Source organism: Beta vulgaris, chromosome 2 (assembly GCF_026745355.1).
Source record: "Beta vulgaris subsp. vulgaris cultivar EL10 chromosome 2, EL10.2, whole genome shotgun sequence".
Classification (NCBI taxonomy): domain Eukaryota; kingdom Viridiplantae; phylum Streptophyta; class Magnoliopsida; order Caryophyllales; family Amaranthaceae; genus Beta; species Beta vulgaris.
In genome coordinates this window covers 40,067,278-40,139,000 of record NC_079203.1, presented here as the reverse complement: position 1 = coordinate 40,139,000, position 71,723 = coordinate 40,067,278, and the positions used below count along the sequence as shown (strand labels likewise).

The window sequence follows — 71,723 nt, the reverse complement described above, 5'->3', positions numbered from 1 at the left end:
TTTTCCGGTTGCATTTTTCTTCACAGTCACCCCCACAAACTCATACAACAAAATCCAACAACTAGCAACACCCCAATTCAAATCTCAGCAACATTCAACTTCACAAACCCAAACTCACCCAATTCAACTTACTCAAATTACCCAAATGCCAACACTTAAAACACATAATAATAACTAACCCCACACTCAAAACCCTAAATTTCAAAAATGACACACCCTACTAGAGATCTAACTTGCTCCCACAACTACCCAAACCTTAAAATCAACTCACATACAATTCAAATCTGCAAAATATTACAAAACCCTAAGTTCAAAATCACCAAAATAAGCAACAAAGCTTACGACGCCTCGACTTCAAACGGTAAAAACTGTATAGCGCGTAACTGTACCGTTGCTCAATATCCCACATTTCCAATTCAAAATTCACCAACTGGGTAACCTTCAATTTCCCTTTTTTCAACTGGGATCGCAAACTTTAACTTCAACATTTAAGATCAAAAACTACCCTGATTTCCCCCTTTTCACAAATAAAAATCCCAACTTTCACAACAAAATAATTCAACAAAAAGAGGGAAAAATGGGAAACAAACTATATTACCAAACTATGATTAAAATTTACCCTTTTCTGATCAATTTCTGACCTTATTTTCCGCAAGTACGCAGCTTGAAAGTTGAGTGAAAAAAATGGAAAAAAAAAAGATGAAATCTTTTTTCTTCAGCTTCTTCGAATTGTCAGCACAATTTGGAGAAAACCCAGCTAATAATTTTCTCTCTCCTCTCGCAAGTGCATTTGCTTATTTTTTTTCTGTATTTTTCTGGGTTTTGTGTGTTTTTTTTTTGTTATTTTTTTTTTAATTTTTCTTTGAGCTGATTTTGTGAGAAAGAGGGAATTAGATTTTGTTTGCAACCCTCGATCGCTGCTAGTACTACTTTCTTTTCTTTCTCTCTCTTCCACTTTCTCTCTCCTCTTTGTTGGTCTCCCTCCCACGGTCTCACTTGTGTAATAAATTTATCTTTTTTTAATTAATATTTTGGTTTGTGTTTTTGCTTTCTAAATTTTATTTTTGTTTTGTTTTGGTTTCATTTGGTTTTGTTTTCCTCTTATTCTCTTTCATTCTTTCTTTCTTCCCCCTTTTGTTTGACATTCTTACATCAAGTTACTACTTACTCTAGTAGTGTGATGGACTTTTGAGAGAACATTTCTTTACTACTTTTGGATCTTAGGTTTTTCATATTACTTGAATTTTGGATGTAGCTAAATTTGTCAATGCTTTTGCATATTCTCTTCTAAATAGTTTGATATATTAGAGTTTTATCATTAATGATTAGCGTGATGTTGTAAATTGGAGAAAAGTATGTGTTGTAAATTCGAGGACATGTTCTTCATTTATTATTGTCATTTTAACTTATTTATTTTTTCGAAAAGTGCTTGGTGTTAAGAAAAATAAGTCATTATTAAGGAGTTCAATAATTAGACATTTCATGTCGATGTAAAAGCAATATGTTGTTCAGTTTAATAATTGTTTCCTAGTTTAGTCGAGCTACAGTGTTCTACAATTAAGAAATTACTTTCACGAAAAGTAGGGGTATGTCTTTATATAAAGACAAACAAATTTGAGCGATATCCTCATTCCTAATAATATTTATAAAATGAAGTTTATGAGGTTCGTCTTTAGATGGACATTCCTCGTTAAACTTAAAAAATAACTGCGTTTCTTTTCAACGAAAAAAAAAAGGAAAAAATGTTCCCCATTAAGTAACATATAGACTTGAAGAGTATCAATTTTGTTTGAAACAACCTAATCTAAATTTCTAAAACTCTATTACATGAGTTAATAATTAATTCTAAATTATGTCATTTTTATCTTTTTGTAAATATGTTAATATGTTGTCTCATGTGAAAAAGGATATGGATTTGAATTTTATATACTCCGGGAGTTATATTATGTATTGATGGTTAGTTTACTATCAGGAGTTGTAACTTAATTTATGTTATATCGTAGTAATTGCACATAGACTTGAATTGAATCTCTATTTGTCATAATTCTCCTCAACTTGCATGTAATTTCACTTGTATTATGATCTCTTGTTTACTATTAATTAAAGTTCAATTTTATTATAGGTAGGATGGACTATTAGATGATCGTGAATTGGATTCAAATTATAAGCATTTTGAGTCAACCATTGATCAAATATAGTAACAGTTGAGTTAGAGGTTTGGGTTAACTACTTAACTTGAATTAGAAGATCATATATTGCAAATGTTGCAACAAAATTCAAAATCGAGCAAGTATGAATTGACTACTTGGGGTTAGCAAGCCAATAGGTGAAGAATTATTTTTGAAGTAGACATCTTTTGTCATCTTATTTGAGATTGTCCATATAATTGAATATCGAAACCTTTTCATACAAAAAACACACACATGTAAACACTGGAGTAGCAGTAATCCATTATAGTAAAAATGTAATTCTTTGTTGAAATTTTACATGGAAATTAATCATAAAATGTAATAATGTAAAAGATTGGCTCCATAAGGAAAATTGAATATATATATATATATATATATATATATATATATATATATATATATATATATATATATATATATATATATATATATATATATGTATGTATGTATGTATGTATTCACTAAAGGATTAAATATTATTATTTTCTACTTTCAGAAACCAACTATAAATTTCAATAGTAACCTTTTTGAAAATTCTACATGTCATTAGTCATTAAATTACTATAGTATTCTAAGAATATATTATAAGTGACAAGAAAGGATAGTGAGAAAAATAACTAAAGAACTTAACAAAATAGAACTATTAAAGCATTATGAAGAGTTTAGAATTTATATATCTTTTGTGATTTAATATGTCTCATTTTGTTGTAAATTGTAGGGTTTTTTGTGGGAAAGTACCAATTAAAATAGGATTTTTGTGCGGAACACCATTTAAAATATTTCTTTTGGAGGGAAGGACCAATTAAGATACTTTCATTGGCAACTTAACACCATATTATGATTTTCAGACCATCAACTTTTCGGTGTTGACAATTTCTTTCCCTCGAAAATCTCGTATTTTTGTTTTTTCTTGTTTCCCCCTTCTTACTATTTAAAAGCCCTAATTTCCCCAATTTTTCAATTTTCCCCAATTTTCCCGATTTCTATCATTTTTGTTGAAGTTAAAGCTCTCATCCTCAACCTCGGAGCGGTACTAGTACTAGTTAGAGAACTCGAAGCAAGTGCACTCATCCGAGTTAGTAGAGGAGAAACGGGTGAACCAACATCGAAAATCAGGCTTGTTGTTGGTAAATGAAAATCTTGAACAATGCGAGTGAATGAGAAGAGAGGAGAAGAACAAGGCGACATGAAGATTTTAGAGAGAGAGAAAATATGAGAATCTCGTGAAATAAAGTGGAGAAAATAAAGAATGTTGACAAAACAAAAAAAGTCGGAAAGTTGACAATTTAGCCTGAAAATCGTAATGCGGTGTTTAGTTGCCAATAGAAGTATTTTATTTGGTCCTTCCCTCCCAAAAATTTTTAAGTGATGTTTTCCCACAAAAATCCTATTTTAATTGTTGCTTCCCCACAAAAAATCCTAAATTATATCGTAGTTTTACTTTTTGCGTTTAAACTTTAGACGGACGTATTAAAATCTTCCACTCATGTGAATTTTTTAACCACCAATAATACGAAAAGTACGCGCATAAATTCAATGAAATGTTCTTCATTTATGATGGTCTTCTTAACTTATTCAGTTTTTAGAAAAGTGACTGGTATTAAGAAAATTAAGTTAGTATTAAGGAGTTCGATAATTATAAATTGCATATTGTTGTAACAGCAATTGTGTTATTCAGTTTAATAATGTTTTCCAGTTTAGTCGGTCTTAATATTATTCTACAATTTAGAAGTTACTTCAATGAAAAGTAGGGGTATGTCTTCATATGAAGACAAATAGATTTGAGTGAATCTTGATAGTGATAGTTGTAGTATCCTCATTCCTAACAATATTTATAGAATGAACTTTTTGGAGTTTATCTTTAGATGCACTTTCCTCGTTAATTCTTTCGGAAATGAAAGCAAAAAGAAATGTTTTCTATCAAGTAACATATATGTTACATAGGATTAAACTCGTAAATCAATACTACAATCGCCAACAGTAGGTTCTTAACTAGGAGACTTGTGCAAGAACGCCTGGACTCGAACCCCAAACCTGAGCTCTGCCTTGAAACCTGCAAAAAGGGACCCACCCTGGAGGTTTAGGTGGTATTTCCCCCTCCGGAGCTTAAGTCATGTATCAGGGATATGAAGGAACTTTTAGAGAGAGAAAGTAGAGAGAGTGAGAGAGTATTTATGGCAGAATAACAGTACTATGCTCTGAGAAACGTATCTTTCCCCTGATTTCAAGGACTATTTATAGTGTCTGAAATGACTGATGTACCTTGATGTCACCCTAATTTGGGAGAATTTGATTGGCTAAGCAATAATGTTGTGACACGTGGCAATTGCTGATTGGAAAATACACCTCACCCTTTTACACATAAATGTGTTATACCTCTACTGGGCCTAAGTACAATTTTGGGCCATAAGAGGGGTCTTAGTACACCTTTTTCTCAGAAAAGTGTACTTTAGTCTATACAAGCTTATGACCCATGTACTTTACCAGAATAGGAAAGTGCCACTTGTAGTCGGGCTGTGATGGAGCCACGTGTCACATTTATAGCCATTGATATTTAGGCTACAACATTTGCCCCCTTAAAAGAGGATTTTACCATTTAGGCGCCAAGACGGTTGGTTTCCTCTTTTAACCGACCAGAACCGCCCTTCCTTTTCAAGATGGAAAAGGGCGCCATTTAGTCGGTCTCATTAGGTCAACCCTCAAGGGTTTTTGGCATGCAACGGTCATTTTTACCGGAAGAATAAGTTACTTTCACCCCTCTATAAATATGTCCCTTTGTCGTTTCCGAAATCACTTTTACATCTTGAAGAGATTTTTTAGAGAGAGAGACTCTGCCCTGTTTTTACTGAGTTTTACAAAGAGAAAAAGTCCTCATCCAAATTGTTGCTAAGTGTTGTCAGTTCGTCCAAGGTTTCGTCCAGCTCGTCCTTACCGTTCGTCCAAGCACCTTCAAAAGGTATCCTTTCCCTTTGTTTATTTTCCTTGTATTTTCACACATTTTTAAGAAAAATGAACTCGTCTTCTTCTTCGAATATTCCCGGTCGCTCAAGGGTTGGTCTTGACCCTAGAACAGAAAGTCTTTCTTCTTCGGCACATTCTAGAGTTGGGCCTATCTCGGCCGGCCATGCATTTTATTATTTTGGACATGGACGGCAAAGTCAGACGACCCAGTCTTTACCTGTGTAGGGTAATCTAGCGCGCGTCAAGCAAACAGCTCGCATTAGACGAGGGGTAAACCTTCCGGCCTCCAGCTCAGAAATGGAGGTATCAACTGGACGAATTCCTGCTGACAGGGAGCGCGAAATTCAAAGCGCCCGGCCAGCAAGCCAAAATACTTCTCCTGGAAGCGTCCAGGAGGAAACTATTATCAGAGAGTCTCCAGAACCCAGCCCGTCCGGGCAAGAGATGGCCACGGACGAGGTCAACGAGGTGGAGGTCTCCTTTAGTCCGTCCAGCGACTCAGAGGAGTCGTCCACTACTTCTTCCGAGATAAGGCGCTGGCTGGGCCCCTTATCTGACCCTAGGTTCATTCTCGCCGACAACAGTTGGCTAGGATGAGTAGGTCCCGACGTTAAACATTTTTCCTCGGTTATGCCTATGCCGGGGTATCGCTTTGTTCTTCTTGGCCGAGAAGACACTATACTTAGTGCTCCTTCCGACCACTTTGCTGTCTATCGGCTGGCTTTGGATGTCGGGTTGCGATTCCCATTGCATCCCTTCATTAGCCGCCTTCTTCATTATTATAGTATAGGCCATAACCAACTTACCCCAAACTCTTGGTAAAACATCCTAACCTTTTTAGCCGTTTGTGAGCTAAAAGGTGTCGATCCCTTGCTGGCCGCCTTCTCCCGAATCCACTATGTTTCTAAGGTTCTAAGAACGGTAGACGGAGCCTGGTTCAGCGTGTGCAATCGTTAGGGCTACCTGACATCTTGGGACAAAACGTCCAAGATGCATGCCTGGAAGGCCGAATTTCTATTCGTCCAGGTGCCCAATGAAGCCGTGGCAAGACGGTACCAGTACTTTAGCCGGGCTACCACCAACACTGGACGAACAACGTCCTACTTAGAGCTGAAGAGCACTTTAGCCGAAGAAATGATGGAATACTTCAGAGTATCGGAGTATTCCATCAATGGTTCCTCCTTTAAGGGTCCATCCAGTTGGATCCCCTTCAAGGAGATGTTTTACAATGATAACTTCTTGGTCGCCGCCAGCTTGCGACAGACCGAGGATAGAGGTATAACTTGCTATTTTTTCTAAGTAATACTCTCGTCCAATGACAATCATCAATCTAATCATGCTTTTTCTTCTCATATAGATTCGGCCAGAGCAGCGCTCAAGAAGTCTTGGACGGGGAGATATAAGCATGTCCAAGTTTACAGACTCCCTCTGGAAGGAGTATAACAAATCCGGCTATGAAAAGAGGACGGATACCCTGGTAAACACTTAGCAATATTTTGTTTTTTTTTTTTTTGTGAACGAACCCTTTCTTTAGGAAGCAAATCGTCCTAGGGTAACTTGGCCGACTTCCTTTAACCCACGAGACTCGTCCAGTAGTGAACATGTTGATTCTTGGACGAGTGCTATCGTCTAAACGGACCTTACCCTAAATGGGAACTCGGCCAATATTCTGCACCCTTCTAGGAGGGAAGTCGTCCAGAGCTTATTGGTCGGCTTCCTTCCGCAGAGGATATCCTTTTATCTTGTCTTTTAGCCCTTGTGGACGGGCTCCTTATTTAACAGAGCTCCGTCCAAACTAAAGCTGCACCATTCATGGCCGGTTTACCTTTTTTTTCTTGCCGTTGATATATTTACTTGTTTCTTTTGCAGAAAAATGCCCCAACGTCTAAGGCGCTGGCCGAGAAGGCGACTACCAAGAAGAGGCCAGCCGGGACCGGGGATGCACCTCCCCCCTAAAAATCCAAGGGCTTCACTGCAAAAAAGAAGAAACCCTCACGACCTATGCCCAAGGTCGTGATCTCCATTCCGGCCGAAGATGACCCTCCTACTACTGAGGATAGGGCCTTGGTTACTTACACCGGCCCAGTCGATCCTACCCCCCCCCCCCTTACTTCCGAGCAACCAGACGCGATTGTTCACTTGGACGGGACATGAAATCAATCTACCCAGCCGAACGCGGTTTTAGACGGATCGGCCTTCTCTGTGCCAGTTGCCAAACTGGTATCCCAAATGCCAGAAGCTTATAGGACGGCTTCTCGATCTTCTGGTGAGTCTTACTATTCTAACATTGTTAGGACTTTGCGCGTTGGTGGGCGCCCGATGAGTCCGTCCAACAGACAGGTCGTAGTTATACCTGTCCGAAATATTGACGAGTCTCCTCTTTCAGATAAAGGAAAAAGGGTCGCTGACGAAGCTCTTGACGGCTCTCCTACCCTTTCGGACGACGAATCATCAGCTGCCTTTGCGAGGATGAATTCAGTCGACCATGAGAAGCTCAAGCAGGAGCTTTTCAAATGCTTCCCTGAGCCTTATATCAAGGGCTTGAGATGAGCCTCATCAGGACATGTAGGCTACATGTAGACAGCAGAGGAGGCTAAGTCAGCTTTCGAGGCGGCCAAGGAAGCCCTGAGCGAGGTGATCGACACTTCAAAATCCTGGGCTGTGAAGGCCTTGGAGATGCTGGCCGAGGAGGATGATGTCCCAAGATTCGTCCGTCGGCTAGACTTTCAAGAAAGTCTTCACAAGGCCACCTGGACGGGAAGGAATTTCCGACCTTTCAAGAGTCTTCGGACGACGAAGAAGGAGAGGAAGAGGCTGACCCTGAAACTCAGGATGATGATAACAATGATCCTCCCGAGGCTTAGTCTTCCCTTTCCTTAGTCTTGGCTGCCGGCCTTTTGTACTTTGTAATTTTTTTACTATTTTGTATTTTTAGACTAAGTTGTAATTTCCTCTTTTGATAATCTATAAAAGAGTTTCTTTTTTCTCACATCTTTGCCTCAGAATTCTATACATATGACGTCTATAATTTATTATTCTGAATAATAATGCTAAGTATGAAAATTGTTCGGCCTTTATGATCAGCTTACTTTGGCCTTTATGGAAATCGTTCGGCTTGAAACTCGGATATTGTTCGTCCAAACTTATCGTCAGAATTTATTACACCAAATTTCTTTGTACAAGGACTTTGTTATCTGCAGTAGTATATTTAGCCCATATGCCCCCCTTCTTGGACGAAGAGGTTTCAGCAACCTTTCTTTGATCCAAGAAGGAGACTGAGCATGATATACTTATGCATGATAGGACTTAATGCTTTATGAAGGTTGTGGAAATTCGTCCATCCTTGTTAAAATTTGAAATAACTTTTTCCTTTACTAAGGTTGTTATCTCAGTGAATGGCCTTTCGACGGAAAGTAAGACACTTTTACTAAAGCGTCCTAATTCCAGCCGCCTTCGTTTAGGAGATGTTAACTCTTTAAGTTAACCAATTGATGGCCTTCGTCATGTGCTATCCTTATAGGATTTTGACATGTTGGCCGGTCTCCTAATAGAAGGTGTTTTTATTTGCTGTTCTTCTTTGAATGTTGGCTCGGCCGATGGTATGTACCTTTGAACAAATAAATAAGGCATACATATCAAACAAAGAGACAGTCATAGGAGGGAAGTAGATTTGTATATGAATTTTGCTTGACTGGGAGCTAAGATACATGTATACATCTCTACTTTTTTTATTAATGTGCTTAAGGCACTTTAAGTTAGCAAAAGATTATACTTCTTCAGCTATATCAGATAAAATATTTCTTCAAAGTGTCTGAGTTCCACGTCCTGGGAACAAAACGATCATCCATATGCTCCAGACGAAAGGTGCCACTCTGAACTTCTTGGACTATCTTGTAAGGTCCTTCCCAGTTTGGAGTGAGCTTACCCATTTCTTTGGCCCGATCGACTGCTTCCATTTTTCTTAGGACGAGGTCTCCCTTCTTCAGTGGCCGCCTAGCGACCCGTTTGTTAAATTCTCGAGCCATTCTTAATTTATAGAGTTGCATCCTCAACAGAGCATTGCCCTTTACTTCAGAAACCTGATCCAAGGCCGTCCGGAGAGCAGCCCAATTGGCATCTTCTGAATAAAGCATGACTCGCAGAGTTGGTTCTTCAATTTCGATAGGGAGGACGGCCTCTGAGCTATAGACGAGCATGAATGGAGTTTCCCCAGTTGAGTTCTTGGCTGTTGTTCTGACTGACCAAAGAACTAACTGTAACTCTTCTACCCACAATCCTTTAGCATTGTCTAGCTTCTTTTTAATTTCTGCTGATAAAATTTTATTGAAGGCTTCAACTTGTCCATTTGCCTGGGGATGGGAACAACAACAAAGTGGGCTTTAATGCCCTGATCGGCCAACCATTCTCGAAGTTTGGGTGTTTCAAACTGTGGTCCATTGTCAAAAACAATAGACTGAGGCATCCCAAACCTTGTAATGAGGTTCTTCCAAACGAACCCCTTCACATCATTGGTGGTGATTCCTCTCATTGCTTCAACTTCCACCCATTTTGTGAAGTAGTCTACTGCTACTATCACAAATTTTTTTTGGGCCGGCGGCTACAGGAAATGGCCCAAGGATATCCATTCCCCATTTGGCGAAGGGAAGGGGGAAAAGAACTAGAGTCAAATAGTTGGACGACGGCTTCTGATAGACGTTACCATGCTTTTGACAACTATCACACTTCCTTGCATAGAGCAGAGCGTCCTCCTTTAAAGCCTTTTCTCCTAATGCTCTTCCCCAATGTAAGAAGTACAAGCCCCTTCATGCAGCTTTTTTAGGACATCTAGGTCGTCTTCTCTAGAAATGCATTTGAGGAGTGGCCAGTTAAAGGCCCTTTTGTAGAGTGTTCCATCCCAAAGCTCAAACCATTTCTCCCTTGCTTTTACATACTTGGCTTCCAAAGGATCAGTGGGCAGGCGTCCTGTTTCTTTGTATTTTATGATGGGGCTCATCCAAACATTCCCTCGGCTGAGGAACAAAACTTCCTTTTGATCAATGCTCTTGGCCGGCTTTACCTCCCAAAACACAGTCCTCGGCACATCCCCTTCGGCCGAACTTGCTAATTTTGAGAGAGCACCGGCTTAATGATTCTCCGACCTTGGAACTTAGTCGAGCACAAATCTTTTCAATGTTTTTATTTCCTCTTGAATCAGCTTCATGCACTTACTCATAGATGCCTCTTTGCATTCAAAGTCTCCATTGACTTGACTAACCACCAGCAGAGAGTCCATATTTGCTTCAATTTCCAGGGCTTCGGCCGCTTTGCACATTTTGATGCCGGCTAAAAGAGCTTCATACTCTGCTTCATTGTTTGAAGCCTAGAATTGAAATCTGATTGCATATTCAAACTTGTCTCCTTCTGGTGATTGAAAGATGATCCTAGCTCCACAACCATTGGCAGTGACGACCCATCCACCATAAGGGTCCAATGCCGTTTTCCTTCTGCTGGGTCCTAGACGAGCTCTATTGCAGGCAGAGTAAGCTCCCGCGTGCGGTGATACGGCCAGGTATACACATATCTTCTCTCCTTCGGCCGGGCTGATTAATCTGGGCAATTGCCGAAGCTGCTCTTTTGAGCCTTGTATTATGATGGGTGATTACAATGTAGTGAGGTATGCAAATGATAGGATTCAAGGTACTGGTGTGAGCCAGGCTAAAACAGAGGATTTTAGTAACTTTATGGAAGATAATCAATTGGGTGAAGCTCCCTCTTCTGGAATGTACTACTCCTGGAATAATAAAGGCGTAATAACAGAACTCAAAGCAGAATTGACAAAGCTATTGTAAATTGTGCTTGGATTGCTACATATTCTCATGTAGTGATCAAGTATCTCCCATCTGGAGTATTGATCATACTCCCCTATTATTCACTCTTGCTAGTCAGCTTCAGGAGGGTGGGAGACCATTTAGATTCCTTAACTTCTTGGCAGATCAAGGGGAGTTTCAGGAGGTGGTGCAACAGGCTTGGGAAGATAATCATAGCAGTAATAAAATGAAGAATTTGTGGGAGAAGTTGAAGGTGGCTCAAGAGGGCTATTAAATGGCTTCATGGCACTAAATTCTCTAAAGCACACTTCAAACTTGAAGAGATTAGGAAAAAACTTGCAGATTTACAGAATCATCCCGCTGTGCAATATGATTGTAGTGTGCAAAATAATGAAAAAGAAACTCTTGACCTCCTGAAGAAATGGTCAAACATTGATGAGAGCATATTAACGCAAAAATCCAGAATTACTTAGCTTGCTTTGGGTGACTCTAATTCAAAGTTTTTCTATACTGCAACAAAAGTGAGAAGTGCTAGAAACAAAATCTCTTTCTTAAACAACACTAGAGGAGAGGTTTCGACTGAGCCTCAAGACATTCAGAATGAAATTGTAATCCCCCACATTTTTAAAGGATTTTCATAAATATATTAAGTATTTATGTAATTATATTTAAATCCAAATGAGTTTGGAAAATGATTTGACTTTTAAAAAGGGTTGACTATTTTAAAAGTCAACTAAAAATATTTTCTTAGCTTAATAAAATTGGTAATATTTTAATTAAGCATGTTTTAAATAAGAGTTTAATTATTAAAAGCATATTTGAAAAGAAAACTTAATGGAATCGAAAGCCCAAAAGTAATAAAAAGGGAAAGGATAATTTGATGACTAAAGTCCTAATAAGCCCATCTTGTTAGTCATCAAAGTTTTAATTATTGAAATTCCTTTTCCTAAGCCCAATAGGATTAGCCTATTTAAATATCCTAAAAACCCAAATATTTTGCCCTACACTTTATTTTCTCTCTCCTCCCTTGCACGTGATTTTCGAGCCCTCTCCCTCTCACTCGACATTTTCTCTCTCCTCTTCCTCTTGAGCGTGAGTTTCATATTTCCTCTCAAAAATCGTTTCTTCTTCGCTAAGTAACGTTTCTTGTTGAACAAGAAACGTCACAAACATTTTCTTGAAGCCGAAAAACCTGCTGCCGCCGGTCCTTGCTGCTGTCTTCAGTCCGGCGCCCCTTCTTCCTCTTATTTTGGTTGTTTTTCTTTACTTCTCCTTTAAGATTCCATTAAAGTCCTAATTTTTATTGTTATTTTATTACTATTTGCATGATTACGATTTGAGTTATTATTTATTATGAAGAATTTGTTTCGGTTCTCATATGTATAAAAGAAAAAAATTTCAGATTTATTATTTTTAGTTTTAATCATGAAAGATGTGATTTTTAGGGTTTTAAATCACTAGAAATCGTATATTTAAAGTATGAATATGAATTTTGATTGGAATACGATTTTCATATGCATTTAAAATATTTTCAGAAAGTTTAGAAAATTTTATAGATGCTGGAAATTCAGAAAGTTAATATTTTAAGGTTTTTAATGGTTTTTAATCACTAGAATAGTTGATCTATACTAGGGATTAAAAATAACGAGAGTTTAAATTATAAAAACGGTTTTTAAAGAAGTTTAAAAGGGTTTGGGACGTTTTAAAGTTGCTGCATTTTTTTTAGTTCACTAAAGGATTATCTTTTCACTAAAGGATTAACTATTATTATTTTCTACTTTCAGAAACCAACTATAAATTTCAATAGTAACCTTTTTGAAAATTCTACATGTCATTAGTCATTAAATTACTATAGTATTCTAAGAAAATATTATAAGTGACAAGAAAGGATAGTGAGAAAAATAACTAAAGAACTTAACAAAATAAAACTATTAAAGCATTATGAAGAGTTTAGAATTTATATATCTTTTGTGATTTAATATGTCTCATTTTGTTGTAAATTGTAGGGTTTTTTGTGGGAAAGTACCAATTAAAATAGGGTTTTTGTGCGGAACACCATTTAAAATATTTCTTTTGGAGGGAAGGACCAATTAAGATACTTTCATTGGCAACTTAACACGATATTATGATTTTCAGACCATCAACTTTTCGGCGTTGACAATTTCTTTCCCTCAAAAATCTCATATTTTTGTTTTTTCTTTTTTCCCCTTCTTACTATTTAAAAGCCCTAATTTCTCCAATTTTCCAATTTTCCCCAATTTTCCCGATTTCTGTCATTTTATTGAAGTTAAAGCTCTCATCCTCAACCTCGGAGCGGTACTAGTACTAGTTAGAGAACTCGAAGCAAGTGCACTCATCCGAGTTAGTAGAGGAGAAACGGGTGAACCAACATCGGAAATCAGGCTTGTTGTTGTTGGTAAATGAAAATCTTGAACAATGTGAGTGAATGAGAAGAGAGGAGAAGAACAAGACGACATGAAGATTTTAGAGAGAGAGAAAATATGAGAATCTCGTGAAATAAAGTGGAGAAAATAAAGAATGTTGACATACAAAACAAAACAAAACAAAAAAAGTCGGAAAGTTGACAATTTAGCCTGAAAATCGTAATGTGGTGTTTAGTTGCAAATAGAAGTATCTTATTTGGTCCTTCTCTCCCAAAAATTTTTAAGTGGTGTTTTCCCACAAAAATCCTATTTTAATTGGTGCTTCCCCACAAAAAATCCAAAATTATATCGTAGTTTCTTTTTGCATTTAAACTTTAGACGGGCGTATTAAAATCTTCCACTCATGTGAATTTTTCAACCACCAATTGTTGTAGCCTAAAAAATCAACGGCTATTGTGCTGACACGTGGCCCCATCCGAGCCCTACATGTGGCATACATGCAGGGGAGTAAACGTACAAAGGGTCTGGAAGTGGCAGGCCTAAAAGTACGTTTCTCTGAAGAAAGTGTACTAGAGGCCTATGATACTAGGACCAATAGGTAAAAAATAGCTTTGTGCCGCAGGTGTTGAACGATCTACTCTACACAGGTGTGGGCTTACAGGGCCCCCTCTCCTGGCCCCAAGAATTGTACTTAGGCCCAGTAAAAATGATTTACACCTTTTTATGAAAGTGAGGTATGCTGACCAATTAATTACTGCCACGTGTCCCACTACTTTGATTAGCCAATCAGATGCTCCCAAATTAGGGTGACATCAAGGCACAGCAGTCATTTCAAACAGTATAAATAGTCCTTGATTTCAGGGTGAAAGGTACGTTTTTCAGAGCATAGTACTGTTACTCTGTCATAAATTCTTCTCTCTCTCTCTACTTTCTCTCTCTAAAAGTTCCTTTACATCCCTGACATCTGACTTAAGCGTCGGAGGGGGAAATACCACCCAAACCTCCAGGGTGGGTCCCTTTTGTGCAGGTTGCTGGTCAGGAGTTTGCTTCGGGATTTGAATCAATCATTGTTGCACAAGTCTCCATTTTAAGAACCTCATCTTTGGGAGTTGTGATATAAGTTGCTAGTTTTACACTCATAACATTTGGCGCCGTCTGTGGGGAGACGCAACAATGACGGACTGTCACTCTCGAATGTGCAAGGAACAGAAGTTTTAGAGTTCAGGTGGATGATACCGTTGATGACGAGAGACCACCTCGGGACGGGATCAGGGCCATGCTGCCGTTCATCTGAGGGTAGGACTGAACTCCAGTCATCCAAGAAATCTTGACCGTCCAGTGACAGCTGGTCATTTGGAAAATGTGTTGAATGACTTCCAGGCAGGATGGCCGCTGTTATGGAAGAGCAGATTAAGAACAATATGTTTTTTTCAGATGAGTCCGGAGGAGAGGCAGCTGCGCCACTAAAGGGCGATCCCAGAGGGTCGTCCAGGACCTAGTCGGCCACCTCGGCCAGAATTGACTAGCCGCCTTCCAAAGGAAAGCAGCCAGCAGTCAGTGATTCTAGGAGGAAGATGGACTGGAAACTGGTGGTCCGTCCAGCAGATAATATCCCTCCTACTGGTCACATGATGGAGACTGATGCCAGGGAGTACTTGGAGGCCAAGAGGGCGGCAGCGCAGCAGCGTTCGGCTCTGGCTCCACGCCATATATGAAGGATCCGTCTTTAAGGCTCCCGTCCAGAACAGTGGTGCGAAGCCGTGGCCATCAGCTTTCCAGCCAGGCAAGAGAAGACAGTTTTGCAGCCTATGGTGTACAGGCGTCAAGCCTTAGCTAACACCTCATCTAATCCGGTTTTGAAAGAGTACCGTCAGGAGCACATACCCATTGAAGGGCAGGTGGCGGCACTCCAGATCAATTGGCCCACTCCTTTCTCGGTCAGGATCATGGAGTCCCCTCCTTTCCCAAAGGTTAAGCTCCCAACCATTGAACCTTTTGACGGAACTACTGATCCGGACGATCACCTATCAGCTTACAAGCATCAGATGTATGTCCAAGGGGTGGACGATGCTACTTGGTGTAAGAATTTCCAGCTACTTTGAAGGAGTAGCGCAAAAATGGTTTAACAACTTGCCCCTAACTCAGTGAAAATTTTACTGAACTTAGCATTCTATTCACCAGTCACTTTGTGGCTAATCGTCAAGAACAAAAAACAAGCATGCACCTGGGAAAGTCATCCAAGGTCCTAAGGGCCTTGAGAGGTTATGTGAAGAGGATTTAATCTAGAGGCATTGCAGATCCAAGATCTGAATGCGGGTGTGGCGTTTGACGCCTTCATCAGAGGCTAAGCCAGGAAGTTTTAAGTTTGATTTGGTGAAGAAGAAAATCACTACTTTGACGGAAGCATTGAGGGAGGCTGAAGCATTCATTCATGCCACAGAGGTTGTGCTGAAGCAAACAGCCAGAAGTGAAGAAAGTGAAGGAAGCTGTTCAGCCAAAAAAGAATCCGCCCAAGAAGGCTGAGACTTGGGAATGACTTCTATGACCACCTCGTCCAAGAGAAGTAGGCGGTCAGAGCCGGCGGCCTCAGCTGAACCAATAGAGTTCAACAAAGATCAATATTCCATTTTGATGGAAATAAAAGATCAGCATGAGCTAAAGGCGCCGGCCGAATGAAGACGCCTTACCGTAACAGAGACAAGAGCAAGTATTGTCACTTTCACAAAGATTGTGGGCATGAAACCAATGAATGCAAGCATTTGAAGCGAGCCTAGAAGAGTTGGCTCGAAAAGGAAAGATGAACAATTACCTACCCTCGTCAGGAAGGAAGTTTCAGAAAAGGGATAACCGTCAAGGAAGAAAATGGACGGAGATAGCACGGATGATGATGTGTAATGGTCATCTCAGGAGGATTTGCGCTGGAGGTCCAACAAATCGCGGCCACAAAAACTATTTGAGGGAACTCAGCCAGGTTATGCTCACAACCAGGCCGAGTCTGATCCTTTTCCAAAAATAGTGGTCAGCGAGCTGGACCGAGGGAAATAAGGACGCCCATGATGATCCCTGTTGTGGAAATGAAGATTGCCAACCTCAGGGTTAGGCGAATTTTGATTGATACGGAAGCTCACTGATATAATCAGTGCTGATTGTTTGTCTCGTTTAAAGTTTGACAAAAATGAGTTGATGCCGGTAAATCATCCTATAATTGGTTTTGGCGGAGGTCATACACCCTATGGGAACCGTCACATTGCCCGTCAGGTTGGAGAAAAAGATGCGGCCAGGACGCTTTTTGTGAAATTTTTGGTAGTACGAGACTTGACAGCTTATAATGTCATTCTGGACGACCTACCTTAAATCACATCAAGGCGTCATTGTGACCCATTAATGCTGATGAAGTTTGAATGTGATGGTGGGAAGATTGGATCCTTTATGGAGATCAGCAAGCTGCCAGAGAATGCTATCTCACCACACTCAAACCATCATCTTGGAAAGAAAGCAGAGTGTCCAAGGCCAAGGAGATGATTCGGCCAAGAAGTTAAAGGCCAGATTGTTGAGCTTAGGAAGAATTGAGAAGGTTCAGATGCCTCCTCTGAAAGCAATCCGTCCATGCTTTTGCCTAGCAAGAAGAGAAAGTGTTTGGCATTTAAGAAGAAAAGCATTCATCTGAGATAATGGCTATAATGGTCTGGGACTAGAACGTCCAGAACCGTGGAAAGTCCAGTAGAGATTTGCTTAATCCAGAGCGTCCGGAAAGGACATTGAAAATTGGATCAGTTTTGAGATCAGAAATTCAGGACGCCTTAGTTGCGTTGCTGCGAGAATTTGAAGATGTGTTTGCCTATGCTGTAGAAGAGATGCCTGGGATAGACCCTGAAGTGGCCGTCCATAAGCTCAACATTGAGCCGGGGCAAAAGCCTATTCGGCAGAGAAGAAGACATCTGGGGCCGGCCAGAAATAAGGCCGTTGATGAAGAATTCAAAAGCTGCTCAAATCAATTCATCCGGGAAACACATTACCCAGATTGGGTAGCAAATGTTGTGATGGTTCCAAAGCCGAATGGCACTTGGAGAATGTGCGTTGATTATACGATCTGAACAAGGCTTGTCCTAAGGACAGCTTCCCGTTGCCTAAAATTGATCGTCTGGTGATTCACGGCCGGCCATGCCCTGCTGAGCTTTATGGACGCCTTTCTGGCTTCCACCAGATTCCTATGTGGCCGGATGATCAAGATAAGACTTCCTTCATTACTGAGAAAGGTTGTATGGATGGCTCAGGATGCCTTTCGGCCTAAGAAATCGCCACCACATTTCAGAGGCTCATTAATACGGTTTTCAGCCGCAGCTTGGCGAAATATGGAACCTATATCGACGACATGATCGTCAAGAGTAAAGAGGAGAAAGATCATCTGGACGATCTGAGGGAAACCTTCCTCACCTTGAAAAAATTCAAATTGAAGCTTAATCCGCAAAAATGTGTGTTCGGTTAGTTGCTGGGAAATTTCTGGGATTTTTGGTTGATCAGAGAGGGATTGAGGCAAATCCCGAAAAATTCAGCTATTATGAATATGTCTTCGCCGTCCAAAGTCAAAGAAGTTCAGAGGTTGACGGGCTGTTTGGCTGCTTTGGACGGTTTCTCTCAAAATCAGGGACAAATGTCACCATTTCTTTGCTACTATCAAGAAGAATGCCAAGTTTGAGTGGTCGGAAGAAGCTGAGGTGGCGCTTCAGCAAGTAAAAGATCATCTTCGGCAACTGCCTAGGCTGATCAGTCCGGCCGAAGGTGAGAAGTTGTATGTATACTGGCTGTATCACCCTTCGCAGTAAGCGCAGTCCTCTTGGCTGAAAGAGACGCGGTGCAAATACCCGTCTATTTTGTGAGCCATGTGCTGAAAGATGCAGAAAACAGATATTCGTCCATTGAAAAGTTCGGCTTGGCTTTGCTGATGGCCAGCCGGAAGTTAAGGCCTTATTCTTGGCCCACAGCATTCTTGTATATACAGATCAGCCGCTTAGGCAAGTGTTGCATAAGATGGATGCGTCTGGCCGGATGTTAAAATGGGCTGTTGAGCTTAATATGTTTGATTTAACATTTGAGCCTCACAACAAGAATGTCAGTCTTTAGCGTCCGCAAAAATCAGACGCTAAAAACGCGGAATCGGACGCTAAATATATTAGCGTCCGCCAACGGACGCTAAAAGCCTGACGCAAAACCCTTGGTCGCTAATTCACCAAATAGCGTCCGCTATGCGGACGCTAAATATTTAGCGTCTGCTTTTTGACTTTAGCGACCGCCAAAACGGTCGCTAATTAGCGACCGCCAGTCGCAGACGCTAATTAGCGACCGTTTCCCTGGCAGTCGCTAATTAGCGACCGTTTTGGCAGTCGCTAATCTTTGATGCGGTTGGTAAATTGGTCCGCATTTGCACTTTTTTTTTTTTGCTTTTGGTTAACAAGTATTAAATCTAATAGCTTTTTGCTTTTAATTAATTGATATTAAATGTAATAAGATATAAAATGATGCAAATACCATACTTCTTTTATTAAGGCAAACAAATTAATCAATTCAATTATTATTGATAATAAATGTAGATACAAGTGGAAAAAAAATTCTAGAACTAAATTCTAATATACTTGGAACAAAATCTAATACAAATCTCATATAATTACAATCTACACTTTAAACTCCACAAAAAAAAAATCTGGAACCAAAACGACTTCAAATCTGGTATCTGGATCGAAACCAACTTCAAATCTGGAACTCAGACGCAAATCTCAGAACTCTGCAAAAATCAACAAAAACAAAGCATACAATCTGATTTTGTAAGCCGGACAAGAAAGATTTACCCACATAGCTAATACCACTAATTCCTTAAATAACTAATAAACAGTAGTAGGGTTCTGAAATCCCTTAAACAAGAAAAAGTCGAAAAGAATAATCAATGGAAAGAGATGCAAATAGATCCCTGCAAAATTCCACTGTAAGAATCATTATGTAGATTATAGTTAACATAATCATTGCTAGACATAGATTTGCACAGATTGAAGTTTCATTACAATCACAAGTCACTAACCACTCTTATAAAGTCAATCCAGTTACAAAAGCCGCACCCAGATGCCATTCAGACAATAACAAATATCTCTGCTTATTTCTCTCATAAGCAAGCATAATTGAGTCAATTAGATTCCAAAGGCAGCACCAACAGGAACAAGAACACAAGAATGCAATGGCATTTTACAAGGCAAACAGATTAATTTAACGGCTTCTAATGTTTTTACTTTAATGGCTTCTATAACACTTTACTTTGTTTGAAACCTTTATAGAGTGTTCTTGTTGTTGCACCTGATGCCCAAAAGGATCCAATATTCTGGATATAAGAAGTTAAGAGCTGTTAATTTTATTCCATCATCACTTGAAATCTGACAAACGATGCTACAAGGGACGATATCTAGTTCACGTTCACCAATATAAGATGGTTTATTGGGTTTAGTTGATAATAATTCAGACCACTAATTTCAGATTTTGAAATGCTGAGCCATGGCCTGATAATCTCACTCATCATTATTCTGCATAGAGGAGAAACATTACTTCTTTGTCACTTCTGATAAACCAATTTCATATGACTTTTACCAATGACCAAAAGACAAAAATCAATTTCTTACTTCTAATGAGACCACTTATCACTTGTTTAAGTTGGGTGTTCACTTCAGCAGCCTATTGTTGTTGATTACAGTGGTCCCCATCATCATCCTACCTATGATCGTTATAAAAATTAGAGCAAATAGTTAAGACTTTTTCTCACCATCACATATGATCGTTTTAGCGCCAAAGGAAAATCTTCATATCCAGGAAAGTAGGAAACTAATGCTTCTCTCACTTGAACCTTCGTTTTTTAAGTGACAATTAGATATTTCTAAACCAGATGATGGTCCAGATTTGAGAACACCATATCAACAGGATGTTTTATGCCACCCCAAATATCATGTACTCTCTCTATCCTCAAAAAAACTTTCCTGCTTGATTTAGGTACGTGACTTAAAAGCTTTAGACAGTTACTTATGAGCCTACATGTCGGGGGTGTTTCTGCTAGTAAATGGCAGCTTGCCTACTAGATAAAAGTCCCTGCCTACTAGATAAAAGTCCCTGCCTATTTCATTCACAGAGTCAAGTCACCATAAGCAAGAAGGTCAAGAAGAAATACAGTCTACTCATACAGAACTCAAGCATAAAACCATCTCAAAAGCGACAGAAGTAGTAACAACCTGCTCAAGCCTTGCACATCACAAGGAATGAATTCTTATGTGAGAAAACTAACACATCAAAATAAGTAGTCATGTAACAATGAAATATGATAGGAGCTCTAACTAATTGTCTTAGCTGTCTGCGCAATAGAAGTTACCACCATTGTCCAGTACCAGTGCTCGTATCCAATGGAGATACTTAAGCCTATCTAGCAGGGGAGGTTTGACATTCAACACAACTAAAACCACAACTTTTAATATTCTTCCCTCAATTTGTACTAATTCGCTGCATTAAAGTTCTTCCCCTCTTTTGCTTTATATCTTAATTTCCCTTTTTACTCTACCATGCCACACTTATTGGACCCATTTAAGTTCACACTCAGCTCACAACTACATCATCTTCCCCGTCTAAAAAATAGTAAAGAACGGGAAGGAGCAGCAAAAAAATTCAACTCCAAAAACAAATGCATTAAAACAGCAATAACAACAGTAAAGATTATTGCTTTCCCATTTCAAGACTTGGTGAACCCTTTTATAAAACATTAGATTAAACCATATTAGCAGCTCCAATAGCACATTGGTTAAAACTTGACATAAGAGATTAAAACTTATTGGAGTTAGAAGATTTGAGTAGAATTTGAATCATTCTTTGTTATTAAATTGATGCACAGAACATCAAAGCTCAGAAATTGAAAGCAAAAAAAATCAAAAGTAGTCATCTTTTACCTTGTTCGAATCAACTTGAAGCAGGTATAATTCTTGATCAGTGTCTGTGAAAAATCTTTGTAAATAAGTTAGTTGTACCTGAAAATAAGAAGTCGTATTAATTTTCAGCTAAGAAACTAAAAATGATAATTATTCCAATTGATAACAAAAAGTCGTTACTTTGAAATAAAATAAAAAACAAAATCCTAAGCAACCCAATTAAACGAAATAAATACATACCCAAAATCAACACAAAATCATATATAATCCCCAAAAAACCCCAAATCTGATGAGAAGAAGAAAAAACCTCGAAATAATTAGGACAAAAATCCGACGAAAAAAATCAAGAAAAAATCAGATCTGAAACAAAAATCGAAAAAGAGAGGATTAATAAAAATCGAGAAAACGAAAAAAACATACGAAAAAAGGATTCGAAAATAAAAATCGAAAAAAAAAGAGGATAAATATGGGATTTTGAAGGAGAATTGAGAAATTAACAAAAAAAACTAGATCTGAAACAACCCAAAAAAATCACTAACCCTAAAACGAAAACCTGCGATGATGATTGGCTCAGAAATCGATCGAACCTCCCTTGAAATCAGAGCAAGTGTGGTAGCGGACAGAATACCGTCGACGGTGAGAGAGAAACATTGACGACGGTTGTGATGTGAGGTGAGAGAATAAGGTGGGTTCTGATGTGAGGTGAGAGAATAAGGTGGGTCGTATTCTTTTTCTTATGACCATTGAATACCGTCCGTCATGTTAGACGGTAAACTTGTACAACGGACGCTAATTAGCGTCCGCTCCAAAGACGGACGCTAATTTCAGAAAAACGGATGCTAATTAGTGTCCGCCTAAAGACGGACGCTAATTTTTAAAAAACAGACGCTAATTTGCGTCCGATGGCGTCAGACGGTAAATTCAGACGCTAAAAGCACGGATTCTTGTTGTGCCTAGAAAGGCAATCAAGGGCCAAGCTTTGGCTGATTTCATTGTAGAGCTTACTCGGCCTACGTTAGAAGGTGTCCAAGATCCGGCGGCAGGAAGGCGTCATTGGACCCTTATGGTGGATGGATCCTCAACTGCTAACGGATGTGGGGCAGGAATCATTTTTCAATCTCCAGAAGGGGATAAGTTTGAATATGCTATGAAGTTCAAATTCCAGGCGTCCAATAATGAAGCAGAGTATGAAGCTCTCTTAGCCGGCATAAAAATGTGCAAAGCGGCTGGGGCCTTGGAAATTGAAGCTAAAACTGACTCTCTGCTGGTTGTTAGTCAAGTCAATGGCGAGTTTGAATGCTAGGAAGCGTCCATGAGCAAGTATATGAATTTGGTCAAAGAAGAGATCAAGTCTTTAAAGAGGTTCGTCCTGGATCAGGTGCCCAGATCAGAGAACCATCAAGCTGAAGGAGATGTTCCTAGAATAGTCTTCTGGGAAGTAAAGGCGGCCAAGAGCATTGAGGCTGGAGAAGTGCTGTTTCTCAGCCGTGAGGATGAGTGGATGAGTCCAATCATAGAATTTAAGAAAACTGGCCGTCTGCCTCTTGATCCAACTGAAGCCAAGTATGTGAAACAAGGGACAAGTGGTTTGAATTGTGGAATGAGACTCTATACAAAAAATCCTATAATCGGCCTCTTCTCAAGTGCATCAGCCGAAAGGAAGGTCTGGACGTTTTGAAGGAGTTGCATGAGGGAGCTTGTGCTTCTCACATTGGAGGAAGAGCTTTGGCAGAAAGGGCTCTCAGGACGGGCTATTTCTGGTCGTCCTTAAAAGAAGATGCACTGCTCCATGCAAAGAAGTGTGATAGTTGCCAAAAGCATGGTAATAACTATCAAAAGCCGTCCAATTACTTGACGCCCATTCTCTTTCCTCTTCCCTTTGCTAAATGGGGGATGGACATCCTTGGGCCTTTCCCTATTGCTGCCGGCCAGAAGAAATTTATAATAGTAGCTGTAGACTACTTTACAAAATGGGTTGAAGCTGAAGCATTAAGGGGCATCACCACCAATGACGTCAAAGGGTTCATTTGGAAGAACTTGATTACAAGGTTTGGCATGCCCCAGTTAATCGTATTTGATAATGGGCCGCAATTCGAAACACCCAAGCTTCGTCAATGGTTGGCTGACCAAGGAATCAAAGCTCACTTTGCAGCCGTAGCTCATCCACAGGCTAATGGGCAAGTGGAGGCTTTTAACAAGATTCTTTCGGCCGGGATAAAAAAGAAGTTGGACAATGCTAAGGGGCTTTGGGTAGAAGAATTGAAGCTGGTCTTATGGTCAATAAGGACAACGGCCAAGAATTCCACCGGCGAGACTCCCTTTATGATGGTTTATGGCTCTGAGGTCGTCCTCCCTATTGAGGTTGAAGAACCCACTTTAAGGGTAATGATGTATTCAGAAAACGCTAACTGGGCAGCCCTTAGGACGGCTCTGGATTTAGTTCCTGAAGTCAGGGGCAACGCTCTGCTGAGGATGCAACTATACAAGTTGAGAATGGCAAGAGACTTCAACAAAAGAGTTGCAAGACGTCCGTTAAAGCTGGGAGACCTCGTCCTCAGAAAAATGGAAGCGGTCGGCCGAGCCAAAGAATTAGGCAAGCTTACTCCTAACTGGGAAGGACCCTATAAGATAATCGAAGTAGTTCAGAATGGTACCTTTCGTCTAGAAGGATTGGACGGGCGTTCTATTCCTAGGACATGGAATTCTGACACTTTGAAGAAATACTTTGTTTAGGGCATCCAGCTAAATTGTAATCTTTTGTTAATGCATTACAAAGAAAAAGTAGAATGTATACATGTATCTTGACTATTCGTCAAGCAAACTTCATATAATACAACTCTACTTCTCTATAACTTAGTCTGATTTATTTGCTTAAAGTTATTGCGATCGTCCAAAGTCATTAAAATCAACAAAGCAAACAGACAATGCACCTTACATTGGGAGGTCGGCCGAACTTCTTATCGTCCTTAAATGGATAAATATGCAAGATTTGGCCGGTGGTTTACTTAAAGAGTTGAATACCTCCCAAACAAGGTCGGCTAGGATTAGGACGCCTTAGTAAAGGTGTCCTACTTCCCGTCAAACAGCCACAAAACTTCGAAATAACAACCTTAGTAAAGGCACAAGTTATTTCATGATTTAACAAAGATGGACGAGTTACACAAACTCTTAGAAAAACGTCCAAGTTATTTAAAAATTATCTTCTCAACTCCTTCTTGAACAGCGAAAAGTTATGAAAACTCTTCGTCCAAGAAGGGGGGCATATAGGGGCATAATTTATAAATTGACTAAGTCTTTGTCCAATGACGAACATACTCAGGTTCTGGCCGAGCAAACCTTTATACTTGGTAGTTTTTTGCTTGAGCATTTGGTGATGAACGTCCAGAAAAGAGCTACTGGGGCAGATAAAAAATGTTGACGAATTACTTTTATACTTAGACATTAATGAAGGTCTTAATGTAATCAGCCAAAAGAGCTGATTGGATCGATAGAAGGATATTATGACGAGTACCTTTCGTACTTGGTACAAATATGGGATTGTAATGTAAGGCGTCATAAACAGTAAAGCATAGCACAAAAAAGATTGAAAAAGATAGCTTTTCATATATGAAAGGGATGATTACAATCTAATCTAAAAAAAAAGAGAGAAAAAAGGTACAAGTGGCTCACGGCCAAGATACAACAAAAGAGCTAGGCAGCAGGAGGATCATTGTCCTCTCCGTCCTGAGCCTCCATATCGTCTTCTCCTTCTTCGTCTTGAGAGGATTCTTCAAAGACGGGAGGTTCTGCTCCAGATATGGTGGCCTTATGCAAGGCTTCTTGGAACTCCAGCCGACGAGCATATCTGGGGATATCCTCCTCTTCGGCCATCATGCCAAAAGCCTACACCGCCCATTCTTTTGAGGTATCTATGACGTTGGTCATAGCCTCTTTGGCGCCAGCAACGGTCTCTGCAACCTCAGTGCGAAGGGCTTGGTTCTTGACCTTCAGGACGAGGTTCTCCTTGAAGAAATCAGCAGCCATTGTCATGACTGAATTCCTCTCGTCCGTCAGGACACGTTCCAATGAGGCCCGTTCGTCCAGCATCTCTGTCAACCGAAGAAGGTAGACTTTGATCTGAGACTCCAGCTCGGCTGACCGTTTTTCCAGCGCAATTTTGGTCTGCTGATGCAACACCTCTTGCTGGGCCATAGCAAACTGGGCATGGTCAGCGGCCGCTGTCACATCGTGGACGAGCTTCTTGTTTTCTTTTCTGAGCTCCTTTGCCCAGTCTTCGGTTATCATGCTGCGAGCAAAAAGCTGAAAACATGAAAGGATAAGGCATGTCAGGACGACTGAAACAGAAGAAAATAAATGCCAAGTAAAAAGCATAAGCGTCTAAAGAGAAAAGGATGTACCTCGGCAGCAAGCTGAGACATGTAACCTACATGTCCAGACGATGCTCCCCTTAACCCCTTAATATAAGGTTCAGGAAAGCACTTGAACAGCTCCGTCTTGAGCTTCTCACGGTCAGACGACGACATCTTCCCAAAAGCTGGAGAAGATTCATCGTCAGAGAGGCTAGGGGAGCCGTCAACAGCTGGACCCTTCCCTTTATCTGAAAGGTTAGACTCGTCAGTACACCTGATGGGAATAACCACGGTCTGTTTGTTGGACGGACTCATCGGACGCCCGCCAACCCGTAGTGTTCTAACTACGTTGGAATAGTAAGACTCACCAGAAGAACGGGAAGCCGTCCTATAAGCAGCCGGCATCTGGCCTACCAGTTGGGCCACTGGCCCAGAGAAGGCGGACCCGTCTACAGCCGCGTCCGGCTGAGAAGATTGTCCTGCGTCGTCCAAGACAACAACCTCGTCAGGTTGCGAAGGAGTGGGTTGCTCGGCCGGACCAGTATAGGCCACGAGGGCCCGGGAGTCAACTTCAGTCGGCTCTTCTTTGGCCTCCTCCTTGGCCGGTAGATCGATCACGACCTTTGGAACCGGCCGTGTGGTCTTCTTCTTCTTGGCAGTGAAACCCTTTGCCTTTTTTGAGGGAGGGGCTTCACTGGTGCCGGCCGGCCGTTTCTTCGCTGCGGCTTTTTCGGCCAAAGCCTTGGAGGTTGGGGCATTTTTCAGAAAAAGACAAAGATTAGAATACTCTTCGAGGGAGGACATCGTCTGGATACATCTAGACGATCTACTCATCATGATGGCAGACCGTCCAGTCATCATCTGGACGAGTGGTTATTATACGAAGTAGCTCAGCCAGCACTTGTCTGGACGTACTACCCATTGAAGGGGCAAACCGTCAAAGTATCAACCTGGACGGGTTGCTCCTCAAATGAATAGCTCGTCCAACACTATTCTAGACGGACTGCCCCTCGAAGAGGCAAACCGTCAAAGTATCAACCTGGACGGGTTGCTCCTCAAATGAACAGCTCGTCTAACACTATTCTAGACGGACTGCCCCCCGAAGAGACAAACCGTCAAGGAATCAACCTAGACGAGTTGTTTCTTAAAAAGATGGTCCGTCCAGTACTCCCCTGGACGTACTGCTCCTCGAAGAAGCAATCCGTCCTGCAAACACTCTAGACGAATTGCTCCTTGGATAGACGATTCGTCCAGGCTCCATCTAGACGGGTTACCCTCCAAAGAAGCAGATCGGCCAGCTCTAAAAAAAAAATATATATATATATATATATATATATACAATATAATATCTTACCAGGGTGTCGGCCCTCTTTTCGGCACCTGATTTACTGTACTCCTTCCATAGAGTGTCCGCAAATCTGGATGAGCTCATGTCTCCTATCCAAGACTTCCTTAGTTTGCTCCTGGCTGAGTCTGCAAAAAGGAACGAAACGAGTGTTGGACGAATGATAAACAAATCAAGAAATTTTACTTAGAAAATTCTTAGTGGATATACCTCTGTCCTCGTCCTGCCGCAGGCCGGCAGCGACTAGGAAGTTATCATGGTAAAACATTTCTTTAAATGGAATCCAATTGGACGGACCCTTGAAAGAAACATCTTCCATAGTATATTCCGAAATCCGGAAGTACTCCACCATCTCCTCGGCAGAGTTACTCTCCAGTTCCAGATATGAGGCCATCCGTCCAGTGTTTGTGGTTGACCGGCTAAAATACCGAAGTCGGTTTGCCACCGCTTTGTTGGGCGCCTGGACGAAGAGGAACTCGCCCTTCCATGAGTGCATCTTGGAAGTCTTATCCCAAGACGTCAAGAATCCTTGACGATTGCACACGCTCAGCCAGCTTCCTTCAATGAACCTAGGGACTTTGGCAACATAATGAATGTGAAAGCGGCCAGAGAAGGGTCCTTTCCTTTTAAGTTGCAGACGACCAGAAAGGTAAGGATGTTTTGCCAAGAGTTAGGGGCAAGTTGATTATGTCCTATGCCATAGTAATGAAGAAGCTGGCTGATAAAAGGGTGAAGGGGAAAGCGCAGGCCGGCATCTAATGCCAAGCAATAAACTGCAAAATGGCCGGGAGGGGCACTGAAAATAGTGTCCTCTCGGCCGAGAAGGACAAAGTGGTAGCCGGGCATGGGCATAGCCACTGAAAAAGGTCTAAGGTCCGAACCTAATCGTCCCAGCCAAGTGTTATCGGCCAGGATAAACCTAAGGTCAGAAAGGGGACCTAGCCGCCGTCTTATTTCAGACGAAGTGGTTGACGGCTCCTCTGAGCCACTAGCGGGGTTAGAGGAGCTAGCCATCCTTGGCTCATCTGAAACCGTCCTGTGCATGGACGGGCTGGGTTTTGGGGAGTCCCTGATTTCTGGTTCCTCCTCGGCATGCTCAGGAGAAGGAGTTTGATTAGCAGGACGAGCGCTTTGGGTCTCTCGTTCCCCTTCGGCAGGAATTCGTCCAGTGGATTCCTCCCTTTCTGAGCTAGAGGCCGGCATGGTAACCCCTCTTCTGATGCGAGCCGTTTGCTTGAGGCGCGCCAGATTACCCTGCACAGGTATAGACTGGATCGTCTGACTTTGCCGTCCATGGCTAAAGAAAAAGAATGCATGCCCGGCCGAGATAGGACCAACTCTAGAAGATGCCGAGGAAGTTAGGCCCTCTGTTCTAGGGTTGACACCAACCCTTGAGCGGCCGGAATTGTTCGAGGAAGAGGACGAATTCATTTTCTTAAAATATGTGTGCAAACAAGAAAAAGAGTTGAGAATATACCTGTAGAAGAAAGTTCGGACGAGCGTCAAAGATGACTTGAGGCCTCGGACGAGCAAAGTAAGAGCTTGGACGGGAGTTGTTCTTCTCTCTAAAAGTTCAGTAAAAATCTGCAGAGTCTCTCTCTCTAGAAAATTTCTCAGCGATGTTAAAATGATTTCAGGAGCGACTAAGGCACATATTTATAGAGGGGTGAAAATGACCTCCTCATCCAGTGAAAAGTAACCGTTATGCCTAGGGTTGACCTATGGAGACCGGCAAAATCGCGCCTCTTTTTTGAATGAAGGGGAATGGCAGTTCCAGGTCGGTTAAAAGAGGAAGATTAACCGTCTTGGCACCTAAAAGATAATAACTCCCTCTTTTAAGGGGCAAATGTTGTAGCCTAAAAAATCAACGGCTATTGTGCTGACACGTGGCCCCATCCGAGCCCTACATGTGGCATACATGCAGGGGACTAAACGTACAAAGGGTCTGGAAGTGGCAGGCCTAAAAGTACGTTTCTCTTAGAGGTGATCATGGGCCGGGCCGGGTTCGGTCTGGGCCGCGGCCAAAAAAATTTGCCCATTGGCCGGGCCGGGCCTAAATTCGGGCCGAATTTTGTGTCCAAAGCCCGCTATTTCGGGCCGGGCTTATCGGGCTTTTGCGGGCCAAAACTGGCCGGGCCAAAAAATAGACTAAAAAGTCGTTTTTAGCTTGCCCAAAGCCCGCCCAAAAACAAAAAAAAAAATGACCGGGCCGGGCCCGGCCCGGCCCGCGGGCCGAAAAATTCTGCCCAAAACCCGGCCCAAAAACGGGCCGGGCCAAAATGATCACCTCTAGTTTCTCTGAAGAAAGTGTACTAGAGGCCCCTCTCCTGGCCCCAAGAATTGTACTTAGGCCCAGTAAAAATGATTTACACCTTTTTATGAAAGTGAGGTGTGCTGACCAATTAATTACTGCCACGTGTCCCACTACTTTGATTAGCCAATTCGATGCTCCCAAATTAGGGTGACATCAAGGCACAGCAGTCATTTCAAACAGTATAAATAGTCCTTGATTTCAGGGTGAAAGGTACGTTTTTCAGAGCATAGTACTGTTACTCTGTCATAAATTCTTCTCTCTCACTCTCTACTTTCTCTCTCTAAAAGTTCCTTTACATCCCTGACATCTGACTTAAGCTTCGGAGGGGGAAATACCACCCAAACCTCCAGGGTGGGTCCCTTTTGTGCAGGTTGCTGGTCAGGAGTTTGCTTCGGGATTTGAATCAATCATTGTTGCACAAGTCTCCAATTTTAAGAACTCATCTTTGGGAGTGTGATATAAGTTTGCTAGTTTTACACTGCATAACACCAATAATACGAAAAGTACGCACATAAATTCAATGAAATGTTCTTCATTTATGATGGTCTTCTTAACTTATTCAGTTTTTAGAAAAGTGACTGGTATTAAGAAAATTAAGTTAGTATTAAGGAGTTCGATAATTATAAATTGCATATTGTTGTAACAGCAATTGTGTTGTTCAGTTTAATAAATGTTTCCTAGTTTAGTCGGTCTTCAATATTATTCTACAATTTAGAAGTTACTTCAATGAAAAATAGGGGTATGTCTTTATATGAAGACAAATAGATTTGAGTGAATCTTGATAGTGATAGTTGTAGTATCCTCATTCCTAACAATATTTATAGAATGAACTTTTTGGAGTTTATCTTTAGATGCACTTTCCTCGTCAATCCTTTCAAAAAAGAAAGCAAAAAGAAATGTTTTCTATCAAGTAACATATACGTTACGTAGCATTGAACTCATAAATCAATACTACAATCCACAACAGTAGGTTCTTAATTAGGAGACTTGTGCAACAACGCCTGGACTCGAACCCCAAACCTGAGCTCTGCCTTGAAACCTGCAAAAAGGGACCCACCCCAGGGGTTTAGGTGGTATTTTCCCCTCCGAAGCTTAAGTCAGGTATCAGGGATATGAAAGAATTTTTAGAGAGAGAAAGTAGAGAGAGTGAGAGAGTATTTATGGCAGAATAACAAAACTATGCTCTGAGAAACGTATCTTTCCCCTGATTTCAAGGACTATTTATAGTGTCTGAAATGACTGATGTACCTTGATGTCACCCTAATTTGGGAGAATCTGATTGGCTAAACAATAATGTTGTGACACGTGGCAATTGCTGATTGGAGAATACACCTCACCCTTTTACACAGAAATGTGTTTTACCTCTACTGGGCCTAAGTACAATTTTGGGCCATAAGAGGGGTCTTAGTACACCTTTTTCTCATAAAAGTGTACTTTAGTCCATACAAACTTATGACCCATGTACTTTACCAGAATAGGAAAGTGCCACTTGTAGAACTGTGATGGAGCCACGTGTCACATTTATAGCCATTGATATTTAGGTTACAACATTTGCCCCTTAAAAAGAGGATTTTACCATTTAGGCGCCAAGACGGTTGGTTTCCTCTTTTAACCGACCAAAACAACCCTTCCTTTTCAAGATGGAAAAGGGCGCCATTTAGCCAGTCTCACTAGGTCAACCCTCAAGGGTTTTTGGCATGCAACGGTCATTTTTACCAGAAGAAGAATTTACTTTCACCCCTCTATAAATATGTCCCTTTGTCGTTTCTGAAATCACTTTTACATCTTGGAGAGATTTTTTAGAGAGAGAGACTCTGCCTTGTTTTTACTGAGTTTTACAAAGAGAAAAAGTCCTCGTCCAAATTGTTAAGTATTGTCAATTCGTCCAAGGTTTCGTCCAGCTCGTCCTTACCATTCGTCCAAGCACCTTCAACAAGTATCCTTTCCCTTTGTTTATTTTTCTTGTATTTTCACACATTTTTAAGAAAAATGAACTCGTCTTCTTCTTTGAATATTCCCGGCCGCTTAAGGGTTGGTCTTGACCCTAGAACAGAGAGCCTTTCTTCTTCGGCACATTCTAGAGTTGGGCCTATCTCGGCCGGCCATGCATTTTATTATTTTGGACATGGACAGCAAAGTCAGACGACCCAGTCTTTACCTGTGCAGGGTAATCTGGCGCGCGACAAGAAAACAGCTCGCATTAGACGAGGGGTAAACCTTCCGGCCTCCAGCTCAGAAATGGAGGTATCAACCGGACGAATTCCTGCTGATAGGGAGCACGAAGTTCAAAGCGCCCGGCCAGCAAGCCAAAATACTTCTCCTGGAAGCGTCCAGGAGGAAACTATTATCAGAGAGTCTCCAGAACCCAGCCCGTCCGAGCAAGAGATGGTCACGGACGAGGTCAACGAGGTGGAGGTCTTCTTTAGTCCGTCCAGCGACTCAGAGGAGCCGTCCACTACTTCTTCCGAGATAAGGCGCCGGCTGGGCCCCTTATCTGACCCTAGGTTCATTCTGGCCGACAACAGTTGGCTAGGACGAGTAGGTCCCGATGTTAAACATTTTTTCTCGGCTATGCCTATGCCGGAGTATCGCTTTGTTCTTCCTGGCCGAGAAGACACTATACTTAGTGCTCCTTCCGGCCACTTAGATGTCTATCGGCTGGCTTTGGATGCCGGGTTGCGATTCCCATTGCATCCCTTCATTAGCCGCCTTCTTCATTATTATAGCATAAGCCATAACCAACTTGCCCCAAACTCTTGGCAAAACATCCTAACCTTTTTAGCCGTCTGTGAGCTAAAAGGTGTCGATCCCTTGCTGGCCGCCTTCTCCCAAATCCACTATGTTTCTAAGGCTCCAAGAACGGTAGACGGAGCCTGGTTCAGCGTGTGCAATCGTTAGGGCTACCTGACGACTTGGGACAAAACGTCCAAGATGCATGCCTGGAAGGTCGAATTTCTGTTCGTCCAGGCACCCAATGAAGCCGTGGCAAGATGGTACCGGTACTTTAGCCGGGCTACCACCAACACTGGACGAACACGTCTTACTTAGAGTTGAAGAGCACTTCAGCCAAAGAAATGATGGAATACTTCAGAGTATCGGAGTATTCCATCAATGATTCCTCCTTTAAGGGTCCGTCCAATTGGATCCCCTTCAAGGAGATGTTTTACAATGATAACTTCCTGGTCGCCGTCGGCTTGCGGCAGACCGAGGATAGAGGTATAACTTGCTATTTTTTCTAAGTAATACTGTCGTCCAATGACAATCATCAATCTAATCATGCTTTTTCTTCTCATATAGATTCGGCCAGAGCAGCGCTCAAGAAGTCTTGGACGGGGAGATATAAGCATGTCCAAGTTTACAGACTCCCTCTGGAAGGAGTACAACAAATCCGGCTATGAAAAGAGGATGGATACCCTGGTAAACACTTAGCAATATTTTGTTTTGTTTTTTTTGTGGACAAACCCTTTCTTTAGGAAGCAAATCGTCCGAGGGTAACTTGGTCGGCTTCCTTTAACCCACGAGACTCATCCAATACTGAACATGCTGACCTCTTGGACGAGTGCTATCGTCTAGACGGACCTTGCCCCAAAGGGGAACTCGGCCAAGATTTTGCACCCTTCTAGGAGGGAAGTCGTCCAGAGCTTATTGGCCGGCTTCTTTCCGCAGAGGATATCCTTTTATCTTATCTTTTAGCACTTGTGGACGGGCTCCTTATTTAACAGAGCTTCGTCCAAACTAAAGCTGCACCATTCATGGTCGGCTTACCTTTTTTTTCTTGCCGTTCATATTTTTACTTGTTTCTTTTGCAAAAAAATGCCCCAACGTCTAAGGCGCTGGTCGAGAAGGCGGTTACCAACAAGAGGCCAGCCGGGACCGGGGACGCGCCTCCCCCCTAAAAATCCAAGGGCTTCACTGCAAAAAAGAAGAAACCCTCACGGCCTGTGCCCAAGGTCGTGATCTCCATTCCGGCTGAAGATGACCCTCCTACTACTGAGGAGAGGGCCTTGGTTACTTACACCGGCCCAGTCGATCCTACCCTCCCCCTTACTTCTGAGCAACCGGACGCGGTTGTTCACTTGGACGGGATAGGAAATCAATCTACCCAGCCGGACGCGGCTTTAGACGGGTCGACCTTCTCTGGGCCAGTTGCCAAATTGCTATCCCAAATGCCGGAAGCTTATAGGACGGCTTCCCGATCTTCTGGTGAGTCTTACTATTCTAACATTGTTACGACTTTGCGCGTTGGTGGGCGCCCGATGAGTCCGTCCAACATACAGGCCGTAGTTATACTCGTCCAAAATATTAACGAGTCTCCTCTTTCAGATAAAGGAAAAAGGTCGCCGACGAAGCTCTTGACGGCTCTCCTACCCTTTCGGACGACGAATCCTCAGCTGCCTTTGCGAGGATGAATTCGGACGACCATGAGAAGCTCAAGCAAGAGCTTTTCAAATGCTTCCCTGAGCCTTATATCAAGGGCTTGAGAGGAGCCTCATCAGGACATGTAGGCTACATGTCTCAACTTGCTGCTGAGGTCATTTTTTCTTTTGCCGCCTTATTTCCTTACTTGTATATATTTCTTATTTTTGCAACCTTCCTAACATATCTTCGTCTTTCCTACTTCAGCTCTTTGCTCGCAGTATGATTACCGAGGACTGGGTAAGACTGCTCAGAAAGGAAAATAAACAGCTCGTCCGGGAGGTTACCAAGGCGGCAGACCTGGCTCAGTTTTCCATGGCCGAACAGGAAGTGCTGCATCGCCAGTCCAGGGAGGCCTGGGAAAAGCGCTCGGCTGAAATGGAGGCCGAGAACCAAAGGTATATGCTCTGGCTGACGGAGCTTCTGGACGAGAGGGCTACCTTGGAACGAGCCCTTAAAGACAAAAGAAACTCAGCCTTGTTGGCGGCTGCGGAGCTTCGAAGAGAGAACCATTATTTTAGAGGCAAAAACCACGCACTGGCAGAGGAGGCTAAGTCAGCTTTCGAGGCGGCCAAGGAAGCCCTGGGTGAGGTGATCGACACTTCAAAATCCTGGGCTGTGAAGGCCTTTGAGATGCTGGCCAAGGAGGATGATGTCCCAAGATTCGTCCGTCGGCTAGAGTTTCAAGAAAGTCTTCACAAGGCCACCGTGGACGGGAAGGAACTTCTCACCTTTCAAGAGTCTTCGGACGACGAAGAAGGAGTTTAAGAGGCTGACCCTGAAACTCAGGATGATGATAACAATGATCCTCCTGAGGCTTAGTCTTCCCTTTCCTTAGTCTTGGCCGCCGGCCTTTTGTACTTTGTAATTTTTTTACTTTTTGTATTTTTAGACTAAGTTGTAATTTCCTCTTTTGATCATCTATAAAAGAGTTTCTTTTTTCTCGCATCTTTGCCTCAGAATTCTATACATATGACGTCTATAATTTAATCCAATTATTCTGAATAATAATGCTAAGTATGAAAATTGTTCGGCCTTTATGATCAGCTTACTTTGGCCTTTATGGAAATCGTTCGGCCTGAAACTCGGATATTGTTCGTCAAAACTTATCGTCAGAATTTATTATACCAAATTTCTTTGTACAAGGACTTTGTTATCTGCAGTAGTGTAGTATTTAGCCCATATGCCCCCCTTCTTGGACGTAGAGGTTTCAGCAACCTTTCTTTGATCCAAGAAGGAGACTGAGCATGATATACTTATGCAAGATATGACTTAATGCTTTATGAAGGTTGTGGCAATTCGTCCATCCTTGTTAAAATTTGAAATAACTTGTTCCTTTACTAAGGTTGTTATCTCAGTGAATGGCCTTTCGACGGAAAGTATGACACTTTTACTAAAGCGTCCTAATTCCAGCCGCCTTCGTTTAGGAGATGTTAACTCTTTAAGTTAACCAATTGATGGCCTTCGTCATGTGCTATCCTTATAGGATTTGGACATGTTGGCCGGTCTCCTAATAGAAGGTGTTTTTATTTGCCGTTCTGCTTTGAATGTTGGCTCGGCCGATGGTATGTACCTTTGAACACATAAATAAGGCATACATATCAAACAAAGACACAATCATAGGAGGGAAGTAGATTTGTATTATATGAATTTTGCTTGGCTGGGAGCTAAGATACATGTATACATCTCTACTTTTTTATTAATGTCACTAGTAGAATAATTGCTAATTGTTGCGGTAATATTGCTGCGGTTTTACCCATACGCAGTAATATATTACGTAAAAAGAAAATGAAAAATATAAAATAACCATATTGTTGCGGTTTCACTCGAAAACCGCAGCAATATAGTTTCAGCGAATTTTTTTTGACTATTTGACCAAAAAATATTGTTGCGGTTTCTGGCAAGAACCGCAGCAATATATTAAAAAATATTATTTTAATATATTGCTGCGTTTTTTTTAAAAAACCGCAGCAATATATCCTTAAAAAATATTTAAAGAAGTTAGGGTTTTTTCATCTTCCCTCCTCTCTCAACTCACGCCCCTCTCTCAACTCACGCCCCTCTCTCCTCTCTCTCAACTCATGCCCCTCTCTCCTCTATCTCAACTCATGCCCCCCTCTCCTCTCTCTCTCCTCACTCCCTCTTCTCTCCTCTCTCAATTCATGCCTCTCTCTCCTCTCTACAGAAATTGACATCTGCACTTCGTCGACCTCAATTGATATCTGTGGATATCTGCACTTCGTTGACCTCTCTAGAGAAATGAAAAATCCAAACTCGTTCGTCCTTCAACTTCGTCGACCTCGTTCGTTGGTTCATCTTCGTACACTTTGAATCCTCTCAAACTCGTTCGTCTTTATCAGAATTTGAAGCGCCATCACTCGTTCGTTCGTCGTTCATCTTCGTCGGTCGTTCATCTTCATCGACCTTCGTTCGTTCGTTTATCTTCGTCGACCTTCGTTCATCTTCGTCCTTCGGTTGTTCATCTACGTCCTTCGCTCGTTCCTTCGATCTCTTTTGTTCCATTTTTTTTCGTTTTTTTTTTAAGATCTGTACGTTATTTTTGGTTTTAGGATTTTTTTATAGATTTTTTGTTTTAGGTTTTCTTTTTGGTTTTTGTTGTTTTTTTAAAGATCAGTTTCTTATTTTTTTTCTAATATATTTTTTGTATTTATTATATTTTTTTGTATTAGGTTAGTATTATCTTTTCTCCCCTCCATAAAAATGTTAGGTTGTGGTACTGGTTGTATTAAGTATTGTTTGATCATGTAGAAACAATGGTCTCAACTTTGCAGTAAATGTAGGTAAGTTTGAAATATTGTTCAACTCCACGTCTAATGTAGTTATGTTGAACCCCCATCCCCTAGTTGTGCTTAAAATTTCTGTTCTAGTTGCCAATACCTGCTGAGAAAAAAGATGTAATGAAGAGTATGCACAATGGGGGTCTTTAACTGCTTTGTTACAAGATTTCAGGTTCTTCTGCAATATTTAACAATTATTTATGTTTGCTTTTTCATTTCAGATTTGCTGTTTTTTGTATTATATTTTTGATTTTTTTTATATTCTACCTTAAATATATTGTAATAATATATTTTAATTTGTACTTTTTATATTTTCGAGTTTTTAATAATAATTTTTTGTCAATAGTTTCAATCAATAGTGTTTTATTTTCTTTTTAACTGTTTTGTCTTTCAAATTTGATGGCAAAATGCAAAAAAAAAAAAAAAAAAAAATTTTTTACCTGTATAGACCCTATTGCTGCGGTTTTCCAAAAAAAAACCGCAGCAATATGTCTATTTTTTATTATTAAATATAGCATATTGATGCGGTTTACTTCACAAACCGCAGCAATATGCTTTCTAAATCTGATATAAAATAGATATATTGTTGCGGTTTGGCCTAAACACCGCAGCAATATTTGTCGATATTGCTGCGGTTTAAAACTGCAGCAATATAATTAATACCTATTGCTGCCCCCTTAATTGTTGCGCGCCCAAAACCGCAACAATAGGGCACTTTTTAACCGCAACAAATAGCATTTATTCTACTAGTGTGTGCTTAAGGCACTTTAAGTTAGCAAAAGATTATACTTCTTCAGCTATATCATAAAATATTTCTTCAAAGTGTCTGAGTTCCACGTCCTGGGAACAGAACGACCATCCATATGCTCCAGACGAAAGGTGCCACTCTGAACTTCTTGGACTATCTTGTAAGGTCCTTCCCAGTTTGGAGTGAGCTTACCCATTTCTTTGGCCCGGCCGACTGCTTCCATTTTTCTTAGGACGAGGTCTCCCTTATTCAGTGGCCGCCTAGCCACCCGTTTGTTAAATTATCGAGCCATTCTTAATTTATAGAGTTGCATCCTCAACAGAGCATTGCCCCTTACTTCAGAAACCTGATCCAAGGCTGTCCGATCCGGAGAGCAGCCCAATTGGCATCTTCTGAATAAAGCATGACTTGCAGAGTTGATTCTTCAATTTCAATAGGGAGGACGACCTCTGACCCATAGACGAGCATAAATGGAGTTTTCCTAGTTGAGTTCTTGGCTGTTGTTATGATTGACCAAAGAACCAACTGTAACTCTTCTACCTACAATCCTTTAGCATTGTCTAGCTTCTTTTTAATTCATGCTGATAAAATTTTATTGAAGGTTTCAACTTGTCCATTTGCCTGGGGATGGCAACAACAGCAAAGTGGGCTTTAATGCCCTGATCGGCCAACCATTCTCGAAGCTTGGGTGTTTCAAACTGTGGTCCATTGTCAAAAACAATAGACTGGGGCATCCCAAACCTTGTAATGAGGTTCTTCCAAACGAACCCCTTCACATCATTGGTGGTGATTCCTCTCATTGCTTCAGCTTCCACCCATTTTGTGAAGTAGTCTACTGCTACTATCACAAATTTTTTCTGGCCGGTGGCTATAGGAAATGGCCCAAGGATATCCATTCCCCATTTGGCGAAGGGAATGGGGAAAAGAACTAGAGTCAAATAGTTGGACGACGGCTTCTGATAGACGTTACCATGCTTTTGACAACTATCACACTTCCTTGCATAGAGCAGAGCGTCCTCCTTTAAGGTGGGCCAATAATATCCTGTTCTAAAGCCTTTTCTCCTAATGCTCTTTCCCCAATGTGAGAAGCACAAGCCCCTTCATGCAGCTTTTTTAGGACATCTAGGCCGTCTTCTCTAGAAATGCATTTGAGGAGTGGCCGGTTAAAGGCTCTTTTGTAGAGTGTTCCATCCCAAAGCTCAAACCATTTGTCCCTTGCTTTTACATACTTGGCTTCCAAAGGATCAGTGGGCAGGCGTCCTGTTTCTTTGTATTCTATGATGGGGCTCATCCAAACGTTCCCTCAGCTGAGGAACAAAACTTGCTTTTGATCAATGCTCTTGGTCGGCTTTACCTCCCAAAACACAGTCCTCGGCACATCCCCTTCGGTCGAACTTACTAATTTTGAGAGAACATTGACTTGATGATTCTCCGACCTTGGAACTTGGTCGAGCACAAATCTTTTCAATGTTTTTATTTCCTCTTGAATCAGCTTCATGTACTTACTCATAGATGCCTCCTTGCATTCAAAGTCTCCATTGACTTGACTAACCACCAGTAGAGAGTCCGTCTTTGCTTCAATTTACAGGGCTTCGGCCGCTTTGCACATTTTGATGCCGGCTAAAAGAGCTTCATACTTTGCTTCATTGTTTGAAGCCTGGAATTGAAATCTGATTGCATATTCAAACTTGTCCCCTTCTGGTGATTGAAAGATGATCCCAACTCCACAACCATTGGCAATGGACGACCCATCCACCATAAGGGTCCAATGCCGTTTTCCTTCTACTGGGTCCTGGACGAACTCTATTGCAGGCAGAGTAAGCTCCACAATGAAATTTGCTAGGGATTGCCCCTTAATCGCCTTTCGGGGCTCAAATGCCAAGTCAAACATATTGAGCTCCACAGCCCACTTTAGCATTCATCTAGAGGCATCCATCTTATGCAGGACTTGCCTCAAAGGCTGGTCAGTATAGACAAGGATACTATGGACAAGAAAATATGGTCTCAGTTTTCGGCTGACCATAAGCAGTGCTAGGCCGAACTTCTCTACCAGCGAATACCTGCCCTCAACATCTTTTAGCACATGGCTAACAAAGTAGATTGATATTTGTAATGAGTCCCTTTCGGCTAGGAGAACAACACTAACCGCGTGCAGTTATACGGCCAAGTATACACATAACTTGTCTCCTTCGGCCGGACTGATTAATCTAGGCAATTGCCGAAGGTGCTCTTTTGAGCCTTGTATTATGACGGGTGGTTACAATGTAGTGAGGTATGCAAATGATAGGATTCAAGGTACTGGTGTGAGCTAGGCTAAAACAATGGATTTTAGTAACTTTATGGAAGATAATCAATTGGGTGAAGCTCCCTCTTCTAGAATGTACTACTCCTGGAATAATAAAGGTGTGGGTAATAACAGAACTCAAAGCAGGATTGACAAAGCTATTGTAAATTGTGCTTGGATTGCTACATATTCTCATGTAGTGATCAAGTATCTCCCATCTGGAGTATTTGATCATACTCCCCTATTATTCACTCTTGCTAGTCAGCTTCAGGAGGGTGGGAGACCATTTAGATTCCTTAACTTCTTGGCAGATCAAGAGGAGTTTCAGGAGGTGGTGCAGCAAGCTTGGGAAGATAATCATAGCAGTAATAAAATGAAGAATTTGTGGGAGAAGTTGAAGGTGGTGAAGAGGGTTATTAAATGGCTTCATGGCACTAAATTCTCTAAAGCACACTTCAAAGTTGAAGAGCTTAGGAAAAAGCTTGCAGATTTACAGAATCTTCCTGCTGTACAATATGATTGTAGTGTGCAAAATGATGAAAAAGAAACTCTTGACCTCCTGAAGAAATGGTCAAACATTGATGAGAGCATATTAACGCAAAAATCCAGAATTACTTAGCTTGCTTTGGGTGACTCTAATTCAAAGTTTTTCTATACTGCAACAAAAGTGAGAAGTGCTAGAAACAAAATCTCCCTCTTAAACAACACTAAAGGAGAGGTTTTGACTGAGCCTCAAGACATTTAGAATGAAATCATCCTGTTCTACAAGAAGCTTTTAGGCTCTCATGCTGATTCCATGGAGGGTATTCATCTAAACATTGCTAGGAATGGTCCAAGGCTGTCTCAGCAAGTTTGTGAGATGTCAACTCAGCAGGTAACATATGCTTAACTTGCTAATGCTTTAGCTACTGCAAATAGGTTGCATCACTAGGATAGAAATGTTAGCCCATTGTGTAGGGTGTGTGGTCAGGAGCCTGAAACTACGCATCATCTATTCTTTAGCTGTAGTTACAATAAAGAGATATGGAAGAATGTGTTGAGTATATCAACTGGCATTCCCAGGCTGATGCAAAGGAAGAGCTGGCGGTAATTGTGAAGAAAGCTAGAAGTAAAAAAAGCAAGGATACACTATTTGTAATGCTTTATACAGAGAGCTTGTATGCAGTTTGGATGCAAAGGAACAAAACGGTTTTTAATCATTCATTAATGAGTCTTAACATTATTGTCAAGGACATCATTTTTAGAGTGTCTTGTAGGTGTAGCAAGCAAGAAAGAGATAAGCTGATTAAGTAATCTAGTTGTTTTGTTTGTTCCAAGAGTTGGGATGTAGTATCAGGCAGCCTGTTGCCTTGGTGGTGCATTTGTAATTGTTTTTTTTGGTTATCAATAAATACTTTGAATTGCCAAAAAAAAATGTTAATTATAAGAGATAACTAATAATTACTATTTTTTGAAGGATAAATTTTAGTAATTATTATGTCATACTAAATTTTGACGGATAATATTTATATTAGGGGTAATATTTATGTTATTATTCATCAATTTTTTATAGATAAAATCAAATAAGTTCTAATCAGATTCAATAAATTCAACTAAAAGTCAATTAATTTTGATCAAATCCAACAAGTTCAGTTAAATCACGTCCAATCAAATCCAATAAGTTGAATTCAGTTGAGATATAGTAGTTGAGATATAGTAGTACTTCATTACATTTATCTTTCTTCTACCATGAGTATCACATCCATCCTCACCATTGTTTGGGTAAGTAGTCCTAAGTCTTAACAAAGCGCAGAGCTGATGTAAGCCCTCGAATTCAAAATTCCCTTCATTTTAAGTTTCGCTGCAATTTCTAATATTTCCCCCTCGAATTTCGAAGGTGACGAAAACCCTAAATATGGTTGATCAACACCCATATTCGATGGGAGAACCAGTAATTTCCGTTACATTGAACTCTTTTTCCATTGCTTATTATTTATTCGATGAAATTGATAAAATGCAGGGATTTGTCATTTGAATTAGAGCTCAAGAAAAATCTCTTATATTGTATGATGATTATTTGTTGCAGGAATTTATTCAAGATGAAGATATACGGATTGATACTACAAAAGCGAGATGTATGTGTTTGATTATGTTTTAAGTATCTATAAAATAAAATGTACTTCATCGAGTTGCGAAATTAATGCTACACTTACATTTCGCGTCCCCCATTGAACTGTTGATATCTTTAGATTTTTCAAAGGTAAGATGAAGTCCCTTGCAAGGAGAGGGGGAAAATTAGGGATCCCTCTTTGCAAGGGGTGAGACTCAATCCCAGGATATCGGACATCAACACTAATAATGTGTATAGTTACTAGAATTCGAACAAATGACCCTTGAAATGAAATGTGAGAATTTAACCACTAATCTAATACAATTTCAATGTTAATATCTATAATTAGGTGTTAGTAAATGTTATGAAAATTTGAGACCTACACGACTTTTTTTTATAGGTAGAATTTGTGGTCAAAGTTTGTAGAGATTGACTTTAAAAGTGCAAGTCTTGCATTGAATTTGGAACAGAGGAAATATGTGTGTTTTTTGTTTCTCATCCTAATTGAATTGACACTTTGAGAGGGATCTTTTGTTTATGTGTTTTTTTTTGGCATTGTTACAGTTAGAAATGTCATCAAAAGACATGCAGAACTTACAGAGCGTCTTTCCAGGTATAAATCTTTCATATATGATTGCTGAAGTTTGATTGTATTTCTATCTTCTTTTAGGCTGCTTTAACAGGAGCAATATAATTGACCTGCTTTTATGGGGATGGATGGTTATTGGTTAAGTTTGTGCAATGGAGAAAAGCTTTTGTTAATACTTCTCTTTAGTTTGAAGGTAACTTATGTAATTGAGGAGTCAATGTCAAATTACTGGAATAGTTGGTTTCCTTTCCATCTATTATATTTCTCTCGAGGGTATAAGCATTTGAACTTATGTTTGTTGATACTATGTGTTTGAAAGGCGTTGTCTTTTACGAAACTGCGCCAAATGTATCAAACATATATATGATGACTTGGCAATTATTGCTTTGCCGTGCTTATGAATCCATATGAAGTGTTCTAATTATTAATCCGATTGGTGAATTGATAGTCATTAAGTCTCCCACCACATATGATAGCAATTATATTCAATGTTATTATATGGATTCTTCATTTTACCTTAAGTATCCATGTCCGATCCCGGACATTTCGAAATGGGTATTTGAACTTTGATCTTCATTTTTGGCAAAATTTATGTAAACTTGTCATAAAATAGCCGAGTCATATACTTAAACATGTACCCGTGTTTGACATGACTCATGAGTACTCGAGTCATAGTAACACAGATTAAATCTAATAACCCATGCATGTGGTGGCATCTAAACTTGTTGATGAAAATCTGTACTCAGTGTCAGTGCTCGTCTTTTATGCTTACAGCTGGTGGGAAAAAGTACTTGCTTGTTTCATCCTGCTGAACATACTTACCAACATTATTGTTCTCAAATACAAGAGCTGTGGGGTTTCACTGTTTGCATGTAAATCCGAGGTGCTTTCTGTGCATTCTTTTATATGAGATGTGTGCGCGCTGTGTAGTGTATAAATAAGATGAACCAAGTCACCTCATATCTTTTAAGATTCAAGAGTCACCTCATTTTCCATTGAAAGTCACCATACAAATCAAGCTTCTCATAAAATTTGATGACTCTATTTCTATTGGTCGTACTATACTTAATGTGCATTTAATTGCAATATCATATTCCCTCTATTGCAAGAAGTTAGAGAGTACTGTGACTCACAGCTCTCCCAAGTCTTCTGAAGCTTTTCAAGACTGTGGGAGTACTATAGCTGGTCATTAGGTTTAATAGTTATCTAATGATATTTATGGTAGTGAAAAAGTGGTTATAACTGCCTAACTGATGTATTTGATTCTCTTTTAGGGATTCTGACAAGATGGTATTTGAGCGTTTGCAAAAAGAATTTGAAGCTGCACGAGCATCTCAAACTCAAGGTAGCTGTTGCATAATTTTCTTTAGTATTTATCGGCAAATGGTTGTGTCATTTTGCCTCTCCAAAACTTGTCCTTGGATTTAATTTTTTGATCTGATTTTATCTAATATATCTATATCATAACAATAGCCATTGGAAAATAGAATAGTCAAGGAGATGTGTTTAAGGGTACTGTGAACTGATTTTTAGCATTTGACCTCAGCAAATTGGAAAATTTTGAGGCATATACTTTTTCAAACAAGTGTTTGAGAATATTCGAGATCTGAACTTTTGGATCTTATATCTTGTTCACTTTCTTGCGGAAAAGTCTATTCATTTGTAATTCATAACTCCTGGGCGTGTCTCTCACTTGAGGAGGTTGAGATTTGTACAAGACATGCAGACAGACCTAGGCATATAAAAATAGCATAAGCAGGGGAGATCGGAAAAGCAAGCACAAGTCAATACTATACCAGAAAAAAAACAGAAGTTGGATACAAGACTCCTGGTTGAGGTCTACTGAATGCATGCTTAAGGACCATCACTGTTAACACCATGAATCAGAAAAATGCTGGAAAAGCTCTATTTGGACTATGGAGTTATGTCCTTTGTAAGATCTAGATGAACCAAGTCCTGTACAATCACCTTCCTTAATGTTTCAGGCTCCTTCCTCTCTCTCTGAGTAGTATAGAGGGGCTGGTGTTTAACTCTACTATTCTTACTCCAGCCTTAGTTGCTATGAAATGAGAGAATGAAAATTATAATGTACTAAAGCATGTAGCTGTTTTGAAGTTCACGAACATTTCAATGCATTAGTATTGATTGCTTATTGGATTTAGTGGCTGATCACTAGCTGTGAACATGGACTAAATGAAACAATCCGTGGTTTTCGATCATGCTTATGAGTGTTTTTTGGGTCATCCAAAGGTAGCCCAGTGGTCGAGGAGGTTCTTGCTGCAATATTTCCTTTGTTAGGGTCATTCATTTTCGCTTATTACCATCTGACAATAAAGTGAAACTTATTAATGCATTCCTGTTATATTTCAAAAGGAGTCATGGTTTAATTGATCTAGAATATCTAGTGGGTCTGACTATGTAAAGGGGGGCTGAGCCGTTTCCTTTTAGGAAAGGGTGGCTTGAATGTTATGGTAGTGGCATGGGTCCACGTCCAACAACCAGATCTGGAGTCTGGACTGATTGTTTTCCCCTGTAGCCAGTTGTGGTTTGAAATGGAGACATTGTCGAGGCATTGAGCTATGACTAATATAGTACTTGAGCTTGCTCTACAACTAGTGTTGTTTTTCTTAAGGTTTGATAAGCTCTTTAGAACGTGTCCTTTACAGTTCACGTGTAATACAGCTTAGCAGTTTGTCACTTTGTCATCTTGTTTATAGTGGGTCATATAGTGCTAGAAAATGATTTCTAAAAACCTCTTCCTCTCTTTCCTAATCTATAAAAGTACAGTGATTTTAGATTATGCACTTCTCCTTGTCACCATCTGTGATGTGCCTCTAGTTTTCGTTTAATAGTGTAGCGTTTTTCTTATTTGTCTCCAACATCTGAGCCAAGTTCGAAAGTCGTTTTGCAGAGATCTCTCTAGAAGGTGAAGATTGGAATGATGGGCTGCTAGCTACAATAAGAGAGAGAGTATGTTATATGGATACATGTATTTGTGTATTCATCTAAAATTCCCTTTTTTTTTAAGGAAAAATTGACAATAACAGTCTCAACTATGACCCTTTTGCTTTAAAAGGTCTCAACTTTTAATTATCTCATAGTAGTCCTAACTTTGGGGCTTCTCTTCCCAGGAAGGTCGTTCAGCTTAATTAGTTTGCTTTGTTAGTTAATCAAAATACATGACACTCATCTAATTACCCTTTATTTGAATCAACTAAAGCCAATGAAAGAGCTTAATACATCATAACTAACCGATCTATCAAGTTAACTAAGTTGAAGGACAATTTCGCGGTAGAACCCCCAAAGTTGAGACTGCTGTGAAGTAATCAAAAGTTTGGACCATCTAAAGTGAACCGACCATAGTTGGGACCAATAGTGTCAATTTTTTAGTTCTTTTTCATTTTATTTATTTTTTTAAATATTTTTTTTATGTTTCACCTCACATTTTCAGATTCATGCACTTAGTTGAGGTACTTGGTATATTTTTTTCTTTGTTAGGTTCACATGGAAGCAGATAGGAAGGCTACAGCAGGGGATTCAAATATTGAGCTAGATTCTCCCTTCCTTGAAAAAATTACTTACAGGGTGGGAAGTAAGGTAACATCACTTTTTTCCTTTCTATAGAATTATCTCATTTTGTGAATGGGGTGAATTTCAAGTAAAAGTCTTGAACCAAATGTAAAATGGTTTCCTAAAAAAAAACTCGACAATTTCATGTGTTAGCAGATTGTGTCTTTTGTTTAGCTCATGTATCAAAGCTCTGTTATTTCTAGCTCAGATGCAAAAATGTTTTACTGTAGAAGTGCTGATTCTTTACGAGCAATATCAAGTATGGAAGGATAAACCAACTCACACGGTCACACCCAGGAATTATATTAAACAATAGCACATGTATGTTCGACATTTTTTGTTTTTTATACCTCAGAATTCAAGAATTAAATTTTGACCTTAGGAAGTGTTTCAAAGTTTGATCATACAGGTCATCGTGTAACAAGAGGGGGGAAGTTAATTTATGTAGTTGAAGTGAGGAGGAAACGGCTAATGCTTAACATATAATTGTTTTTCAGTAAGTGTCAGACTAAAGAGCCAAAATACTCTCGGTTCAGGCGTAAAATGCCACTACTATAGCCTTACGCTGTTCTTGGAACTGATCTGCTCATATCAATAATAAATATGATACTTGTCTCTTTTACTGCGTGACACCCATTTGCTGATTGATATGTACGATTTGAATGTTGTTCTAATATGTGGACTAGTCACCTGTTCCTGGTCCGAGAGGTCTGAACATGCTGAGCCTCACCTTAAGCATTTACCCGTGGTTGCTCTGGTTGAAAATATAGTAATTGGGAAGCTCAATATGTAGATTAATTTTAAACGTTGACCACAAGACAGTTTTGTCATCAGTTGAAGCTTATGTTTGTTATTGTTGACTGTTGAAGATACATGTATTGAACCGGAAACTGGACAGGTTACCTAAAGAAGAAGATGAAGATTTTCATTGCTAAAGTGAGATATTACAGCCAATGTAAAAGATAGATTATCAAGTTTTGGAGTGACTTGGCAAACTCCCAAAGCTCACATTAAAATAACTCCCCAATATTCTTCATATGATTCTTCCTCTCACTAATCTCTTCTATTTATAGAACTAATGTACTCCCTCCGTCCCAAAATATAGTTCTCATTTCTATTTTGGGAGTCAAATTTTAAAAACTTTGACCAAATATTCCTACTAATGTATACAAAAAAACATATTCATGAGGGGTCTTGTTAGATTCGTCTCAATGTATAAATTCGTAATATCAACTTTTTATATATTTTACTAATAAGAAATAGAAGATATCGTAGGTCAAAGGTACGTCTTAGAGACTTTGCAAAATGAAACGGGAACTATATTTTGGGACTGAGGGAGTACTTGCTTTCTCTCCAAGCTAGCCTAATTATTATGTACTTCCTATATCACCCCTTTGCCTATACAGCAATGCGTAACAACGTGCTATATGATTGTTGTAGAATGACGATTGTGGAGTTCTTATGTTAAAAACTAAAATCATAATTCAAAATGGAGCTAGATTTTTGAGCAAGGTTTATAGTTGACCTTTGCTTTTTCTGGGTGAAATTATATGATGTTGATACTATTTCTATATTTCTTTACGTTTGGTGAATAAGGTAAATCAATTTTTAAATAAAGACGATCATAAGCTTGTGAAGATCCAAATATAGGCATTCGAACATTAGGGGGGAAGGGATACTCTTTCTATAACTCTGTTGTAATTATTAATTTATGTGTCATACAGGTTATATGTTGTTTGGAATGTGCAAGGATTGGAATACAGTATGAAACATCGTTTGCTGGTAATTCCAAATACCCTGGTGGTGTTTTTTTTAATCACCATGCAATATTTCTTATTACAATTCGTACTTGGCGTTGAATTTGTTTCTTAAACCCTAATTTCATTTTGCCTTTTATGTTTGTCAAGCCTGATGGACTTGAATCTTTTTGTTTCATTCTTCTTGTTTACCCTCTTTTGGGATTTGTCTATTTTAGAGGAAATCAGTTGAGATCAATAAAACATCTTGTTGAATTCGGGTCAGGTCAATAATAAGTCGGCTTGAAATTGGGTCGAGTTAATAAAACATCGAGTTGAAAGCGGGTCGAGGGTTGGGTAAAAAAGATGTGGGTTGAAGTTGGGTCGGGTTAGATGCAAGTCCATCCATGTTAAATCAGGTTTTCGGGTCATCATGGGTTAGGTGCTGATTTGGTTTGGGTTTAGTCTCTCCTTATTGGGTCACCTCATAATGTCAGGGCCATTTTTTTTTGTCAGGTACGTTTAGGTTCGGATTTCAAATTCTGGGATCAACTTGGTTGTTGGGTTACGGAGGGTGATCATCCTTCTGGTTGCAATTCGATATAGTCATGCTTGTCTTTGGTTCAGGTCAACTTTTAACAATTTTGCCTCGAAATCTCCTTTATTGTACAATTGTCCTCTCTCCTTGCGGAGTCTTGAGAGTTTGATTTAGTCCCTTGGGCTTATTTTTTTGTTTTGTTTTGATCATATTTTTTTGTTCTTCGGGTATTTCTTGTTTAGTGGAGTGTTAGTTTCCAATATGTAGATCGTCGATTGGGGTGTTTGGTTGAGAGAGTTTTGGGATAAAGAGAGAGGTTTGAGATGCATAAAGAGGTTTGACTAGTTCAAACCTCTAATGAGAGTGTTTGGTACTGTGGTTGAAAAAGGTATGGAAGAGAGGTTTAAGCTTAATAAGCTAATTTTCAAAAAACTACTAGTAGGAGCTTTTTGGAAAAGAGATTTATAATTTTAGTTGTGTAATGACTATAAAACCTAAAGTTGGTCAAATTTACTACCTTTACCAAATAACTCCCACCAAGAAAGTATTCTAATATCTTATGGTCATCTTACCTAATAAAGTACCAATTTGCTAACAAGTAACAACTATTTACCAAACACTTTCACACAAACCGCTAGCCAAACCAGCTAATACAATAAGCTAAAACTAGTAGCTAATACAAACAACTAACCTCTAATTGCCAAACAGGGCCAAAGAATATTGAAACTGTGCCCAAGGTGTTGCGGTTTGAGGCTCAGGATACGGAGAGGTGTCTCTTTTAGATTTAGTCTCTTTTAGTTTCTCTTTTGCAAAAAACTACATTTTGAATCCTACGTTGGGGACTTGGGGTAATACATGGTGTTATGAAGCACTTCTACGAATATCTGTGATCTATAGTTTATGTGCTTAACATGTTATGTATCATTATGTCAATGTATATATCTTTAGGTAAAGGTATAAGCACCTTGCTTTGCCTTCGGAAGAATCTTTTTCTCTTGGCTTTAGTCTAGAATGAGAATATTGAAGAAGTTTTTGAATGGATACAGCCAATTGAGCTTGCATGTGCATCAGAGTATTATTTTAATATTATGTCTCTGTAATGACCAGGAGAGCCATGCGAATTGTATCATTGTGTCCTCGAGAGCAAGTCATTTCTGGAGAAGATGACGGTTCTAGAGCACACCATTCCTTTCTTTTTGCCAATACGAGAAGCTGAAAATGATCTTCTCTCGTCCAATGCAATGGTGAGGTTAGTTGCCTCGCCCTTATGTACTTGCATAGTAGTTCCATGCCTTCTGCCAATTCTCAAAAAGAGCTTATCTTTTTTGTTTCAGAAATTCATTGATCATGTTGGGGAACTGTTGCAGGCATATGTAGATAGAAGGGAGCAGGTATATAATTGTACTACCTTGTTCCTCTCTGTAGTTGGGCATCACATGATTCAAAAATGTCAACCTTTTTTTTGTAACTACAACCTATTATTATCCATACAACTGCGATGATTCTTTAATGTATAGACGTATAGTACTAATAGCTATACTTTCAGTTATTCTTTTGAATTATGAGTCTCATAATGGTAGTTGCGGAAAATGCACTAGACTTCTCTCTTTCTTGTTTCTTCCCTCTCTTTGTTACTCTTCTTGATATGTTGGGTTAATAAGATTATGTGCTTTAGGTGAGATTTCGGCTCATGGAAGTTCTCCAAATGCGAAATTTAGAAATGAATTGAATCGATGTGCACGACACCAGACATGTGGGAGTTATGTTTAAATAGGCCTGTGTGTAAGATGAGAAGGTTAAATCTTGGCCCTCTTGTCTGAGAGATTTGAAGAGCATATTTGCTGTTTTCGAAAATAAACATGTGCTATCTCATGTGTGTTATGAGATGGATAGTTGCTGACTCTTAAAAGCGACTTGGTGGTCCTCATTTTGGGTTGATTTGAAACCCATCAGCATCTATTCTCTATGAATTTCTCCTGGAATTTGTCATCAATGCTGGGTGAGGTGAGGACTGGTGATGTATATTGGTGTTCAGTTTTATGAGCATCCTCCATGATGAAGCTTTCTGAAAAGTTTTTCCTAGAGACAATAGTGAATAATATCTTTGTAGCTATAATTGAAGCTCTTTTGTGAATTGTGATGTTGCAAAATTTTGAGTTAGACAATTAGGGTAGACATGTAATATAGTTTTTTGAGGGCTTTATGTGGCTTAGAGAATAATGTACCTGAAAGTTGACAATTCTTAGCTGTAGACTTTGAAATGAAATTCATATTGGAGCTGTTGAAGAAAAGATATATTTTGAGTGAAAATAGTTATCCACTGTACATGCAAAATCTCCAGATGTCCCAGTTAGGTATTTGTTCAACGTAGGTTGAATGAGTATAAAATCCCTATGTTTTGATATATGATATGGACATATGGTCAGGTGAAAAGAAGGGCATTGACTTCTGATAGTTGGCTTCCATGGGTAGATGTGAGAATGTCAGCACAAGTGTGTGTTAGACCAATGGAACTGTTGTATCACTAAATTCTGCATTGTTGCTTACTAAGTAGATTACATGCTTGATTGAGGCTTTAGAACAATCATACTGTTGTGATCTTGTCTTACCCTAGACTCAGGCCCCTTGTCTACTTAGATGTGGAAATATGTATAACTTACTGCTAAGACCCTGCCTTTACGTGGGGTAGTGATTAAGGGTGCAGGGGGGGGGGGGGGTGGAGCTATAATCGGGGTACTTATCTCAAGGGGGGGGGGGGAGATTGTGGGGGTAATCTTAGATGTAAGTTTGGTATGAAGGGTACTTCTCTCAAGGGGGGGGAGATGTGGGGGTAATCTTAGATGTAAGTTTGGTATCAAGGTAACTTTTATGCTGGCTCATTCTCTGTTCAATGGAGAAGCTTTAGGAAAAGTTGTGTTCAAAGATATTTGAGAAATAATTCATTTATAAAAAATTAATCTTTAGACTGTTATGTTTGATGTCTTACTATCTTCTTTTCTAATGCTCTCCCCAATGTGCTCAATTGTGTCTTAATTGTCGTACTTTACCATGTATAATAAGATTGCAAAGACAAGAGAAGGGAGGGGGGGGGGGTCGGACTCATGGGAGAGAGACAGAAAGTAACACAGGAGAGAAGAGAGATAGGAGTAATACAGGTGCAGAAAGTAGTAGAGGAGATAGGAAGTAGCAGAAGAGAGAACCGTGAGGGATGGAAATTTTTTTGGGATTTTTTTTTTTTGTAATGTGGAACTTGGGCTCCATGAATAATGATGCGACATGCTAGGGGAAACTTGGGCTCTCTGAGTTTATACTGTTATGACTCTTTGTCTTTGAACGTTTGAGGGTGTCACTGTGTTAGCTAGTTTCTACTTCAAGGGAGGTTAACAAGATTAGAAAATTTCTTCTTGGGGTGTTAGTTGACAACCCATGGTCCTTACACCTCAGTGTGTGGTTCTGACTTTCTAAGGAGTAAATTTTGCTAGATCTTCTCTTGTTGTTCCCTGAAAAAGGAATTACTATATGTTGAAGTTCTTATGTTCTTCCTGAATGAGTATTTTATGGAAGAACCTGGACTTTCTTTGGACTTGTGAGATTAGAGTCAATTTCTTTACTCTATCACTGTCAGGTACCAGTGCTTCAGCGTGCTTGAATAAATGGAATTAAGGATGGACCATGAGACATGCAGAAAAGAGCCAACATAAATAGCTTTGTAGTAAAGTAAATCCATGGAGAGAATATATATTGGATTTGATATATACATAACGGAAATGTGGAAAATTATCGTGAAATAGAGGGAGTAACGGAGTATATGATCCTTGGACAGATTATGACCTCTTCTGCTGACGTGGTAGATTGAGCCTTCTCCTGATAACTGATAAATCCATGAACCCTCCACTGGTATCTACTGGAAAATAAGTATAAGATTAATTGGGTAGAATATAAGAAGTCAAGTAAAAATATGGAAGTGTGTAATATAGCTACTAATTTTCTTTTGTGTCGATATAGTAGATTTGTTACATCTAGAAAATAAGAACATATATGGCTTTAAATCAATGGAATTCATTTTAAAAGACGTGGACATGTGTGTTTACTGTAGATCATTACACCCCATAGGGAGAGAGGAAAAGAGAAAATGTGAGGTTGTTTGTGAAGGTGGTTTTGACAATTTTTCCATCCAGCAAATTTAGTGTGATGCCAGAAAAAGGCCTACCAGTTTGGAAGGTGATCGTTGAAGTCATCAAGTTGTTAATATCTCATGTAGAAATGAACTTTAATTCGAAGCATTAGGTATTCAGCATCTAAGAATCATCCCTCTGTCTACTTGTTTCATCCAAAATGGCAGAAGACAAGGTTTGCTCTCAGTAGTTATGGAAGTGAAAGAAAGTGGAGTTAAGTGAAATTTAATGCTAATGGGTGAAGAGAAAGAGTTTTATTTCTATACCACCTTGCTCTCTCACTTGCCTTCATGTCTTATTTTGGTATTGGGGAAAAGAAGTGGTGGGGTGGGGTGGGTTGGTTTTGTGTCTGAGTGTCTTTTACTTGTATTAATTTATGGCAGTGCCTCCTTGCTAGATGAACTGTTTAGTTTCAGAAATGCATTATGGTCCTATGTACTGACAATTAATGGGCTTTCTAATTTTGTCTGACAGGTGCGCCTCATGAAAGACATTTACGGGAACCAAATCGGAGATCTCTATCATAGCCTTCCTTATCATATGATCGAATTCGTGCTGGAGGATTTCGAGTGGTAAGTGCACTCAGAGTTCCTTTTGGTAGAAGAATTCTTAGTAAGGTGTTGCGTCACAATTTTTTTGCTTTTAGGATTGACTGTGGATTAGGGAAAATTCGAGTCAGATGCACTTCTCGTACGACTGGTACTAGTAATTTTGTAGCTTAGTTTGAAGCTGCATGGTATCTAAATTTATATGCTAACTGCTTTTTTCCACTTTACGGCTGTGTGTTAGCATTTTGACGACTCAATATTGTTTCTGTGAAGTTCTATTTCTTACATACTTTCTTTATGTCCGAAGGAGAAAGGTATGGGGATGTCATAGGATGATAGAACTTGATGTCCTAGCTGTCTTGTTCATCTACTTGACTACTTTCATTGACAATTTCTCGTCCCCTTTTGCTGTCATATACTTTTAGTTTTAAAAAGCGCGCCCAAGGCGCGCCTGGGCGCAAGGCGAGCTAAGGCGTAGGGAAAAACGCATCCAACTGCTCAGGCAAGGCGAACAACCAGAGGCGCGTGCTTTTGTGCGCCTTTCCAGGAGGCGCGAGGCGCATGAGGCCGCCGCTTCTCGGTTCGAGGCGCGCGTGAAGGCTACGTTCCTTCTTGTTCCGCATCATCCCCGTTCCCGCATCACCGTTACCGTGACCGTGACCTAAACCGCATTTTCGAACTATGTTCTATCGGTGAATTATGTTTTCTTATATTTTTTTATGGGTCTTTAATATAATATCTTTGTAATCTTAAGTATCGCAATGCTTCTATATTAGATTTCTAAGTTTTTTGGCACCAAAGGTGCGCCTCCGCCTTGGTGTGCTTTGCGCCTAGGTGCGCCTTGCGCCTTTTAAAACTAAGGTCATATACTATGCTCGTGGCTTCAAATCGGTGATTTTTTGATGGGAGCTGTTTATCAAATTCTAATTATTTGACCATATTAAGCTGTAATGTGCATCAATGTAATTATGGGATTGTTGTTATCATGTTATTGTCATTTATGTTCTGACTACTATAGCATGATTTTGGATTTTCTCAGCACCAGGATCACCATCAGTCTTAAATATGCAGATTTGGTGTCTGTTCTTCCGACCAGAGTCAGAGTCATGGCTTGGCCATTAAACTCCTCCCAGAAGGGCCTTGCTGCGGTGCCAATGAGCAGGAAGGGAACTGGAGAATTGCCTAATCATCTTATTCCCACGCGCCTATCTTATGCAGAAGATGCCCTACGAACTTTAAGTTTACCTGAAGGTAATAATTTAAAATTTTAGATTTTTTGAACTGACTGAGGTAATCATAAATTCACAAGTTCATTCAGTTTTTTTTTGCCGGATCGAAGATGGTTATATTATTACAATCTAGGTCATTCAATCTCTGAAACAGACCTATGCTCTAGGTGAGTACTCCCTCTGTCTGGAATTACTGTTCAGATTGTCCCAGCCCCACTTAAAGGAGGATTTATCATTTACCATTTGATTGATATACCCTTTAGAATATCTGTCTCCTTTCTGTCTTGTCTCCCAGGGGTAGTTTTAGTCATCTAACCTTAATTTATATCTAGTTTTGGATTTATGACATGATTTCATACATCCTATAATAGTTACATGACTATGATTTTTGGATTGAGAAAGTACTGGTTTGGCTCGATCATGTCATACACTTTAAATTTTAAGCCTTTGGTGGAATCATCATGTCTTTACTGGTATCCTTCCTCATATTCCCCTCATTCCTATATTCTAAACAATCGGTATTCTTAAAGTATGACCTATACTTGTGATTTTCTAAAGGGGTCACTGGACTGTTCAGTTTTCTGAGATTGGGAGTCTCATTCTTTCTGTTTCCTGACATTAGCTATTTGATTGTTGCTGTACATTCATTTCATGACTATGTTTTACCGTCTTTTGTTGTTATCTTCAGCTTTTGCAGAGATCGTGTTGAATTTTCCACATGAACTTCAGCAGATATTCCCTTTGTAAGAGAGATGGCTTATTGTTCTGAAGACATGTAAAAAGCTAGAGGCATACTAGTAGTTGTACCCAAATTTGTGTCCAACGCGTTGCCTAACTGTGTATAGTGTACTATAGAAATGTTGAGTCGTCTGTACAACTGATTTCTCGGTAAACTTTCAGGACAATATATATGGATATAAGTTGATGTTATCTTCTTCAGTATGTTCATTCTGATATCGTGATTTATATTATTTCGTAATGATCTTGATATCTTCGGTTTGTGCACTGTCGAAGTGGAAGACTTGTAACTAGGCAGCCATGGAAGAGTGATTTCTTGCAATAAAAGGCTCTGGCAATGGTGCGTTGTTAAAAATAGAATCTCACTTGTGACACTTTGTCATGAGATTGAGTAATTCAAGGAGAAACCATGAAATCATGAAATGGGTTACAAGATGTCTAGAAGTTATGACTTTGTCTTAGTGTAATACCCAAAACTTTGGATTGAATACAATACATATCACTCTCTAGCTCTTTAGTCAACCAAAAAAAGAATTTATGGTAGATATCAATATCATAAAAGGAGAAAACTTGTTAATACGAATTTAGCAATGTATTTTTCACATGGCAACCCAATATAAAAATATCAACTATATTAATGAAATCTGACTCATTAGACATTAATGTCATATTTTAACAATACAAAATTGATGGAACAAACTTTTAACCTAAACCCAATAAAAACAAAAAGAACACTAAGGCAGAAAATTAGGTAATACCAAAAAAAAAACATCAGTTGTACAACGTCAACGTGTGTGATCACTCATTACTGTCACTGATCAAGCCATTATATATTGCTATTTTTCAAACACTTCTCTTTTGTGCTCTTATGCTGCCTAATATGCCACAATCCAAAATTTCTCACACTTTATAAATGTAATCCAACTGTATAGACCACAAAATCCACCGCTCCAACTAAGCAAAAATCTCCACTAATTAGCAATCAAATTTATCAGATCATATTTTTATGTGGAAAAAACTTTGTATATTCACTAAATAAACTATCCACCGTTAATAAAGACTTGTTAAAGGTTATAGCGGTGGGATTCAATTCAATATAACTATTATTTTTTAATATTACCAAAAAGAACTTTTACTTTATTTTTTTCCATGATTTTTCCCCTTAATTACATGTATAGTTTTCAGTGCATGCTACTTATGGATCCCACTTTTTGTCTTTATACATTTGAAAAAAAAAACTCATTCCTTGGATGTTCTGTTGAGTGCACTTCTTTACAATCTCAAAAAAGAATCAAAATCCTTTTCATGTTAAATGAAGAAGAACAAGTCTGAGATAGGAATTCTTCATTTAACACTTTCATTTCATCTTCTTTCTTCTATTTATATGCAATTTAGCAACTTATATTTATGCAAAAGTGAAGGAAAAAAAAGATGGACACAAATAATTTCATTATCTTTGTATTAAGTACAATATTAATTGTCCTAATAATTTCTCCAAATCACTGTTCTGCTCAATTAAAACATAATTATTACAGCAATTCTTGTCCAAATGTTGAGACAATTGTACGCAATGCTGTGAAGAAGAAGCTCCAAGAGACTATTGTCACTGCTCCTGCCACTCTTAGACTCTTCTTCCATGACTGTTTCATCAAGGTAAGTTATCAACTTAGTTCCTCTGTTTCATAATACTCGCTACACTTTCTATTCTTGAAAAGTTTTACATTACTTGCAACACTTCTTTCTTGGGCAATAAACTCTCTCTATCTCTCTCCTCTTACATGGGTCTCTTCTCTTTTTACTCTTTACCTCTCTCTTTTCCAAAAATTGCATATAGAAGTCCGTGAATTGAGTAGTGTAGCTAGTAATATGAAACGGAAGGAAGTATTATACATTTTAATCTAGTTATACTAATTATTTGTTGAAATTTTAGTTTTATGACTACAGTTTAACTTATCAATCTCATTGCATGTTACATTCATATGTGATGATACATAGTAGGGATGTGATGCTTCTGTAATATTAGCATCTCCTAGTGGCAATGCTGAGAAAGACTCTGAGGATGATCTTTCACTTGCCGGAGACGGTTTCGACACCGTGATCAGAGCCAAAACCGCCGTTGAAAGGGTGCCGGGATGTAAGCATAAGGTTTCTTGTGCTGATATATTGGCCTTGGCTACTAGGGATGTCATAGTATTGGTATGTGAAATAATGTGATTTGGTACTTGTTTATTCTTATACATTATTGTATCAAAAAGGTCTAATAATTATAACGGATGTTAGTTATTCGAGAAAAAACACAAAAAATTAAGCAGAATACGTAAAATTTAAAAAGCAGGTGACAATTTATGAATTTGTTTGGATTTTCAAGTTTGTTGTATGATTAATATTTAGGGCCTATTCAACTGAATTGAACTGAAGTGAATAGTGATATGTGAGAATAAAAGTATTGTCCAGAGCTGAATTGAACTGAAAATAAGTTGGGAAGAACAAGCCCTTAATCTGATCGGCTTAACCATAGGTTATAATGTCACATTTGCTTGTACTCTTACCTATATTTTGTCCTTTTGGGGTGGATGCAGAGTGGTGGACCAAATTATGGTGTGGAATTGGGAAGAAAAGATGGGAAGACCTCTACAAAAGCAAGTGTTGAGGGTCATCTTCCTCTTGCTCGATTCAACTACAAGCAACTCAGGAAAATGTTTGCTTCTCATGGCCTCTCTCAAGTTGACTTAATTGCTTTATCAGGTTTACTCTGCTCTTCAAAACCCACATATAATATATATAATCATTGCCTTCAACTTTTGTGTGGTAAAACAACAAACTTTGCTAACTTGATTTCTTGTAGAAAATGCTGTAAAAAAAATAGTAGTACAACACATCTCATAAAATGACAATAATAAGTATTTAACAAAATAAAGTTCAAAATTATAGATTGAAAGATAGCAGAGATAATACTTGTTTTCTTCTGTTGTATGGATTTGTATGCTTTGCATCTTATGGCAAATGCCATATTTATTCTACAAGAATACTATTACAAGTCAATGTATCTATCACTAATCCTAGTATAGGTTTTGGAAAAACTTACCGTACATTGCATGACATTCACTTTTTGACTCGTAACAAAAATCACATTTTATTGATCTTTTCAGCAGATTTATCATATACTATGGGGGTAGGTAAGGTACTAAAATTATTGAAAATGCTTCCCCTTTAGACCATTTGATGAGTCTCTTTGGATTTTGTATCCATTCGATTTTATTTTATTTTAAAAAAAGTATATGTTATAGAGATGACAAATGGGTCGTTTAGTGTCGATTATCTTGATGTTGTAAAGAAATCAATACTTTGTTGGGATTGAGTCAGTTTAAAGGTTTAGTTGAGATTTGGATCGGATAGTAATCTTTGTGTATATTTCCAATAATGTTATAGGAGCACATACATTGGGGTTTTCACATTGCAGTCAGTTCTCCAAGAGAATCTACAACTACAAGAGCAAAAGCAGCATTGACCCAAAACTTGAGCAAGGATTTGCAAAAGAACTGCAAAAACAATGCCCAAGAGATGTAGATCCAAGAATTGTTATTCCCTTAGACCCAACTTCTCCTTTTCGATTCGACAACTCGTTTTACAAGAACCTTCAACAAGGGAAAGGTCTACTTGCATCTGATCAAGCTTTGTATACCACAAGAAAATCAAAAAGGGTTGTTAATGCATTTGCTGCTAATACTACATTGTTTGAACGAGTTTTTGTTGCTGCTATTACAAGGCTTGGTCGACTTGGGGTTAAAACTGGTAATCAAGGTGAAATTAGGCATGATTGTAGGGTAGTCAATAATGATTAGTAGTGAATTCTTCTCTAGTTCCTTAGATTAATTCAATTCTTAGATAGACGATCGAGTCAGATTATATGGTTTGTATGTTGTACAACTATTCGAATATGATTTATGAGCAGTGTAGATCACAATAAATGCCCTTAGTGAAGTACTAATGTTGGATCTAATCCTTTTATAGTTTCAAAAGATTTTATGATGCATATCGCAAGATATCAGTGTTTGTTGAACATCCAGAGGAAGCGAAAGATCAGGAGGAACAAGTACTAAAACAAGAACAGGATATAGTTCATCCCACATAACTAGAATTGTAATATTCTGGTTGATGCACTAATTAACATTGATAAAATTCGCCTTTTATTGTCTTAAATTCTTAACCAAGTATAAGCTTTCTTACAAACTCTTATCATAAACTGAGCTAAAGCAGCAAATTAGCCTTACAGACTTACAGCACAGGTCTGATGTTTCTTTAGTTCTCTTCAGCCACACCAAATGCCATCCTATTCGCCAATTTGCTCGTTTTCGTAATACCATATCTTTCCTTGGCCTTCCTTAGCCTAAGTCCACCTCTTTTGTTTTTCGGTCTTAAATCAGGCACGGGAAGAGGTTTGGACATCCTAGGAAGTGGTAGCTCTTGCCACTTCTCAATCTTCTTGTAAATCTCTTCATAAAATTTCCTCCCAGTCTCTCCAGTTTTATCTCCTGCTGTGGAATCCATTCGAGCTGCAAGCATCGATTTTGCAGCCACAACACGACATGCTTGCTTTCTCCAACAAGGAGGCGTACTCTGAACTATCTCTGTCTCCTCAATATAGCCACCACCACCACCACCAACTCCACGAAATTGTCTCGAAAAACCCGCCAAAATCTCCTTGTTGGCCTTGGCCCCAAAAGACATAATATCACAAGCTGCATGATTAGCTAGTGCTGGTAAACCTCCAGCAGTCCCAATAAGTTTTGCTGCAACTGCACTCCCAACAATAGCCGAAAGATTTGGTGCAATATTTACCATCCTTGTTTCAACAAAATCAAGGATCTTTTCCCTTGTCGAATCAAGCTCTATCACGCGATCACAAGCTTCAATTGTCTTACATAAAACATCTTCTACAAGAATATTTCCATTGGTACACGAACCACTTATCGAAACCACCATAAGTACAGCAGAAGGCAGAATTTCTTGCAGATCATGAACTAAACTCATGTCCATCTCATTACCAATCTTCTTTACAACACGAGCGTAGTCAATTGGGTGACGAACAATAGATTCGAGTTCCGGAAACTTTAGACGGTAAGTATCACGGATGAAATTATGAACGATCGTAATCTCATTGTCAATATCCACTAACAACGCATTACAATCAACAATCAACTGCTCATGATCAGGAATATTCTCGCAACTTTTTTGCCTTTTATCTTCAATTCTCTGCATTATGTCATTGTAACGTCGTGATTTTTGTAGTTTCCACACGTTATCAACGTTGTTGTTGTCCGAAATTTCTTGTACAACAACATTAGTTTCATCATCTGATAATTCGTTAAGATCAGACATGAATGAGTCGGAAATAATAATTGCCATAATACCTACCGATACAGCGTAAAATTACTAGAATGCAAATAAAAGCCTTGAAAAGAGGGAGAATTTATGCAAATATGGAACGACTATTGATGCTGCTTTGTAACGCCACTTCTTATTTATACTGACTAGGTTTTCCTTCGTTGGAAGGAGGCGGTTCCGATACGGTTTCTGAAGCCGATGACGGCAATGGCGGCGGCGAAAGATACCTTCGATCTTCGAAAAGGATTAGTAGATAGGAGTGATCAACCCTTGAGAGAAACAAAAAAGTCAGTGATAAAGAAACCAATTGATTGGGATGAGGAAGGAGTAGATGATGATTGATGAGGATGCGCGAATTGAATTAAGTCTCGTGGGAAAGATTGACAAAAACTATGCTAGGAAATCTTTATAAGGATACGGAAAACTAGAGGGGAATAATCTCACTCAAGGCCGTCTTGGATATTTATTGATAATTTTTCTTAGAGGTGATCATTTTGGCTCGGCCCAGCCCGTTTTTGGGCAGATTTTTTCGGCCTGCGGGCCGGGCCCGTATTTCTTTTGGTTTTGGGCGGGTTTTGGGCAAGCCAAAAACGACTTTTTAATCTATTTTTTGGCCCGGTTCGTTTTGACCCGCAAAAACTCGCTAATTTAGGCCCGAAATAACGGGATTTGGACACAAAAATCGGCCCGAATTACGGCTCTTTGCACACCTACAACTATAATTCCAACAATCACACTTTAGAGTTACAGTCTTACAACAATCACACTTTCTATAATTCCAATCTTCTACTTATCTTTTTAAATTAGTTTATTACATATTAGCGACTTGCAATTATAAGAGACCATCAAGAACAACGTGGTCTATGTGTAAAATGCATAACAAATAAAACAAAATGCACAATGCATAAACAATATATATACTGATATAGCTATTAAATCAAACAAATTTGTTGGAGGTATTCCCGTGATTATTTCCTACATTAAAAATTATAAAGAAAGGAAGCATCTTCCTTGCCCGCATTTGTGGAGATATATATGTTAACAAAAATTTCTTCTATATATTTCATATTCTCCCACAAATCACATGGAGGAATTTTTCCACTAATTAAAAAAACTAGTTTTTTGACCCGTGCAAACTGCACGGGAATGAAGTTGTTCATTTTATAAATTGATGATTTTAAGAGGTTCTTCAAGAATCGCGGTGATGAGCCTCCAACTTATGATGTAAAATTTAATACTCATGTAAAATTTAATACTCGTGTATTTAAATTATTTTAAAACTGATTTATGACCCGTGTGTTCAATTGTTGAAATAGTTTACGTCATGGTGGATCACGTAACCCATCCTAAAAAAAGACTTAATTGAAAAAAATCTTTAATCTGTCTACTAAGTACTTCCTTTAGAGGCCCTGATAAAATCACAATTCGCACCACAATATACTCGACAATACACCAACTTCCACTCCCATTTATGGCAATTTCGTTCACCCACTCTCTTGCCTTCTTGCACACAGCTGCACATATTTAGCCACCCATTGACCACTGCCCACTTAGCTATAATAATTTTAATTTTCTCAATATGCTAGAGCTTTAATACTATTTAAGGTACATCTAGTTACATATAATGGTTGTTTTTCGTGTTTGATAATATCTTTTGTAAAGTCATAGATATCATTTAGATCATAGGATTAGAGTTTGACCCCGTTTTTCTTCAATAGTTAATACTCACTCCCACCAAAGGCCTAAAGATTGAAAAAGGACAAAGTTCTGTTTTTATCATGTATTATATTACGTTTAACTATATTTTTACCCACAAAAGTAATGCATATTTACATTCCCATTTTAGAATTACGCATAGTGACATTCCCATTTAACTATACTTTTTTTTGTAGAACATTAAGAGAAAATATTTTCTTGATTATATAAGTGTAAAACTTTTGCCCATAATAAGCAAAATAACGTTTATGCCAACACCCTATAGAAAAAGTAATAAAATCTTTTATGTACATAAGATTTTTTTTTTAAGTTATATAATTTCCAAATTGTCATTCTTGGTTTTATATATGTTTTTCAACTTATTTTTGCTTATGTAATTTTATTTGAACTTAAATAAACTTATCTAAGAACTAATCTGAACTTATTACACCTTATTAATCCTTATTAGACCATATTTTAACTTTTAGAATTTATTTTGTGAGCATGTCAAACTTTGTCTTTGCTTGTTTTTGCATTATACTTATCTGAACTTATTAAGCCATATTATTCATTATCTGAACTTATATTTTCTAGTAAGAAATAAAATAAGCTGATCAGAACAGTGTCGTTGTTGATTGTTTTTTAAAACTTGGGTTTATAAATATTTAATTTGTTTTTATTGTTTGGTAAATATTTTTATGTTGATTAAATGTTACAACTTACAATAGAAACTTTAGACATTGTTTTCAATCATGCTATTAATATTAATCGATTATTGAGATCATTAATTTTGCCCTTAAAATCAAAAGGCAATAACATACTCTATGAACCTATTAAATTATATCTTAGACATATGCCTATTATGTAACAATATCATTCCTTTCTAATTCAATTCCATTTTCTCTCTGTATAAACCACTTATTTGTCCCCCAAATTGCAAACTAATTTTGTAAGAACAATAAACAAAACGGTTTTTTCACCAAGTACCCCCGAGTTTTCAAAAAATTCACCTGGTACCCTCCAAGTTTTCAAAATTCACAGGGTACCCCTAAGTTTCAAACTAATACACGGGGTACCCTTAACGACTAACGGCGTTAACCGCCGTTAGTCATTAACCCCATTAAACCCTAATTATGCCTAATCAACCTAACTAAACCCTAATTAGGCCTAATTGACCTAATCCTAACCCCTAATTTCAAACCCTAACCCCACTACCACCTAATCACCACCCCCTCCCCTGCAGCCACCCTCCCTCCCCCACTCCCCGCAACCCCCCACCCCCGCAACCCCCCACCCTCCTCCCCACTCCCCGCAACCCCCACCCTCCCTCCCCCACTCTCGCAACCACCGCAGCCCTCGAAATCTCACCCCTCCTCTTCCCCCTCCCCCATCCGCCGTCACGAGCTCGAAATTCAACATGCCGAAGCCTTCGCGAGCCCAGAATCAACAACCTTGTCACCGACGACCTTCCCTACTGTAGCGCGCTCCCATACAACCTTATCGCCTTCATCTTCGAACAGGAGAGCTGAGTAGGCGGGATTCGACAGGGGGTAGGAGATGGGTGGGAAATTTGTCAGGGGTGGGGGGAGGGTTGTGGAATTCGTTGGGGTGGGGGAGGGGCTGCGGAGTTCGTCGGGGGTGGGGGGAGGAACTGCAGAATTCGTCGGGGGTGGGGGTGCAGAATTCGACGGGGTTGGGGGAGGGGGTGGCGACGGGGTTGGGGAAGGGGGGCTGTGGTGGTCGGTGGGAGGGGGTCGGCTGGGGTGGGGGCTGCCATTGTGGGGGGAGGGTGGGGGAAGGGGGGTTAGGGTTAGGGTTAGAAGTTATTAGGGTTTAATTAGGAGTTAGATTTTAGGGTTTAGGGTGAAATTAACGGTTAATTAGGGTTAAGACTAACGGCGGTTAACGCCGTTAGTCATTAAGGGCATTTAAGGGTACCCCATGTATTAATTTGAAACTTAGGGGTACCCTGTGAATTTTGAAAACTTGGAGGGTACCAGGTGAATTTTCTGAAAACTCGGGGGTACTTGGTGAAAAAACCGTAAACAAAAGGAAATTATGTGATTATGTGAAGTTCAACAATAAAAAAGAATTTTTTTTTTTAATATGTCATAAACTCATAATCTATCATTTTCGTGACTACTTGATGATAGGCTCTTAAGCTCTTTAAACATTGCCACACTACCAATCTAATTTATCTCTTACTTTCTACCTCTTTGTTTCTCCTTTAGACTTTTACATCTCTTACATGCATATATGCAAACTGCAAAGTTTCAAGGAGTTCGACATTATATAGTATTGATTTGCTATCTCAAGAAGGACAATTTCATGAAAATTCTAACCCCATTCCATTTCTCTCTCCTCTGTTTGCTAAATTAAAATTTGTACTCCCTCTATTCTTTTTTATCTTTCTCACTTGAAATCTTGGCACTATTCATACTTAGAGAGAATCTTCTCAATTGTTTTCAATTTAAAAAAAAAATATAGTCATGTGGGGTCTTGTTTTATTCGTCTTAATTAGTACATTATTAATCTTCAATCGTTATAATTTTTACTAATATATAATGAAAGATATTTAAGTTCAAAAAGATGCATTGGGAGACGTGCACAAAAAGTGAGAATGATAAAAAACAGAGGGAGTATATTTTTATGACTTCCTCCGGATTACAAAGTGATTATAGGTGTGTTTATCTAACCACAACATTATTTTAGGCGTTAATTTAGGGCCAATTCCGTATTATTGTAGTTTTCTGTTTTTTGATTTTTTTATTATTTTCAAAGTCATATAATATATGTCCTATAATGAATAAAAATTTAGTCAAATTTATTGGGAATATGATGATTTTGAAAACTGATAATTAAAAAGTGAAAATCACATTTTCTAGTTTTCTGTTTTTGGTTTTTAGTTTTTAAAAAAACTAAAAACTGAAAACAAAAAACGATGACGAACGGACCGTTAGCATTTCGTTTTGTAGTTAAATTTGCCCGAAAAAAATGTCTTTTTTTTTTTTGCTCCAGCAAAAAAAAAAAAAAACCTTCCTAACATAAGAGGCAATTATAACGTGATTGCATTTGATCTTCCTAGTATAAGAGGAAATAATATCATGATTGCATTTGATTTGTTAGTAGCTTTTGCGTGGTTGCTTTGATGAGCTTAGATTAGGGATTCACTTATAGACATAATAGATTTAATTTCCTAATTAAATTAATCGTTTTTTTTTCAAAATGTATAGGCTTGATTGATGTATGAACTTAATTGAATTCAATCACAGGATTCATTTTGGATTTGCAAAATCAGTCTATTTTTATTGCCTAATATCACCGGATCTCAATAGACTTTCTTAGCATTGACACATGGCATGTATATAAATTCTTGCTTTGTAAACCTTGGTGCAATGAGAGGGCAGAATCCATAATGTGGCTCGCCACATAGGACAATTTTTTCTTGCTTTAATATTATACTAGGTTTTGGACCCGTGCATAATGCACGGGAACTTTAATACAATAAAAATGTTTATATATCCGCTACATTGAAAACATATAAACGATTATTTACGTCTACTTGATCAAAAACTTTGTGTTTAAGAGAAATACACATTTATATTAATTATAAAGTTGTTTAACAGATACATGATATTCATATGTTTTGGAAGACTTCTTTTTAGAGCAAAACAAAATGTTTTAAGAAGCTACTTCATCCGTTTGTAGTCTAATATAACAATGAGATTTTTACACTATTCATTCACTATCATACCCTTTCACTATATATTGTTTATTTTATGTAAAGACAAATATAGTCATGTGGGGTATTGTTAGATTCGTCTTGATATATACTTTCAAAATATCAAATGTGTATAATTTTACTAAATAGTAAATAAAGATATCAATAGTAAAAATTGAGCATTTGGCAAGCGTGAAAATCCAATTGCTGCAGTAGAAAAAGAACGGAGGAAGTATAATATAGTCAGAAGCAATTATATCATCATAAGTAAAGCCAACAACACCTTAGGAGGAAGATTAGAATTCCAGATTTTCTTCCACACTTCCGATACAATAGAATCGCCAACAACTGTATGGGAATTCTTAAAAAAATTAATAAAGTGATGGTCTTATTTAGTAGAACATACCAATTTTGGTGTAGCCCCATAGAAAGCCATCATCATCTAAGGGTTGAGATGGTAAAGGTTAAGGATCTCAACCGCCTCAACAGGGAGAAAATTTGCACGAACTTGGTTTTCATCCCAGTAACCAGTTGGGGGGGGGTCAATCGTCTCAGAAACTCTCTCTACATTACATCTTCATTTTTTCCTCGAAATGGCCTTAAAGTATTAGACTTCCCATTATCTTTCTGATATAGGAGTACTATTAGGCAATTTTTACCAATGACTGAGAAATGGCTACATAAAATTGGCCATGACTGAGAACTGCTCTCGGGAGATACAAACCCACCATGCGATAGGGATTGTCCTTGACTTTTGACACACGACCAACTAAAATTGCCTTTTTTGAAACCTCAGAGGAAATTTGTTCCATCTGACGGAATGAGTACCATACGGGGTATGAATACCTTATTCCACGTTGCTACCTAAAATGACCACAATTTCGATGATATATTGTATCATACTTTATTCCTCATTTCATCTGGTGGAATGAGTATCATACAGGGTTTCCCCACTCTACTTTTTTCCTAAATACCTTATTCCCGTTGCTACTTGAAATGATCACAATTTCGATGATATATTGTATCATACCTTATTTCCCATTCCATCTGACGGAATGAGTATAATTGGGTTTCTCAATTTACTTTTCACCTCCCAAAGACTACCTCAAGTGACTTCAATGGTCCACAATTAACCCTTATTCATTAATTTTCTTCCTAAAACCAATTTTCGAATATATTAAGCGAACTAAAGTTTTAATATTCATTAAGACTAATTTAGAAAATGTAAACAAATATAAATACGCACTACTTGTATAATATATGTGTGTTTTATAGGTTCTTTATAAGATGTACATTTCAATATTATCTTCTACATCAAAGAAAAAAAAACCAAAACAAAGTTAAATAAATTAACAACTTTTCCAATTCAATAACTTTATTTGATCTTTTCAAAATAGTTTCACTCTATTATAAACCAATTAAACTTGAATACTTATAAATCCCCCTTTTTTTTACATATAAGCTTGACAATTAACTCATCTTGTTGATTCACCTTCTAAATTAGTGTCGCAATGCTCATTAGATATCTCTCTTTCCAGTCTAATATCGTCCACACGATTTATGTGTAAATATTAAATAATTGTAACATTACTTTTATATAAAATTAAGAGATAATTATTTTACTTGTAGTTCCCTAAAATGACCACAATTTTATGATATATTTTATCTTACATCATTCCCCATTTCATCTAACTGAATGAGTATTATACAATATTAATTATATAAGAAAATCATGGCGCTGCTTAACTTTAATGATGAATAAGTGAGAAATATCTATTTTAGCAAGGAAACTATATTTAATCATGCATATAAGAAATAATTATTGATATCCTATAATGTCAACTACTTCATGATTCACTCATACTTTCATATATAATTTGAGTTTAGGATGTTAAATTTATGAACAGTTATATTAGTTTTTTTTTGCAAGAATAATTAGTTAAAGAATATTGGATTATATTGAAGAAAAATAATTACTATTCTTAGTTTCTTAATACACGCAACATATTTCTTTTTGGGATACTCCCTCCGTTTCCTAAAGATCTTCCCACTTACTGTTCCTACAGATACCAAGGAAAATCAAGTTGTGTGGGGTATGGTGTGAGTAAAATAGGAGAGAGAAAGGGGTTAAGATAGATAAATAAATAAAAATGGGTTAAAGTAGGAGAGAGAAAGGGAGTAAAATTGAATTAATAATGTAATGGTGGACCATATGATAGTGACATGAGAGGGTAAATAGGGAAATTTGTTTTGCCAAATAAGGAATAAAGCAAATGAGGGAAGATCTTTTAGAAACACCCTTAAACGGAAAGAGGGAAGATCTTTAGGAAACGGAGGGATCATAAAACTTGCAAAATAATTCGCAAACTATTATAAAAATTAAAGAAAGCTTTATATTATAATTTAAGCACATGTGTCATGTTTTCACTCTCTCTCCTACTCTTTTATTTTATAATTTTGATAGAATGGGCCAAATTCAAAGTGTGTGAATTTTCTTTAAAAATGATATTAGTATCAAGCGTAAGTTCATAAGTGTATGTACTTATATCGTTTGTTTCATTTGAATGTAAGAATGTGGGAAAATATTTGAGTGACCCTAGTCCCTAAGCCTAAGGTTGTCAACCTTCTTAGTCGCAATAATAGAATAATATATTAATATATATCCAATAAATTGGAGAGAGAATTGCCATAGATTAATGTTTTAATGTACTCTTGACCTTAACTTTTTAGTAGTGAGAAGAATATCCATTTTTATCTTTAAACAACTTATCTTGTCTGACATTTTCTTAATTCTCCCTTAAGTTGTCTGAAAAACACTTAATTATTATATCTAAATTTGTTTAATCTTATCTAAAATTTCCAATCTTAGATTATCATAGTTATGTCAAAATTAGTTAAAGTAGACAGATGCTTATATATTGGTTTTCATTTTTTTTTTACCTAATTCAATTTCTTGAACATATATATAGATGAACTCTTATTTTACCTCTCTCACTTTAACTTTGTTTTTTTTTAAAAAATACTTTTAGTATGTATTGGTCATGGATATGATTTTTTTTATGATTATCATATTAGCTTACCTAAACCACTTTGGGACTAAAAATTGAATATTTGAGTTGTTATTGTTTTTGTTATATGTAATCTCTAGTCATAATCATGGTGTGTTATATTTTTTTCAACAAAATCATCTTTTTATTTCTTGTTTGGTAATAAAATAAACTTGCATTACTATTATTATTACATTTGCATATTTTCTTGAAGGGGCTAGCATCTCATGATAATGGTGTGGTATTCATTACCAAAAGTGAATAATATTAAAAAAAAACACTTATTAGACCAATGTACCCATTGGCTTGAAATTAGGTGATTTTTAAATTAATTATATTATATAAGTTTGATAGGTGTGATGAAAAACTTAAAGTTGTTATACCAACGCACCTATTGGCTTGTACTTAGCTAATATTTGTTTTATATTTGAAATTTCATATTTTGACTTTTTGAGTATCTTGTATTAGTGAAAAACTTAAAGTTGTTATATCAATTCATCTTTTTCATTGTATATTTTTTTCACTCTCTAAATTGGTATTTAGCTTGAAAATAATTCCATAACTGGTTTTTGTGAAAATGATAAGAATAACCGCTAAGATAATATATGATTTTCGTTTAAAAAAAAAAAGATAATATTTGATTTGTTTCCTTAATTGATAATTGGTTGATTGATTCCTTTAGTTATTGTAGTTGATATTATTTCCTTCATTGTTACACAATCGGAGGAATTAATTGATTATTGTTAAAGTTATTTTAGCAATGCCACGTGGCATAAGCAAGCATTAGGTCGAAAAGTTGAGGGTGAAGGAGAACAGAGGAAGGTTGAGGTCTTGCCACGTAGGACAATTTTTTCTTGCTTTAATATTATATATGATACTAGGTTTTAGGCCCGTGCACAATGCACGGGAACTATTTAGTATAATAACAATGTTTATATATCAGCTACAATGAAAACGTGTAAACGATTCTTACGTTAACTTGATAAAAAAAACTCTGTGTTTAAGAGATATACACCTTTATATTAATAATAAAGTTGTTTAACATATACATGATACTGATATGTTTTGGAAGACTTCTTTTTAGTGCAAAACGAAATTTATTAAGAAGTTACTTCCTCCGTTCTATTTCTATAATATTGCAAAATGAGATTTTTACACTATCCATTCACCATCATAACCTTTCACTATATATTATGATTTTTATGTCAGGAAAAATATTGTCATGTGGGGTCTTGTTAGATTCGTCTCGATATATACTTCAGAATATCAATTTTGTATAATTTTACTAAAAAGTAATTAAAGATATTAATAGTTAAAATAGTGTATTAGCAAACGTGAAAACTCAATTGTTGTAGTAGAAAAAGAACAGAGGTTGTATAACATAGTCATAAGCAAAGCCAACAACACCTTATGTTGAGATGACAAAGGTAAATTAATGATCTCAACTGCTTCAAAAAGGGAGAAAATTTGCACGAACTTGGTTTTATCCTAGTAACCACTTAGGGGTCAATTGTCTTAGAAACCCTCTCCACATTACAGTCTTCATTTTTTACTCGAAATGACCTTAAAGTGTTAGACTTCCCATGTTCTTTCTCATAAATTAGTACTATTAGGCAATTTTTACTCGTGATTGAGAAATGGCTACATAAAATTAGCCATGATTAAGAACTGGTCTCGGGAGATACAAAGCTACCATCTGATAGGGATTGTCCTTGACTTTTAACACATGGTCGAAAAAACTGTCTTTTTTGAAACATCATAAGAAATTTTGTTCCAACTGACGGAATAAGTACCATATGGGGTATAAATACCTTATTCCCCGTTGCTAACTGAAATACCACAATTTCGATGATATATTGTATCATACCTTATTCCAAATTGTGTGTATTTTTTGAAACATCATAAGAAAATTTTGTTCCAACTGACGGAATAAGTACCATATGGGGTATAAATACCTTATTCCCTGTTGCGACCTGAAATTACCATCATTTCGATGATATATTGTAGCATACCTTATTCCCCGTTCCATCTGACGTAATGAGTATCATACGGGGTTTCCCACTTTACTTTTTTGCCTAAATACCTTATTCCCCGTTGCTACTTGAAATAATCCTTACTCATTAGTTTCTTCCTAAAAACAATTTTAGAATATATTAAGCCACCACAATTTTAATATTAAGAATAATTTAGAAAATGATAATTTTGTATAGTAAACAAATATAAATACACAATACTTGTATAATGTCTGTGTGTTATATAAGTTCTCCATATGATTTCCATTTCAATATTATCTTTTACATCAAAGAAAAAAGAAGCTGTCAAAACAAAGTGCATAGGCAAATTAACAACTTTTAATTCGATAACTTCTAATCTTTCAACAACAGTTTTACTGTCTTATAGACCAACTAAAATTGAATACTTATAAATCCCTCTTTTGTTATATAAGCTTGATATATAATTAACTCATTTTGTTGATTCACCTTCTCAATTAGTGTCTCGAAGCTCATTAAAGAAAGCTATATTTATAATTTAAGCACATGGGCCATGTTGCACTCTCTCTGCTAATCCTTTATTTTAGAATTTCAATATAAAATGGGCCAAATTCAAAGTGTACATTTTCTTTAAAAATGATATTAATATCAAGCATAAGTTCATAAGTGGATGTATTTATATTTTTGTTTCATTTGAATGTAAGAGCGTGGAAAAATTTTGAGTGATCCTAAGGTTAACCCTCTTAGATACAATAAAATAATAATAATAGTAATATATATATATAAAACAAATTGGAGAGAGAACAATTAAAATTAATGTCTGAATGTACTCTTGGCCAAGGAAATTTCAATAATTAGAGGGTTGGCAACCCGTTGGATCACCTAATCATCTAAATTTTTTCGAACTTATATCGTCATAGTTTTGTCAAAATAAGTTGAAGTGAACCGACCCTTATATGTTGGTTTTCACTTTTTTACCTAATTTAATTTCTTGTTTCATATAGTGTCTCTTGTCTTACTTCTCTCACTTTAAGGGACTGTTCTCCCCAACTTATTTTCAGTTCAGTTCAATTCCTAAATTGTTATCATTACTATTAGTTATAATTTAATTCAGTTCAGTTCAATTCAGTTCAA

The 71,723-nt window shown here is 38.4% G+C and overlaps 4 protein-coding genes and 1 long non-coding RNA gene across 12 annotated transcripts in view; 2 read left to right on the top strand and 3 right to left on the bottom strand.

Annotated features, from left to right (window-relative positions):
- Positions 1-1,104, bottom strand: part of LOC104886538 (hypothetical protein) — a 2,867-nt gene extending 1,763 nt beyond the window's left edge. The window contains exon 1 of the mRNA XM_010670986.4: positions 1-1,104. This exon is cut by the window's left edge and continues 1,763 nt beyond it. Coding sequence (XP_010669288.1) covers positions 1-14 — 14 coding nt within the window. The 5' untranslated portion in view covers positions 15-1,104.
- Positions 1,105-18,894: 17,790 nt separating this feature from the next.
- Positions 18,895-22,131, bottom strand: LOC104889152 (uncharacterized). 2 transcript variants are annotated; one of them, XR_007271309.2, is made up of 3 exons: positions 21,824-22,115; positions 21,306-21,383; positions 18,895-19,120 (listed from the first exon to the last, which is right to left on the bottom strand). It is a non-coding gene; the product is annotated as an uncharacterized LOC104889152 (long non-coding RNA). The 2 variants fall into 2 exon arrangements; XR_007271308.2 differs by lacking the exon at positions 18,895-19,120 and adding an exon at positions 19,344-20,092 and having other exon boundaries at positions 21,824-22,131.
- Positions 22,132-41,245: 19,114 nt separating this feature from the next.
- On the top strand, positions 41,246-54,942 carry LOC104886537 (uncharacterized). 7 transcript variants are annotated; one of them, XM_010670984.4, is made up of 13 exons: positions 41,246-41,299; positions 41,415-41,468; positions 41,604-41,652; positions 42,192-42,240; positions 43,491-43,561; positions 45,128-45,186; positions 45,715-45,813; positions 47,511-47,568; positions 49,168-49,304; positions 49,395-49,451; positions 52,710-52,807; positions 53,823-54,034; positions 54,701-54,942. In XM_010670984.4, exons 1-13 carry the CDS (start codon positions 41,267-41,269, stop codon positions 54,757-54,759), a joined length of 1,035 nt encoding a protein of 344 aa, XP_010669286.1. In that variant the 5' UTR covers positions 41,246-41,266; the 3' UTR covers positions 54,760-54,942. The 7 variants fall into 7 exon arrangements, with proteins under 7 accessions (XP_010669286.1, XP_010669287.1, XP_019103016.1 ...); XM_010670985.4 differs by having other exon boundaries at positions 41,267-41,337; XM_019247471.3 differs by lacking the exon at positions 45,128-45,186 and having other exon boundaries at positions 41,275-41,337.
- A 1,003-nt stretch (positions 54,943-55,945) lies between these two features.
- Positions 55,946-58,840, top strand: LOC104886536 (peroxidase 16). Its single transcript, XM_010670983.4, has 4 exons — positions 55,946-56,403; positions 56,749-56,946; positions 57,330-57,495; positions 58,180-58,840. The coding sequence occupies exons 1-4, from the start codon at positions 56,182-56,184 to the stop codon at positions 58,590-58,592; spliced, it is 999 nt and encodes a 332-aa protein (XP_010669285.1). The 5' UTR covers positions 55,946-56,181; the 3' UTR covers positions 58,593-58,840.
- LOC104886641 (U4/U6 small nuclear ribonucleoprotein Prp31 homolog) lies at positions 57,417-60,865 on the bottom strand. Its single transcript, XM_048639058.1, has 2 exons — positions 59,030-60,865; positions 57,417-57,502 (listed from the first exon to the last, which is right to left on the bottom strand). The coding sequence occupies exon 1, from the start codon at positions 60,154-60,156 to the stop codon at positions 59,050-59,052; it is 1,107 nt and encodes a 368-aa protein (XP_048495015.1). The 5' UTR covers positions 60,157-60,865; the 3' UTR covers positions 57,417-57,502; positions 59,030-59,049.
- Positions 60,866-71,723: the final 10,858 nt, after the last annotated feature.

Bases quoted from the DNA above. Each gene is read 5' to 3' on its own strand.
- LOC104886641 (XM_048639058.1), bottom strand. From the start codon at position 60,156: ATGGCAATTATTATTTCCGACTCATTCATGTCTGATCTTAACGAATTA.
- LOC104886536 (XM_010670983.4), top strand. From the start codon at position 56,182: ATGGACACAAATAATTTCATTATCTTTGTATTAAGTACAATATTAATT. The intron at 56,404-56,748 runs GTAAGTTATCAA...GATACATAGTAG, and splicing joins TCCATGACTGTTTCATCAAG to GGATGTGATGCTTCTGTAAT. The intron at 56,947-57,329 runs GTATGTGAAATA...GGGTGGATGCAG, and splicing joins CTAGGGATGTCATAGTATTG to AGTGGTGGACCAAATTATGG.
- LOC104886537 (XM_010670984.4), top strand. From the start codon at position 41,267: ATGAGTATCACATCCATCCTCACCATTGTTTGG. The intron at 49,305-49,394 runs GTGAGGTTAGTT...TTTTTGTTTCAG, and splicing joins TTCTCTCGTCCAATGCAATG to AAATTCATTGATCATGTTGG. The intron at 52,808-53,822 runs GTAAGTGCACTC...GGATTTTCTCAG, and splicing joins GTGCTGGAGGATTTCGAGTG to CACCAGGATCACCATCAGTC.